At 42.2% G+C, this 66222-nt stretch overlaps 1 long non-coding RNA gene across 2 annotated transcripts; it reads right to left on the minus strand.

The window, feature by feature from the left end:
* Positions 1-29665: 29665 nt before the first annotated feature.
* On the minus strand, positions 29666-42301 carry LOC137300828 (uncharacterized). Of its 2 annotated transcripts, none has more exons than XR_010958161.1 (4): positions 42224-42301; positions 35005-35139; positions 30855-31062; positions 29666-29703 (listed from the first exon to the last, which is right to left on the minus strand). It is a non-coding gene; the product is annotated as an uncharacterized lncRNA (long non-coding RNA). The 2 variants fall into 2 exon arrangements; XR_010958162.1 differs by lacking the exon at positions 42224-42301 and adding an exon at positions 38723-38911.
* Positions 42302-66222: the final 23921 nt, after the last annotated feature.

The raw sequence follows: 66222 nt of genomic DNA on the forward strand, positions 1-66222 counted from the left end.
GGCAGTGCATTCCAGATCATAACTACTCACTGCATAAAACTGTTTTTCCTCATGTTGCCTTTGCTTCTTTTGCCAATCACCTTAAAGCTGTGTCCTCCAGCCTATCCACGTAACTGAAGTCCCTTATCCCTGGAACCATTCTAGTAAATCTTTTCTGCACCCTCTCTAAGGCCTTCACATCCTTCCTAAAGCACGGTGCCCATAATTGGACCCAATACCCCAGTATTATCGACACAGTTTCACATCAGTGTACTGGAATTTCATTGATGAAGAAAAGTTCTCATGTAGCAAAGGTTAGGAGGTCATTTTCACCCTGATTTTGGTGAGTACGTTGGGGAAAATTGAAAAAAAACAGCACTAAGCAATTTGGATGACCGATTAGTGGGCCTCACATACAAAACACTTGTGTTTCGCTATGCGTTACTAATATTGTGTGTTGTAGTAGTTGTGAAACTGTGCTACCTGAAATGTAATCGCCACTCAGGGTGAGGCATCTGTCCATTCCTCAGCGCCATCCCAAGTGTCAGAGAAAAATGGAGGAAGAGTAAAATCTCATGCTGCGTGTGTGCAGTGTAAATATGTTTTTGTGTAAAACATGGAATTTTGTAGCAATACAAAACAAACGCAATTCTGTCCACAACTTATCCACATCCTTACTTTTATGGTAGCTGACCCTTGCTAAAGTTTAACAATCATGTGTTGAAGTTAAACTCTCCTCAATATTTGTATAAAGTCCCTCCTTGTTAAAGGGCAGGCACTGCCATATTAGGCACTACAAAACAGGTTCAGTAACTGGTCCAGGCCTCGCCATAAACTTCACTGCGATGTTATCAGGGGTTGGTACTACTGGAATCTCAGGCTACAGCGTACAACTCTATCTGCTACAGCGCGATCTTTTGACATGTGACATTCTCTTTTTTAATTTTTAAAAGGATGGAAAAAATAATAGCACCAGGCAAAATTGGCAAAACATGCCTTCCTCGGTTTACTGACATGACAGAGTGCCTCACATGGCATTTTACAAAGTGGCAATTACCCATTTGAGAAGCACATGTTGGAATTAAGCACATTTAAGCATTTGCCGTGGGCCAATAGTGTGCTTGGGTGCAGATACCAGTCTCAGAGAGGTATCTCTAGAATGCAATGTTGAGCTGCTGGACAAGGGTTCTACTGTAAGTTGCAACTCATTGTGTCTCACACTGACTTAGTGACACCCTGCTCTGATAACGTATCATCAGTCATGTGGTTACCAGAGGCCAATCCTCATGCTTCCAGCCCATCTCTTGCAGTGCATCCAATCAACTCCCTCTGAGTACAGGTAAGGACTTTGTTGTCACTAACACCTACCCCTGGACCTCGTCACCACCAGTTCTCAGCTCTGGACTATATAACCATTGTCAAGAGAGACCAGACAGGGAGGCCTGAGCCGTAGAAGTTATATCAATATTGATGTAACTTTGTATCTATACTAAGTTTCCTTACTGTTCCCCTCTGTCCTGCAAATGTTTGTATGATTGACAGCTGCATGCTGTGTACTAAAAACAGCTGATGAAATCAAACCAAGAGGGATGAAAATCGATGGCCTTTCCAACACACCAAGGGAGAAGGGCTGGAACCCAGAATTAAAATTGTTCTCAATTAGATATTGCCAGATTTGTCTTCCTTGATGCAGCTCCAGTGCAGCTGGCAACTCCTCAGCCTTGGGCTCATTATCAGTGTCCTATTCAGAGTCTTCCTATCCCTCCTCTTCTACCTGCTGCACGGTGACACCTCTTCTGAAAGCATAATTATGCAGCATGCAGCACACCACTATCATTCCGTATACCTTCTCAGGGCTGTATAATAGGACACCCAAAACAGGCCTTCAGCAACAATGTCTTTCTAGTGCAAGAAATGAAGGACAGGGATGTCCTACCCTAATAAACATAATTTTTATGCCCTTAATAAGGCCCAAAACAGTCTGGACAGAAATAGCACATGCTAGACAAAAAGCACCTCCCCAGACTTCCTGACCCCCTCCTCCTCTGCCATGTGCACACATGTGGCACTGGCACAAGCCAGTGGAAAATGAACCCTGTGTGTAGTAACACTGTAAATGCACTGGTGAAGAATTCCTTGTTTGGTATTTCTAACCAGTCTTTTAAAACATGTTTACAATTTCACTAAAAATCAGGAACAGAGAGAATCTTCGCAATGTCGCTACATAAGAACATAAGAGATAGGAGCAGGAGTAGGCCATTTGGCCCTTCGAGCCTGCTCTGCCATTCAATGAGATCATGGCTGATCTGATTCTGGCCTCAACTCCACTTTCCCACCTGTTCCCCATATCCTTTGACTCACTTGCTGATCAAAAATTTGTCTAACTCAGCCTTGAATATAGTCAATGACTCAGCCTCCACCGCTCTTTGGGGCAAAGAATTCCAAAGGTTCACGACATTCTGAGAGAAGAAATTTCTCCTCATCTCTGTCTTAAATGGGCGACCCCTTATTCTGAGACTATGCCCCCTGGTTCTAGATTCCCCTATGAGGGGAAACATCCTCTCAGCATTTACCCTGTCAAGCCCCCTCAGAATCTTATATGTTTCAATAAGATCTCCTCTCATTCTTCTAAACTCCAGTGAGTATAGGCCCAACCTGCTCAATCTTTCCTCATAAGAAAACCCTTCCATACCCAGAATTAATCTAGTGAACCTTCTCTGAACCGCCTCCAATGCAAGTATATCCTTCCTTAAATAAGGGGACCAAAACTATGCAGTACTCCAGGTGTGGTCTCACCAGCACCCTGTACAGTTGTATCAAGACTTCCCTGCTTTTATACTCCATCCGTCTTGAAATAAAGGCCAATATTCCATTTGCCTTCCCAATTACCTGCTGCACCAGTATGCTAACTTTTTGTGTTTCATGTACGAGGACACCCAAATCCCTCTGTACTGCCACATTCTGTAGTTTGTCTCCATTTATATAATATTTTGCTTTTTTCATTCTTCCTACCAAAGTGGATGACTTCACATTTTCCCACCTTATACTCCATCTGCCAAATTTTTGCCCACTCGCTTAACCTATCTATATCACTTTGCAGATACTTTGTGTCCTTCTTATCGAATGCCTTTTGGAAATCCAAATATACTGCATCCATTGGTTCTCCTTTATCCACCCTGCCCGTTACTTCCTCAAAGAACTCTAGTAAATTTGTCAGACACGATTTCCCTTTCATAAAACCATGTTGACTCTCCTTGATTTTATTTTGAGTCTCTAAATGTCCTGCAGCTACTTTCTTAATAATCGATTCTTGTATTTTCATAACGATAGATGTTAGGCTAATTAGCCTATAGTTATCCGCTTTCTGTCTCACTCCCTTCTTGAATAGAGGCGTTACATTTGCAGTTTTCCAATCTGCTGGGACCTTTCCAGAATCTAGTGAATTTTGGAAGATTACAACCAACGCATCCACTATCTCTGTAGCCACTTCTTTTAAGACCCTCGGATGCAAGCCATCGGGTCCAGGGGACTTGTCAGCCTGCAGACCCATTAGTTTGCCTAGTACTTTTTCTCTAGTGATAGTGATTATTTTTAGATCCTCCCTCCCCTTTGCCCCTTGATTATCTACTATTATTGGTGTGCTTTTAGTGCCTTCTATTGTGAAGGCAGAAACAAAGGGCAGCATTTTAGCACCCGCTATCGGGTGCGTTCCTGGCGGGGGGGGGCTCCGAAAATCGGAGAATCCCGGAGCGGGACCGGAGCCCGCCTCGAACCCGCGCACTTCCGGGTTCCCCGCTGATGCGCCGGCGTGCGTGCGCAGCCCCCGCTGGTGGGAATCCCACAGGCAATTAAAGCCAGCGGGATGCCACTTGAACCTATTTATTTGGCTTGTTCAGGTCATTAACTGACCTGATTAAGGGATTATGTGAGGAGGGGTGGGATTTTAGAGCAAACTGGGACTGTTTCCCATACTGGGGGAAACACTCCCAGTTCGAATGGACCTGTTGCAGCTGTCAGCCTGTGGCAGCTGCAAAGGTCCATTTGACAGGTGGGGGGGGGGGTGGTGGGGAGACCCTCACTCATTGCAGGAGGCCACTCTGTCACTTGGGACAAAGTTTGGCCTCCACCACCCTCCTCCTGACAATCAAAGTCACCAACTTGCACACTTACCCCGGGGTCCAGAGACATGTACCTACCTTGCGGACCCCCTCAGATGTACATCTTCCGGATGGGGGCCACCGTAGCTGCAGTCATGACCTCCTCGGAGGGCGAACAGCATCACCAGCCTCACCAGCCTCGCCATCCATGCCGTCCACCTCTGACACGTGGAGCTCCACAACAGAGCGCTGCGACACATCCACCTGCACAGCAGGAGGGAGGGCTACCGCAGAGAGAGATGCGTTGCAGAGGGCACTACCCTCGCCACAGGGTCCACAGACCGAGGCTCAGCTTCCTGGACCTCTCTGAGCAGCAGTGCACACGGAGGCTCAGAGTCACTCGACATGTAGTCGTGGACATCTGCAGCCTCCTTCATGCCAAGCTGCTCCCGGCTGGCCCGAGCACCATCTTCTTACCTGTCGCTGTCAAAGTCACCACTGCCCTCAACGACCTCTCCTCCACATCCTTCCAGGGTGCAACCGGGGACATCACCGACGTCTCTCAGCCGTCTGCACAAAAGAGCCCTGCAAATACACCTACACCCACTCTGCAGTGACACAATGGGTGGCATCAGTTGTGGGCCTTCATTGTGATCCTCAGGAAAGGGCATTATTGCACAGACCAGACAAGATTCGCAAAGACATGGCAGTAGTGGTGCCAATATAATATGTAATGTGAGTTGGTCAGAAATTCAATCTAAGTAACAACCATGACAAACCCTCAAACACCCTTGTGCATCCCCTTCATGCTCACGACACGTTTGCCTTACGCTGCCTACTGCACATATGTGATGCATGCCCTGTGGCTGCAGCACAGGTAGTGGCAGGTTGAGTGAGGCTGGCCGTGAAAGAGATGCACGAGAGGGTGAGTATGAGATAGAGCCATGAGATTGTATGAGGATTGGGTTGAGTGGTAGTGCCGGGATGAGTGCTGGCGAGGTGAGTAGGTGCAGGTACGATGAGGATGAGGTTTGAGTGGGTATGAGGGGTGATGTGACAGAATAGTGTTGGCAGTGCAGAAGGAGATGTGGGGTGGGGGCGGTGATGTGGCAGACGGAGTGTAGGGGAATGAGTAAGTGTACTCACTTCGGCTGACCTACTGAGGTCATTGGGGCGCCTCCTGCACTGTATGCAGGTGCGTGATATGTTGGTGGTGCAGGTGACCTCCTCTGCCACCTTGAGCCAGGCCTTCCTGGTGGCAGAGGCAGGCCGCTTCCTCCCGCCCGCAGGGGGGGAAGATCTCTGTCCTCCCCCTCCTCCTCACCCCATGTATTGATACCTGGAGTGAGACATCATTAAACTGGTTGCAGCCTTCCCCCTGGGCTGCTCCATGCTGTGATTTTTTCTGTTTGTTGCAGCATCTGTCAGTGGAGGACTGCCCCTTTAAATAGAGCTCCTCCAGCTGACAGATCTTACTGCGCATGTACAGCCCGCCTGATGCGCAGATCAGCAGTGGGGAACCCGGAGGAGTAGTTTCAGATCCAAGATCCTCACTCTCAAACTGGATGTGAAATTCTATCATATTATGATCACATTTATGCATAGTGATTTCTTATCCCCATGAGGACAATCACAAATATAAAATAATGTGTTACTATCCCATGTTGAGATAGTTAGAACAGCAATGCACAGAATGTCAATTTTTGGTTAATCAGTGCAATCCCCGATCACAGTCATAGTCAAGTTAAAACACCTGACAGTGATGAAGCAATTTCAAAGGAGATGCCTTTCTCTTATCATGGGATGGTTTCAACAGTATCCAAAAAATGAATATAATGAGCAAACCTCCCCGCACAATAAACGCTCACCTTCTTACACAGTCTGGTTGTGTGGTTATGGTTTTGCACCATTACCTTGATTTGTGTTTCCCTTATACTATGCTCCATTCCCTAGTCAAGAGGCAGACAATGTGCTCTTAACCTCCTGATTATATTGCTGTTGAGTTAATCACTACTGAGTTTAAAAACTGAGGATTTCCAATTCTCCTTTCTGAAGGAAAGCAGTCACCCTGTGCCTCCCCTAATGGCACTGCTCAGGTCACACACTCACCATGTGCTGCATCCCATTCTATCATTGCATGGCAAAGCCCATTGTTACACTGACATACTATCATGTAACTCGGGCTTCTTCTCATGTGTTTCAGTATAAATATGACTTTGAGTTTTTCCCATTTAATTCCCTTCACAGCATTAAAGATTGGGAAGCTCTGGCAAACTTCATTTATTGTGGAACTTAATGCAGTTTATGGCCAATTAGAATCTCCCTCTATTGCAGCCTACAAGAGATGACATGGTTAACACCTTAAAAGTGCAGGACTTTTGGCTCTTTTAAACATTGACACGTTTAATGGAAATGTCTTGTTGGATTTACAATGAAATTCTGAAGCATGTTTTGTCCGATCGCATGAATTCTTGCCTATTGTGCTGTCTGCTTTGTTAATTAAAACCTATACCCTGCAGTATGAGAGAAGTCTGATAATGGAGGTGTCCAAATGGATAGCAGTGTATGTACCTGAACGATTTCAGATCTACGAATGTCACCCATGTAGTAGTCGCAAAACTGTAATCATTGGAATATTGATCATTATTGATGTTGTTCGTGTGATGAGTGTTACGTATGTGGGAAGGTTAGGTGCAGAAATCTGACTAATTGAATACTGAAAGAGCATTTCAGTTTTCAATACTTGCATCAGACAACATTTGGAAAATTTCATTCTGTGCCTCTCTAATGTTGAATATTATAAACAGCCAGAAGATTTGTTTTTTAATTTGTTGTATTATTTGAGTACTCTAAAATGTTTTAGTCTTATATTTTTGATCTTGAAGCAGGATTACTGCTGCAGCCCCCACAGGGTTAAGCACTAAGTGCCCTTGTGAGAATGATAATGAGTGAGATTGGATTTTCATACGTATAGCAGTGATTTCAGTTCATTTTGCAGGATGTGTGAATGTGTCTGTATGTTAATAAGGCTTTGAGTGTATTATGATGGCCTGTCTGTCCTGTCTGCTGTGCCATTCCCCTCCTGAACCTTTGCACTGCCATATACAGTTATCGTTTAGTGCCCAACCTCACCTTCAACCGGCAGAGGTTGTAGGGAAATGAGAGATGAGGGTGTGTGGGGTGTAAAGAACAAGAGCAGCCAGAAAGGAAGAGAAGCTTCACGCCACAGGATAACAAGAGTCCCTTATCTGTTGGTTTCTTGGGAACTGTAAATGTTGCTTTTCATTCTGTCGAAAGCAATTACAGTTCAGTTTACGTGTGTGTAGCTCTGCAAATCCCTGCTGTATGCAGGTTTTTCCTATTCCCCAATTCCTCTGCAGGAATGAGTTTTCAGCCCTCTTAAATACAAGTCTGATTATGTGCTACTTTTATTCTCTCCCTGACCTGTTAGATATAAGAGTACTCCAGTGTATTTTTTTTACCAATATGCATCGCAGGAGGTGAAGCACAGAGCTGTCAACATTGGGGTAATGGTGGGAGTGACTCTTATGACTACTAGAGTGACACAGATTGCAGGCTCATTTTCTGACATGCCGCTGTGTTTATTTTTTAAGAGTAGCGTTGATCAAAATAGATCACATTTTAAAATGAGAGGTAGACACTCCTGATGAGTAACACTTAGCAGGTCTAATATTACAAAGAGAGAAGAGTTCCTTTGCTACCTGTGTTTTAGCAACATTATAAACATAGCAGGAAGATTTTCTGGTGCACTGTTTTCAGAGAAATTGTAAATGCATTTACAAAAGAACTGATTACAATTTCACTAGAGGCAGTGGCCAGAGGAAATCTTCTCTCCCAGTGAGAGTGAATGTTTTGCCTGTAAACAGCATATAGTTTCTTTGGGCACCCCTGAAAATTAGTGCCCAACTTATAGGAAAAGAGGAAAGGGAGGTCTGGGAATTCCCCCCCACCCCGCGCCCGCGCCTCAGTGACATAAGATCCTTGGGCTTCCGCCTACTGCAGACACAGGTCTGGCTCCGCCCCCTCGGGGAGGCCCGGAAATCCTAGGGCAACAAAAAAGTAGGGATGCCTGGTAAAATAGGTCTCCACCCTGATTTTCCTCACTTTTGGGCCAGTGGAAATGGGAGCAAGGGCTGGAAAAATCTAGATTCTTAATAGATTAGAGGAAAAGTGAGATCTAAATGTACAGATACATAGGTCCTTAAAGGTGGAAATACAACTAGAAAAGGTCACAAAAAAAGACAAATGGGATTCTGAGTTTTATAAACTGACTATAAAAGGAAGTGATATTAAATTTGTACAAGACATTGGTTAAGTCACAGTTGGAGTATCGTGCGCAGTTTTGGCACCCATTATAGGAAGAATATTAGAGCCATGGAAAGGGAGCAGCGCAGTTCACTGGAGTTATACCAGGAATGAGAGGCGTCATCTATGAAGGAAGACTTGAAAAACTGCAGCTTTTTTTTTATTCGTTCATGGGATGTGGGCGTTGCTGGCAAGGCCGGCATTTATTACCCATCCCTAATTGCCCTTGAGAAGGTGGTGGTGAGCCGCCTTCTTGAACCGCTGCAGTCCGTGTGGTGAAGGTTCTCCCACAGTGCTGTTAGGAAGGGAGTTCCAGGATATTGACCCAGCGACGATGAAGGAACGGCGATATATTTCCAAGTCGGGATGGTGTGTGACTTGGAGGGGAACGTGCAGGTGGTGTTGTTCCCATGTACCTGCTGTTTTCACTGCAACACAGAAGGTGAAGGGAGGAAAGCTGCAGTGGTTTTCAAAATTACGACAGGTTTTGAGAGGGTAAATAGGGAAAGATTGTTTCCACTAGTTGGCAAATCAGTAATAAGGGATTATAAACACGGGATTCGCAATAGAAGAATGAGGGAAAAGTTAGAAGAAAACTCTTCACACACAGCTTATTACAACATGGACTGCTTTACCTCAAATGATTACTTAGGTAGAGACTATAAAATCATTTAAAGGGAACTGGATAAATATTTGAAAAGGAAGACTATAAAACAATACAGGGCAGGGAAATGGGATTAGAGTAAATAACTCCATTTGAAGAGCTAACATTGGCATTGATGCATTGTATTGATTAGCCTACGGTGCTTTAATTTCTATGATTCTATGCTATGCTAATACATTATGTTACTGCGTTGGTCCCAAAGAGTAGATGGTCTGCCTCCTCCAGACGACAGTGAGTTAGGAGTAGACAGCCATGGAGCAGTACACTCAGCATGGGCATAGAAAGTCTTGCATTCACTCATTTATTACTCCGTGTGCCCAAGTCTGATTAAAAGAGCCAACAACACAAGGTTAGCCCCTCCCAAATGAGCTGCACTTTTGTACTATTGACCTGCCTAAGATGATGCAGTTTGGAATTGGTACTTTTAAGAAACAGAGTGACTCTGTGGTGGTGTGTGCACAGAGATTACAGCATGGGTGTCTTGAAAATGTGACAGGAATGGAGACCTGGGTTGAACATTTGACTTTAATACATTATTAAGGTTCAGAAGTTCTCACATTTTGGTCCTGAAGATGATGCCTGAATTTAAAGGCAACTACAGCAGCTCAAAATGGTGGTGATTATTATCTGTGTGATAGGTTAAAGGCCAGTTTCATTAATCTCATCTCCCTCACCCTCCTGGTCTACTGAAGTTCAGATGGACTTATCACTACCATAAGCATTCATACTGTCTTAACTCAGTGTCAGTGATTGGACAGATGGATATGCACCACACTGGAGGAATCCTCTCCTCATCAGATGATTGAACAGTAGGTGGTGAATTTCCACGTGGGTTGTCCTGCTTGTCCACTGAAACTTTGGTGGGGGAGCTAAAGAAACACTGGAAAATCAGCAAATATGGCGTTTGTGTCTTCTTGCAGGATTTCCACGGCTTTTCCACCAAAGTTATGGAGGACGAGCCAGAGAACTTCACTCCCTAAGCAGATACTCCCCCATCCTGAAAATCCCTCTCCCTCCCCACTAGACTATTTGAGATTAAAGAAAACTTTAACATTTTTCTTTTAAAAGTGACTGTTTAGATGCTCTATTTGCAGTTCAGTGCCCTCTAGATACTTCCAGGAGATGCCTATCACTATATTGCAGCTGATGGGCACAATTGGAATTTAACTTCATGACAGGAGCTACAGCCACAGGACACACATCCGCCTGCCAAAATGTGTCAAACCTTGTAACCAGGCAAAAGATAACGGCTTGTATGGGTGGAGGAATATGTTGGTTCAGAGTAGCAGGTACACAGGATCAGGAGTAGGCCATTCAGCCCCTCGAGCCTGTTCCACCATTCGATTAGATCATCGCTGATCTGATCAGCCCAAAGTGTCTGAATGGATTGAAACAAAATTGTTTGAACTGGCCCAATTTAGGTTACTTAGGGATTTGGGTCGGTGCTCACTTCTTACAGACAATCCCAGCAAGGGTGAAGGAGGCATCCAAGTAGGAAACCGAAAGCAAAAGACTCCATTCATTCAACCCCAGGCACTTCGGAAACTGCAGTCTCATTACGGGAGCATGTTTAAAAAGTGCTGAACGGTTAACATGTTTTTAAATGTTTAAAAATATTTTCATAACTTTGATTACTTCAATGCCTTACGCATGTTGTCTACCAGACTGATAGAACAACCGTTACAATCCATTAACTAAAAAGAACTAAAAACTTTAAATTAATACTGTAGAAAATCATTTAATGGGTGGAAGCTGGATTCTACCTCTAGATTTCCAATTGTAATTATTAATAACTTAGACTTAACAAGTAAAAGAGAATCAGGTGACAGACTGAGAAAGACCAGAATTGGTCTGTGCTTTTCCTCACATATCTCTTCTAGTTGTTTGCAATCCCTTGTCACTTTCTGTTGCCTATCCCTCGCACTCTTTACCATCTCTCACTGTTTGACTTGCTTATATCTTCTGATGTTTCGTGCTCTCTATTTCTCTTTCTGTACTTCTCAACCTTCTCTAGTTTTGTTTAGGGGCCTATCCTTCCTTGTTTAATGCAGCCTTCTCCACTTTCACTCAGCCATTCACAACAAAACAACAGGAAATCGAGGAGTAATTGTGAACCTGTTCCAGGACTGCTTCACCCAGGGTTTTGGATCTTTAGCATGCTTTATTAGTTCTACTATACAATAAATTTACATTTGGTCCATTTGTGGCACTTCCCTCCTTTAAAGTTTTTCAGGAGGATTTATATCACATGTTCAGCTTTGACATTAATCACAACCCTTCCTCTTAGGTTCACGTCAAATGCAAGGCACAATTTTTAGTTTGAACCAAATGCAGTTCATGAATAAAATGATAGGAATTTAGTCACGTGGTAATTTACTTTTAGTACAGAATGCACACATGCACCAGATTACTTCCTGGCTTAACATGATATCAATGTATATCAGGCCAAGCTATAGCTTCAGGCCAAGCCCTGTTATATATTCAATAAATATTCCATGTGTTGCTGCTATAGATGAAGAAAGAGAAACAGATTGAATAAGAGAGATAAGAATCAGTCCAGGCAACAGGAGTGTGAGACTAGGGAGCAAGAGTGGGGGGAGAGGAGATTCACATATGTGTACCTATTTATATTTAAGTTTGTAATATTAACAGATGAACGCAATGCATTCATATAACGTTCCTCCACCTGCTGCTTTATTACAGGTGCTAAACCATTTGGTGTAACCTCCGTTAAAATCGCAGACAGAGGAATGTCTAATACTGCAGTCATTTCTAGGCTGTAGTGCTTCTAACATCACAGAGGTCATCCCCTATAACAAGTTTGCCAGTTAGAATTACCAGGGAGGTCATTTCAACTGGCTGGGTCATCAGCAATCCCTAGATAGACAGTAGGTTGTGTATTCTGCCAAAAGTAATATTTGTTGCTACAATTTATGCTTTCTCCATCCCCTCGTCCATCTTCCATTTGGTTTTCCTTTAGCTGGGAAGCTAGGTCTGAGCTGCATCTTCTTTATCACCATCATGCACAATACTGTGTTGGCCATCAGGAGAAATGCTTTGCTAGGCAAAATATCTCTTCCTCGTCGCTTTTCTATCCTTCTTGCCTCCCTAAGAAAGAAAGCACTGTAACAACAAGGAGCCCTATGTACCAAACTAGCCAAGATGCAATGTGAATAACAATGGAAAGCATCCAACCTGGGTCCTAAGTTTGGCTGGGAATCAAACGCAAGTCCTTGAATAGTAATTGAATGCTTTACCACTAGTAAGACCAGGCTGCCAAACATATGTGGCACTTTTTAAATATTTGGCAAATGATGACTGGCAAATATCTGCATCTTGTTCATCTGAGTTTGGTCCGATGTAATAGCTAAATAGGAATGATTAGATAACATAAAAAACATACAGGATGAAATTGCTCTGTACTTTGCAGCCAACCCTTTGGGTGTACATTAATGTGTAGTAAATTTTGTGCCTTAGCATCGTTCACACGTTTTTCTTCCTCGTGATGCTGAAGTGCTCCATGCTGCACAATATGGCTATCGCAAGTATGTTTGTGGAAGATGAGCTGCAGCAAGTCATGGCACAGGAAGAGGAGGAGGCAGACGATAGGGACCAAACAGACGCTCAGCAGCAAGGGTTTGTATTTTTACTCTGCTGCTCCTACACAATGTTCTATTGGAAAGAATAGTTGTGAAAGTTGCTGCAGACATGCTTGTGATTCAGCTGGCCACTTACCTTGCTATGTGGCAGAGCCAAATCAGTCCTGCCTGCATGCCAGGATTAGCCTGAATTATTCCAACTGGGACTTGCTTACTTTCAGGGGGATTTTCTTGTGGCTTGTCCAAAGGCAGGTACAAGCAAAAGGATGGCAGCGACTTGCAGGCCACCCTTCTGTTCCTGTGCTTCTAGGTGTTTATCCTGCTAGAAACCAAGTCATCACATTGGGCACTGCTTTGTTCAGGTGCAGTGCATTGCCCCACTACACGGTCACTGATTCACTCACTCATGGTTCTCTGGAGTCCTTTTCCTAACATGTTGAAGCTGACTGTTATCGTGTCTTGAAAAGCCTCACCATCATCAATCAGAGCATTCATTTAAAAAAAAGTTGCTCCAAATTGTGCTTGCTGCCTGAGGTTCCCCTGCTGATTTCACTGATGCTTCATACTGCCCCATAGTACATATATGACAATCTATGTTTATTCATTCCCATTCTAATCTTGCCATTTTTCTTCACGTCTCACACATTCTGAATATCCTTCCAGTACCTCCTCGTAAGTTCCCACGTTGACCTCCTGTAATAGGGGTACCTATGTTTTATTCACCCTCTGGGTATTGGTGGCTTGCTCCTCTATTGGGTAGAGAGCACTCTGATCGCCCTTCTGCTGGCCGTTATGATCTGCAGATCCTAACATGTAAATTTTGACTTATGCCTTCTGCGCTTTCCGTTTCTCACAGAAATTGCGCACTCCACAGATGCATTGGCCCACTTTGCACTGCTTATACTGCCCACGTTTAGCTAGTTAAGCAGCATTCTTGCAGGAACTTTCCAATTGGCTGTTCCATTACGTGTTGCTTGTGCTTCCAGAAAGTGCACAAAATTGTGTATTCCTGAGAAACGTGTTTAAAAAAGAAGGGCTAAAATTTGAACTGCCATTTAATTCTATGCCAGGGCACCAAGAGTAATTACATTCACTGCCCAATACTTATGTCAACCATGTTTGTCTAATAGAAACTAGAACGGTGTTTCATTTGATCTATGAGACATCAACATATGTTGGAGACAAACAGATGGCTCATAACACAAAAATCCTCCAGGATCCTGGCTCTGCCTTTGTTGAATGTCTATTTGTTTTGACTCAGGAGCAGGTGCTTACAGCTGTGCTCGTCTGCACCTGTTCATTTTTTTCTGGTGCTTTAATCCAATTTAAACAAAAGCTGCTATTATTTTGTAAGTTAAATGCTCTGAGTGTAGTTTTGTGCGGATTTACAATTCTGAAATGAATAAATACAAATCTTGGATTGCGCAGATCATTGCTTTTCAAAATGGGGGTGGGGTCCCTGGATCTCAAATATTCTGTGAGGTTTACAGATTCATGTACAATTTTCTATATTTGTTGACTTAATCGCACATTATTTCTGTTGCCGTATATTGATACAAACCTTTCTCTGCAGTGAAAGCACTTTTTGCTTTGGGTATCTGATACTGTCTTTCGGAAGTTAGGATAGGAGGTCCCTGGGAGTCTGTCAGTATTTGAAGGGGGAGGGGGGGTGTCCACTGGAGTGTATTAGTATTTTCCAGAGGTTCCTGGGAGTGTGTGAATATTTTTAAGGGGGGTTCCCTGGGAGTGTGTCAGTATTTTTAAGGGGGGTTCCCTGGGAGTGTGTCAGTATTTTTAAGGGGGGTTCCCTGGGAGTGTGTCAGTATTTTTAAGGGGGTTCCCAGGAGTGTGTCAATATTTTTAAGGGGGTTCCCTGGGAGTGTGTCAGTATTTGTGAGCGGGTTCCCTGGGAGTGTGTCAGTATTTGTGAGGCGGTACAGAGGGATCTGTGTGTCCTCGTACATGAAACACAAAAAGTCAACATACAGGTGCAACAGGTAATCTGGAAGGCAAATGGAATATTGGCCTTTATTTCTAGGAGGATGGAGTATAAAAGCAGGGAAGTCATGCAACAACTGTACAGGGTGCTGGTGAGACCACACCTAGAGTACTGCATACAGTTCTGGTGCCCTTATTTAAGGAAGGACATACTTTCATTGGAGGCAGTTCAGAGAAGGTTCACTAGGTTGATTCCAGGTATGGAAGGGTTGTCTTATGAAGAAAGATTGAACAGGTTGGGTCTATGCTCATTGGAGTTTAGAAGAATGAGAGGAGATCTTATTGAAACATACAAGATTCTGAGGGGACTCAATAGGATAGATGCTGAGAGGATGTTACCCCTCATGGGGGAATCTAAAACTAGGGGGCATAGTCTCAAAATAAGGGATCGCCCGTTTAAGACGGAAATGAGGAGGAATTTCTTCTCCCAGAGGGTCGTGAACCTTTGGAATTCTTTACCACAAAAAGCTGTGGAGGCTGAGTCATTGACTACATTCAAGGCTGAGTTGGACAAATTTTTGATCAGCAAGGGAGTCAAAGGATATGGGGAAAGGGCAGGAAAGTGGAGTTGAGATAAAAATCAGATCAGCCATGATCTCATTAAATGGCGGAGCAGGCTCGAGGGGCCGAATGGCCTACGCCTGCTCCTATCTCTTATGGTCTTATAGTGTGTCATTATTTGTACGGGGGTCCCTGGGAGCATGTCAGTATTTGTGAGGGGGTTCCCAGGAGTGTGTCAATGTTTGTAGGAAGTTCCCTACACAAAAAGTTTGTAAGCCATCAGTGGAGATAATAATATTTTAATTCGTTCTCTCCTGCATTTCAATTGCAGCCCTCATTCCAGGAAGACTCCAAAACTTAAAATTCACTGCCACTGACAACAGGGAGCCAGGTGCAGAACTATGTCATCAGCTGCAAGGATAGCTGTAGCAAATATGCACCATAGGAATGGCAGCCAAATTCCCCACTGTGGGCGAGGAAGTAGGCGATCTTGGTGATGGAGAGGATATGGGGTCGGAAGCTCAGCTCAAGGACAATTAGGACGCCAAGGTTGCGAACACCACTAGGAATTTCGGAATCCCATTTAATAAAGTCAGAATTTGACTTATTCAGTCACTGTTAGTCAATGGCCCTGCTTATTATTATCAGTAGCAATGAAGATGATGGCAAGCTGTGAGCATGCTGCAGTTTTTTCAATAAGCATCAGAAAAGCTGCTATGCTTCATACTTGTCAAATAATTATTCCTTCCTCTTGCTTCCCCCTCACGAATATTCAGATAGGAGCTAAAACCCCTGCCAGAGAAAATCTTCTTCTTAAGCTACCTGTTGTGATGAGATTGAAGTTTTCATGTCATAAGTCAATTGTAGGAGTGTGTGTTCTTTGCAGTCACATTACTGACTTCTGCTCTGTAACCTTGGATTCTGGCTTTGTGATTGAAAAGAACCATTAGATGACTTTGTGGCAGCGCACAGTGTTGCACTGAACCACTCAGACCAAAAGGTCCCAGGTTTTGATTTTGCTGATCCCAACTTGGGCAGCATTTTGGGCGGCTAAGCAAAACATGAAAACCATCAACATCTCTGCAACCTGATCTGCTATCACCCGTTTTGTGCCCCCAATGAAGTTGAATTTCACCCCTCATAGTGAGTCTATCCATGTAAAATGGCATTGGAGGAGCAGTACCCACATAGTAGGGTGGATTTTCAACTTGACAATCAGGCGTAAAACTGGTGTTGTGGACCATTGACTTCAATGGAAATAAAAATCGAATGGTTTCTATAATGGCCGGCTGTTCCACAATGCCAGTTTTACACCTGGGTGACAAGTTGAAAATCTACCCTAGTGTCTCTTTTTTTCCCAGAAGAAATCTCATTAGTTGAAGTGGTCTCTCTACCGGAAGGCATGTTTCAAATCATAGAATCATAGAATCTTACAGCACAGATGAAAGCCATTCAGCCCATCGTGCCTGTGCCAGCTCTTTGAAAGAGCTATCCAATTAGTCCCACTCCACTGCTCTTTGCCCACAGCCCTGCAATATTTTCCTTTTCAAGTCTATATCCAATTCCCTTTTGAAAGTTACTACTGAATCTGAATCTGCCTCCACCACCCTTTTAGGCAATGCATTCCAGATCATAACAACAAATATGTTTTTTTTGTAGTGAAGTTTGAAACCCCAGTTTAATTTTCAAATTTAAATGCTCCTCTGTTCCGTTCTGTTCCATTGTTTCCGCAGAACTATTTGTAAACTAAACAGGCCATTCTTGATCCCTGGCTTAAAGAATAAAATAGCTTTCCAATGGATGTTCTGAATCTTGGTTTGCCTGGAACATGCCTTACATAACCTTCTCCGGGTATAAATGACTCATTTATTAAGTACTCACGATCACCGCCTAAGCAATTAGGTATCATATGCTTGAAATTGTTAATCCTGCTAGCATTGAAGGTTAATATACAGATCTGGGTGGAAATTTAGGCCTACCCAAAAATTGTCCCCAGCATTGTGTGTGAAATATAACTTTGGGCCTCCGGGCTTAACTATATAGAATTTCTTCTGAAAAAAGAATCAGTTGTGGGATACTGAAGCTTTTAGTGCTTATCACTGAAAGGTGTGCAGTTTCCAACCACACAACTTATTTCTGCTGGGCGTGTATCAAATCAGCAGAGTCAAGTGTTTAGGCACCAACAGTTTGCCAATATACAATTAACGCCCTCAGCTGATTAACAGGGCATTTTATATACCGGCTTGTGACGCAGACCTTTCCTTTCTAACCATGATGGCCTAATCTACGCTCAAAAAAAAATATCTTCATTTACTTCATTATTTATTCTGTAACGCTAAAGTTGCTGAATCTGAGACATGTTAACATCTATACTTCCTACCCAACCCTGTAATGGTATCACCTGGCTGGATTTGTTTGTAAGCAGAGCACAGCCAATTGGAGACGGCTAAGTGGATTCTTCTGTTTAGTGCATTCCTTTGGTTTTCAAAAATACTGTTCGTTTACCAGGAGTCAAATCTATTTTGATAATAGCTCCACAAATTGTATATGTCACTTGGCATAGTCAGTGAAAATAAATATTTCAATAAAACATAACATCTTGTAGGATTTAACAGTAGAGAAATCACCAGGTTTTCATGTTTGGATTAGAACAGTAGCCAAACACACCTGTATGTACTTAATACTTTTGACATAGGTAATGAGTTTTTGAGGATTTAGTAGAATGTGGTGGGCCATGATGAGCTGGATGCTCCAAACTGAGATGGATTGACTCAGACCAAACTAAATCAGACTAGACCTGGCTGTCTCTGTTGAAAATTTGCTGAATCTAATCAATAGTTGGACCAGCAGAACGATGAGGGCGAAGTTTAGATCAGTCAAGTGAAATTATTATTGGAGGGTTCTTGATATTTTCATACAGTTGCCAGAAACTCAGTGGCAGAAACATTGCTGTCTATTTTTAAAAAGGGACAATTTATTCAAAGTAGCCCAAGGTAAAATAGACCACATCAGGTTTTGAGGAAGTTCCACATTCTTTTACTCTGGATACATGCTGTGATTTTTGTTCCTTGTATAACTTCCCTCTTCCTTCCCTTCGCCCACCATGCATTTCTCCCCAGCCCAGGACAGTAGACTGTGACTTGTTCAGTGCCACTCCTAATGTTACCCTGAAAGCAGCCATTGAGAAGATAAATAAGACTTGTGCCAATTGGCTTGGCTCCCTGATTTTAAACCTGACCTCTGTTTAATACCGACTACAGGCTTCCCAAATATAATAGCAATTCCTGTGTGCATAAGAAGACATTGTTTAAAATTGACTCAGCACAGGAATAACTCACCCCACAACCTCACCTAGCCAATTCTTGTCTTGCTAGGTGACTACGTGGGAGCAAAGGGCCATACATGGTCTGGAAAATTGTGTTTTTTAGTATAAATAACAGCTAGTTATAAAGCAGAAAGAATTTATTATTTATCAAAATACCTTTAAAATTGTGATGCTTCCATACTTACAGGATACAAAAAAAAGACATATATTAAAATGTTGAAATCTACAAGGCAGCATATTGGTAAAAGACTGATCAGAAGTGGGAGCCCTGAGACTAATTTATATTGATTTGGGGCTCTGATTGCTCCCACAGACAACCCAGTTGAGATTGAAACCTTGCTGTGTAGAGGATCGGAGTATCAAACACTGTGTGGTGTGGGGTATTAGTACACAGCACAGTCTGATGGTAAGTAAGTCAGACTCTGTGGTCTGACACTTAAACTCACTGCCGTCTCTGGTGGTTCTCAATGCTTTGCAGGCTAGATTCCTGCTCACTGGTTTTATTAATTATTAACTGCAAACAGGCCTATTAGAGAGATTGACATTAGATTGTATCTCTGTTCAGTAGTGACGTCCCATTGTATGGTACTGGTGTTGGCAATTATTCTCCTTTGCAAAAGTCTTCATGTAAACATTTCTAGAAGAATCCCTTCATACGTGTGGAAATGTGAGATCAGGTATTTTAGGAATGTCTTGTCTATGGTTTTAGTCATGATAATTTTTGCACGTTTTCGATACACTTCATTTTCCAGCAGAAATGGAAAAATGTCAACATGGTGTTCAGTGTTTGCTCCTCACCATTCCAGTGTGATTTTTCGAGATATACTGCAGATGTGTTCGTGAGTTGAAAGCTAATCTAGATCTGGTGCTGGTATTTTGGCAGAAGGTGGTATCAGCTTCTCCCTATTTGCGGTGTTGCTTGACATTTCAATGAGATGTGTACTTCAGAACTGCCTTATGGCAGTTAAGAGGTTAAACCACAACAAATCAAAGTCTGTAAAACCTTACTGACCCACATGTAATATTTATAGTACTTGATTTTGATCCGAATTACAACTGACACATTGGGAGAGGGCCTTGAGTGAAACACTCAGTGATAGCCTGAGGCAATACCACCATGTATGTTGCATTACATATAATAAAACCATATTAAATATTAATAGCAATATATGAAAGCTTAATGGGCTTGAATTTTATTATATGGCAGTACTCACACTGCTAGTTAAACAGAATGTGAAAGCTTGCACATGCGTGTGACTGAAAGTCTCCATATAAAAGAGGGTATATATACATACACTTCATACCTTGAAAGTACTTCACCCCTTGATCAGTGAATAGGACTGGATCTATGCTCCCTGTTAGTAGAGATACATTTGCTGACACTAGCTGATATGGTGGAATACCACTTTATTTCCAAGTGAGTAATGGTGTAATTTTTTGGTTGAGATTATTTTAAAATGTGGTTAAAGCTGGCATTTTATGGTCTAAATCAGATATGTAGGCAAGCAGTTAGATGGTCCAGTACATTGGTATACTTTTAGGTTCTGGAGAGTTCTGGCAAATTTGTCCTGTTCTGACCTTCTGCATTCCCTTTTCTTATTCTATGCCTGCAGAATGTGGCTTACTTTGTGACAGGTACATTGTTTAGAGAAATGAATGAAATGCAATTTCCTCTTAATGCATACATGTTACTTTTCCTTTAAGTCATCTGTAAAACACAATGTGACCATTGTTTAGAGAACTCCAAGATTGCTCAAAAATCCTAAAACATCTCGATGATTGCATCCTAGTCAATGCTCCCAATAGTCGTACATATTACAGAAGATTCATATGTTACAACATATTCCGATCCAAGCAGCAGGAGAGGACAGGAATGAGGATGTTCTTGGGGCTGAGACTTGAGGTAGAGGCCAGGAGTGGAGGCATTTTGAGGCCTGAGTCCAGGAGCAAAGATGTTCCTGAAGCTGAGATTGGAGGCATAGATGTTTCTGCAATGAGCCTGGCTCAGAGACTGGTGAGAATGGCAGGGTTCGTTTTGTATAACATATAAGCCCCAATTTTACAGGAATCCATTAAAGGTTCCAGACTCCTAAGTGGTGGGCACGGATCACAAGATCAGGTGTCCAGGTGCATTTGTGGTAAAGAAAACAGGCAGATTTGGTAAACTGCTGGTAGCCAGTTTGAGCCTCATTAAACCCATTAAAATTATATTTTTTTATTTGTTCTTGGGATGTGGGTGACACTGGCAAGGAGGCATTTATTGCCTATCCCTGGTTGTCCAGAGGTGGTGATATTGGCCCTTCTTCTTGAAGTGTTGCAGTCCTTGTACTGATGATGCTCCCACAATGGTGTTGGTCGGGAATTCTGTTTGATGGTGACCCCAGGATGTTAATGGTAGGAGACTCGGTGATGATGGTGCCGTTGGAGGTCCTGGGGAGATGACTGGACCTTTTCTTGTTGGAGATGGCCATTACTTGGCACTTATATGGCGTAAATATCACCTGCCATTTGTCAGCCTTAGCCTAGATGTTGGACAGGTCCTGCTTTAGGCCGAAATGGCCACTTCATTATCAGGGGAGTTGTAATTGGAGCTGAACATTGTTGAGTCAACAGCAAATAGCTTGTCTCACCTCTCCTGTGGCATTTATGGGTTCCATACCAGATTTCACATTCTCGCTGGCTCCTTCCCTGTGGCACAGATTAAATAATGTAACACAGATGTCTGACTGTTTGGCTGGCTTGCCTTGAATGAGTAGACTCCTTAAATCTGAACAGCAATCTTTGAATGCTGGTAGCTAATTTTATTTTTTTGATTCATTTTCCTTATTTGTATTCAATCCTGTTCTTGAAAAGAGCAATGTTTTACATTACATGACTTTTGGTTGCTTTTCTTTTTCCCACTATAGCCTTGCTTGACATTTGAGCCAGTCAGGGTCAAGTAACAAATGCAACAAAGTTTATGCACCTTCTCAAGTGCAACGGACATGCTTGTACACAAGTGTCAGATTTGTGACATGGCATTCATCCAAAATTGGAGAAGCATTACCCAAAGATACCAGGCTTGAGAGAATGTGTTTGAGCAACTTCTGCTTCCATGGGTTACACTGAGGTGTCCTGTTGAGGAAAACATTTTATAAAACTGGCCTACGCAGAGGTTAGTCTAAGGCTTCAGCAATGCCTCAAATATATCTTTTAAAGCATGTCTTTAGCAATGCATAGAGGTAAAGGTATAGTTTGATTTATTTCAGTCAAGTCCACTGTTAGGAATTTGGGGTTTTGATAGAACCTTCTTTTTCCTCAATGACCCATCAGCAGTTCCCATCTTGTTCCTTTGATCCAGATACTGTACTTTTGCTGAAGTTGACACTTTGATCCAGATACTGTACTTTTGCTGTAATACGTACTCCGAGGTGTGTACTGAAGGAGTTGCCAATTACCACATTTGCAGTAAATTGCTGACTGGATTTAACAGGCTCTTGTGGTGCACTAACGAACTCTCTTTGAATAGTAGACATTACCACACAGGCATATCTTTAGCATTCATGCATAAAAATAAGAAAATTTATAATGGGTTAATTACCCTTTGTAAGAATGCCTGCAGATTAAGTTTGAGTCTCAATAACTTAAGTCAGTGAAATTATATTTGTAAACAGTGAATTTAACCTGTTGCTTCTTCTCAACAATGCTACTCATCAACTACCAGATTTTGAAGGAATTTTTGTTTTGTCTCAAAACTTCTGCATTTAATGTCCTAGTGGGGAATTTCTGCTTATGTTATTTATAGCAAAATTATAAATATATTCTCTATGCACGTTATAAATAACGCGCAGTGGAAATCTTCACCCGAGTTATCAAAACCAGTATTTCTGTTAACTCTTTGATGTGGAGGTTCTCACACAAACTGAACAATACTTCATACAACAACAACAACTTGCATTTATATAGCGCCTTTAATATAGCAAAATGTTCCAAGGTACTTCACGGAAGCATAATTCCTGGGATGAGAGGGTTGTTCTATGAAGAGAGGTTGAGTAGAATGGGCCTATACTCTCTGGAGTTTAGAAGAATGAGAGGTGATCTCATTGAAACATATAAGATTATGAGAGGGCTTGACAGGGTAGATGCTGAGAGATTGTTTCCCCTGACTAGAGAGTCTAGAACTAGGGGGCATAATCACAGGATACGGGGTCGGCCATTCAAGACTGAAATGAGGAGGAATTTCTTCACCCAGAGGGTTGTGAATCTTTGGAATTCTGTACCCTAGAGGGCTGTGGATGCTGAGTCATTGAATATATTCAAGGCTGGGATGGATAGATTTTTGGACTCTAGGGGAATCAAGGGATATGGGGATCGAGCAGGAAAGTGGAGTTGAGGTCGAAGATCAGCCATGATCTGGTTGAATGGCAGAGCAGGCTCGAGGGGCTGTATAGCCTACTCCTGCTAACTATATCTTATGTTCTTATGTAATCTGACAAAAATTGTGACTGAACCAAAGAAGGAGATATTAGGAGGGTGACTAAAAGCTTGGTCTAATAGCTTACCTAAAAGATAGATTTTAAGGAACGTATTAAAGGAGTAGAGGTGGAGAGGCAGAGAGGTTTAGAGAGAGAATTGCAGAGCCTAGGGCCTAGGCTGAAGGCACGGCTGCAAATGGTGGGCTGAAGGGAGTGGGGAATGCACAAGAGGCCAGAGTTGTAGGAACGCAGAGTTCTTAGAGGGTTACACAGAATGTACAGCACAGAAACAGGCCAATTGGCCCAACAGGACCGTGACAGTGTTTATGCTCCACAAAGCCTCCCCCCTCCCTACTTCATCTAACCCTATCAGCATATCCTTCTATTCCTTTCTCCCTCATGTGTTTATCTAGCTTCCCCTTAAATGCATCTACACTATTTGCCTCAACTACTCCTTGTGGTAGCGAGTTCCACATTCTAACCACTCTCTGGGTAAAGAAGTTTCTCCTGTATTCCCTATTGGATTTATTAGTGATTGTCTGTCTTATATTTATTTATATTTATGGCTCCTAGTTCTGGTCTCCCCCGCAAGTGGAAACAACTTCTCTACGTCTACCCTATCAAACCCCTTCATAATCTTAAAGGGTTCTATCACGTCACCCCTCAGTCTTTTCGGAGAGGTTGTAGTGCTGGAGGAGGTTACAGAGATAGGGAGGGGCGAGGCCATGGAGGGGTTTGAATACGAGGATGAGAATTTTAAAATCGAGGCACTGGTGGACCAGGAGCCAATGTAGATCAGTGAGCACAGGGGTGATGGATGAACGGGTCTTGGTGTGAGTTAGGACAGCAGAGTTTTGGATGAGCTCAAGTTTATGGAGGGTGGAAAAGGGGATGCCGACTAGGAGAGCATTGGAAAAGTTGAGTTTGGCGGTAACAAAAGCATAGATGAGGGTTTCAGCAGCAGATTAGCTGAGGCAGGGGCAGAGAGGGGCAATGTTACAGCGGCGGAAGTAGACGGACTTTGTGATTGAAAAAATATGAAGTCGGAAGCTCAGCTTAGGGTCAAATAGAGCGCCATGGTTGTGAACAGTCTGGTTCAGCCTGAGACAGTGGCCAGAGAAGGGGATAGAATCAGTGATGAGGGAACAGTATTTGTATTGGGGGCCAATGGCTTCAGTCTCCCAATGTTTAATTGGTGGAAATTGCGGCTCATCCAAGCCTGCATGTCGGACAAGCAATCTGACAACACAGAGGTAGTGGGTGAACAAAAGGAAAAAGTGTCACAAATACAATGGTACATATCATGGAAGATATGACCAACTTCGCATATCTATGCTGATCATACTAAACGCAATGGAATAAACCGTTTTTTCACATCAAAGGAACACTTAGATGCTAATTAAATGAAGGAAATGAATTACTTTGATCTTTGAAGTACATAAAACCAGCAATTCATACTTTGCTACATCTATCCTTTAATAATAAGTTTAATTTTCTGATACTGGGGGAAGAATTGCTCTGGTGACCATGTGTAGCAACATCATCGACATGCTCTTTTTGAATGCATTTATATTGCCGCCACACGGTAACCTGAGCAGTTCATTTTCATCGCTCCACCATTGGCGGCCGTGCCTTCAGCTGCCTAGGACCTAAACTCTGGAATTCCCTCCCTAAACCCCTCCGCCTCTCTACCTCTCTCTCTTCCTTTAAGATGTTCCTTAAAACCTGTCTTAATATCTCCTTATGTGGCTCGGTGTCAAATTGTGTCTGATAACACTCTTGTGAATAAACTTGGAACACTTTACTATGTTAAAGGCGCTATATAAATGCAAGTTGCCGTTGGTGGTTGTTGTTCGCACTGATGTTTTAATAAGCCACAGATAAGGTGGCTCAGAATTTCCTCACAGTGAGTTACACTGCTTTGCCCCTTTAAAAAAAAATTGCACCAGCTGGTAGCCTTGCAGAGTTATATAAGGGTGTCCTGGGTCTTTCCCTTTGTGAATTCCGTTGGTGTAAAACCCATGCAAAGCGGGTGGAACCAGCTGAGCTATCTGGAAACTACAGTGCCACCTTTATAAACACAGCTCAGCCTGCACTCTTCAGCAGCAGACTGGGGGACATGCAGATAAGAGAGGAACTGGCTCTTCACTCCACTCTCTAATAACTTCACTACATGTCTTAACAATATTTTTACTATACCTTCTACAGAATTCTGACAACGCAGACACATCTAGACTCAGAGGGTAGCAGGGCATGGCACCAAACCAGAGAAGAAGAATGCAGAATTACCCTGGTTAAGATCTCCAAGTTATTCTTGAGGAAATCAAAGGCAGGAAGCACAGACTCCTTGTGGGTGCCACCAAGCCACCCAGAAATGTAACTCATGCCGCCCAGGGGGAGATGGCATTAGCACCAAGTGCCAACTCCCTCACCCCCAGGACTACAGAGCAGTGCTGCAAAAAGTTCAATAACCTCACCATAGCTGGCAAGTTAACACACTGGGCATTCATTTTCTTCTTTGCCCACCCTGGGAACCAGCAGAATTCACCCTCTTAAAGAATACTCCCACAACTAACCCTTCACAATACACTCTGGTTAAGGGGGGCTCTAACTCAGTATCCTGCATAAAGTCTACTCACCTCCCCTCACAGCAATTACTTGCATGCACAACCCTAAAACTTTATCCTCCACTTCAACAGCCTCATACTTCCACATCTCTTACTTCATCTCTCCTGCAGAACAGCCTCAAGGGACTGAATGGCCTACTCTTGTTCCTATGATCCCATGCCACTTGGCACACATTTGTCAACTGCTAGTCTTACTCTCATTCACTCTTTCTTTATGCAGGACAAATTGGCATTCAATGCCTGCAAAAGGCAAGCCACTGGAGGGGGCAGCCCCACCTTTAAATCCCTCAACCCCTTCGAGGTAAAGGCTATGCACCACAGGTCAGCTTTCCTCCTCAGAGCACCACACCAGTGAAATGTGGGAGACAAGCTGCCCAGGAGTAATCTCCAGAAGCCCCCATTTTATTAAACTAAAGTCAGATTAATTCTAAACGGCCTTTCTGCTTAATATGCAATAATTGGGTGATAACATTACCACAGATAATGAATTGGCTCCAAGATAGAAGAAAGCAATCTGTAAGGGACCTGAATGGGGACCAAAACAATGTGGTGAGTTGGATGGTGAGCTGTATAGTTGTTTCTTATATTCTTGTATCCTGAGAATGTTATAATCACTATTAGTACCAGCACTTGTACAAGTAAAATTAAAAGAACCCATTGCAGTTTCCATTAAACTATAGAGTCTAATATGTAACCATAAGTTATGAGACACAGTTTGCACATTTTATCAAAACCACTTAAATAAATGAGCTACCAGTGCCAGGATTTATAAATGGTGTGATTATTGACACAAAATATTTTGAGTATGATTTTTTTCACCCCAGACATGGATTCCAAAATGTTAGCACAAATTATATTTGAATATTCAGTTGGCACACATCTTGGGATGAAGTGGGTATAAAATCAGGTTGACAGTACAGTTGGTAAAGATTAACAGGAATTGGAGCTGTGGCACTACTCATCAAGCTAGCAAACAATTATTTCATGGCCAATTTGATAGTGAGGGCAAACCCTGTTCAGAGTCGGAGAGAAGAAGGGGAGAATGTCGTGCACGGAACTGCATTTCCTGCTTTCGTATGTCTTGCCATTCTTTTACAGAGGACAGGGGCCGAATGCTAATGACAGGACTACTTTTGTAATAGTTAATTCCACTGAAGCAAATCTCTAAAGAGAATGTGGGTGAATTCCTTCCCTCTCATCCACCGGAACTTCGCCTTATTTCTAGATTTTACCTTTGGCTGTTCCACCAAAGTTACAGTGGACGAGCGGAAGAACCTCTGCGGAAATTCAGCCTCCAATGTTTTTTCTTGTCAATGAGTAAGAGTTGAGACGATGGGGCGATTTTCATCTTACTGTTTTTTTAGCGCGACCAGGGCGGTAGCGAGATGAAAGTTGGAAAAAAAAGAACTTAACGTCAAGTTTCCGCCTGAGGCCCACCCGTTGCAATTTTCAAGCGGGCCTCGATTTATGCGGCCAGTGGGAGCCTGATGCATATGTCTAAATCAGAATCCTATGACGTGTTTAGGACCCCGTGGAACGCACTCTGCACGACCCCCACCCAGTGGAACTGAAAGTAGAACGCCTAATCCAGCCAATAAAGGGACTGCTGGAAACCGCTTGGAAAACATGGTCAGCTTTTGTATGGCCAGGAGGAGCACTAAAGATCAACCTACCTGCTGCTGCTCCCTCTGCGTTTTCCCCCCCCCCCACACTATCGCTTGCCCCCCCCTCTCCCCTTAAAGTCTCCCAGCCGGCTCGGCTTTGTGGAGGAACCATTGGATTTCCCGGTCCCCCTACCCACAACCAGCCAGCTGCCTGTTAGTGCTGGCAGTTGGCTGATTTTATTTTATGAGGCCCGATCGCTAAAATCGATCAGGCCTCCCCGCCAATGACAACGGACGGGCAAAGCAGTCACTCCATCCACCGCCCGCCCGATGTACGCTTCAAAGATAAAATATCCTCGATAACTTTCATTAAACTAACTCGTGCCATAGGAACAAATTCTATTACCCTTGTGCTGCTAAGTAGCATTAGCACAGTGCTATGAGTATTTAATGGCATGTAAGCCATGTACCAATTTCTACTCTGGACAGGCATTCCTAACCGTATTGGTGACCCTTGCCATAGAAAGTCTCCAGAAAAAAAAATTGATTTCTTTCAATTGACTTGTGTCTGGGGAAGAAGTGACCCTTTAAATCTGCTGAGCTGGCAACATGATGTAATTTTTGCATACTAAGAGTCTGCTGGAAATGCATTTCTGAAAGCCTGAATACAAATTCAGTGCAGTGATGCTAATCTTCTTTTAAAATGTTGTTCTCAGGATGTGGGCACCACTGACAAGGCCGCAATTACTGCCAATCCCTGGTTGCCCTGAAAAGATAGTGGCAGGATCTCTCCTTGAACTGCTACAGTCCTTGTGGTGATGTGGAGATGCCGGTGATGGACTGGGGTTGACAATTGTAAACAATTTTACAACACCAAGTTATAGTCCAACAATTTTATTTGAAATTCACAAGCTTTCGGAGGCTTCCTCCTTCCTCAGGTGAATGTGGAAATGAAATCCTCGAACCCTTCGCATTTATAAATCACAGAACAATACCTGGTGATTACAGATAGTTTTTCCAACTGCCCGTTGCCAAGGCAATCACAGTGTGCAGACAGAGAGGTGTTACCTACAAGGCCACCAAATATACAAACAACCAAAAAAAAAAGAGAGAGAGGCAGAAACATAGAAACATCCGGAAGGAAGAGAAAGACAGCAAATGATCCATTATATTAAAAACAGATAACATTTGTTCGCTGGTGGGGTTACGTGTAGCGTGACATGAACCCAAGATCCCGGTTGAGGCCGTCCTCATGGGTGCGGAACTTGGCTATCAATTTCTGCTCTACGATTTTGCGTTGTCGTGTGTCTCGAAGGCCACCTTGGAGTACGCTTACCCGAAGGTCGGTGGCTGAATGTCCTTGACTGCTGAAGTGTTCCCTGACTGGGAGGGAACCCTCCTGTCTGGCGATTGTTGCGCGGTGTCCGTTCATCCGTTGTCGCAGCGTCTGCATGGTCTCGCCAATGTACCATGCTCTGGGGCATCCTTTCCTGCAACGTATGAGGTAGACAACGTTGGCCGAGTCACAGGAGTATGAACCATGCACCTGGTGGGTGCTACAGTCCTTGTGGTGATGGTGCTCCCACATTCCTCCATGTATAACCAGTTTTGAGTACCGTTCTGCTTAGAATCATGCTTTGCATTGACACCAATGTAGCTACAAACAAAGCAAACTCAGGGAACAAATAACATGGTTTCTATATTGCACATTCAGTGAACATGAGCTTTAGAGTCTAGTCCATTCCCTGCGACAGGAGGAATGAATAGAAGGGAAATGTGTTGTTTACAGCATGCATCATACAGAAAGTAACAATACAATCATTTTGCCAATGATTGGTACAGTCCAGGTGTCTATGGTACAGTCCAGGTGTCCATGCAGTGTATATGGAGTGTGCTCTGCTCTCAAATCCTGTATTGCAATGTTTGTAAGTGGATCATTGTTCATGGTAAATTGGATGGTATGCTGATCTAGAACAGCAGGAGTGTTATACCATGTAACATATTCTGCTGCCAAAGTGCAGCTGTCCTTAATTTGGCCTATTTCTTTAAGGTCACAAAAGTATAATTATAAAATAAACTCACTCTTAAAGAAATTGCAGTTTACTGGCTATTAGTGAGGAAAGTTTGCAGATTGGCAGGTGCTTGTAAATTCCCAGCTGTAGATCGGGTGTGGAGGGGAAACATGAAATAACTGTCTTTCTTTTGGCATTTTGAAAATATGGGGCTCAATTTTAAAAGTCAAATCTGGGTGTGTTGGGGGCAGGGGGGCAAAGAAAATCAGACAAATCCGGAGCGGGATCAAATCCCGGCTCCAACCCGCCGACTTCCGCATTTGACCCAGAGTCATCTGGATGCGCGTGCCGTTCCCGAACCCAGAAGTCCCGCCGGCAATTAAAGCCGGCAGGACGATATTTAAAGCAGCAAATGTACTTCACTGAGGTACTTAAGATCATTTATTTTTTGCCTTTTAAGCAGTTAAAACGATTTTGAACTTACCTGGGCAGCTTTCCCATGGCTTCCGATTCACGCCTGGTGAAACCATGTGTGAAGGGCCGAATCGGTAAAAAATAGACGAGATAGATTAAATAAAATTACATTTCACATTGTAAAAAAACAAATAAATATAACTTCCAAAGATATCACCTGCAACTTCCCCCCCATCCGATGTCTGATGTCACTTGCACCCCCTCCGATGTCTCCTCCCCCTGGGATCTATGTCTCCCCTCCCCCAATCTCTCTCCCAACTGATGAGGTCTCTCTCTCTCTCTCTCTCTCTTTTTTCTCCCCCTCTCTGATGTGCAGCTGCTGTCAATCAGGCTGGCTGCCGGGCGCCAAACCCGGACGAGGCTTTAATTGGCCTCGTTAGGGTTGCAACCCGCCTACTTCCCTTCAGGGTTTGGTGCTCGCAAATCACCACCCCCCCCACAACCCCGCACTCTTCCCGCTGGCCTTTTAAAATTGAGCCCATGATGTCTGAAGTGAGACATGTGCATTACCTAAATATGTTTATATTTAAATAGATAGATAGATAGGTAGATGTGCCATAAGTGGATCCACTGCTTGTCGACTGAAGCAGAAGAAGCCCACTTTTCAATGAGGTGAATTCCTTTCCAGTCTTGGTGAGTTGCATAATGGAATAACTCACAAAGCTAACAAATAACATTGGCCCGTTCACCCCTCCATCTCTACATCTGCATATTTCTGTGTGTTTTTTGTTGCATCTGATTGCTTGTGGCCTAAGGCAGGCCTTTCTTGCCTCACGAACTAGCTTCCCATTTGTACCAAGGGTGCATTTTAGTCCTCTTAGTGGAGTCATGACTTTTGGTTAGCGTCCAGTTTACATTTTTGGCAAGTGATAAATTCATTTAGGTAAGTTCATAAAAAGCCCAATCACAAAGCAGCAATAAACTGTTAAAAAGCATTGCTCCAGTTTTGATGATTCCCAGTGCAGAGAATCTGCCAGCGGAAGTAGAACATTAACAGTGGAAATAACTTTTGAAATGTGTATAGCAGGTATAAAAATGATCTCTTCCTGGTAGGATATTATACCAGTAATGGTACATTACATGAGTTATTTCACAAAACATAAAACAAAAGGTAGGTTAAATCCCATGGCATGTATTTAATGTATGAACTTCAATAATGATTTACAATTCCTGTCAGAAATGATTTGCTCTTACCATCAAAATAGAGACAGCAATGGGTCCTACTTGAATCCGATTGCAGTATCTTCTGACATGTACTATCCACACTTGTGTTCTCATTGTGCATAGATTATTGGCTAGCTCTCGATTCTAGAGGACGAATTTCGCGAGGGTTGTCCGGCTCGTAACTAACATCTGTAAACCTCTCAGCAAATCTCTGTATGTCTGCTCAACCCAGTAGACCCTGTAACCAGTAAAAAGACTTATTTCACGGTCGTCGATAAGCATTGTACAACTAAACGTCATTATCTGTCATATAAGGAAAAAAAAGTTTTATGCAGCGAGTGGTTAGGATCAGGAATGCACTGCCTGAAAGGATGGTGGAAGCAGGGTCAATTGTAGCTTTCAAAAAGGAATTAGATAGGTACCTGAAGGAGAAAAATTTGCAGGGCTACAGGGAAAGAGCAGGGGAGTGGGACTAGCTGGATTGCTCTTGCAGAGAGCCAGCGCAGGCTCGATGGGCCAAATGGCCTCCTTCTGTGCCGTAACCATTCTATGATTCTATGATTTTCCTCTACGCTAACAAACTGAAACATGGATCAGGGTTTATTGGTGAGGAAAATGGAGTTAGTACTAATGGATCTTTCATTATAAACCAATGTGTATAATTTCCTCCCATACTCACAATGTAAAATGGAAACACATGCTTGTTAAGGGTTGATCTGCACAGAAACATGTAGCTAATAAAAGAAGTTTAGCTAATTGCTCACAGCAGACTAGTGTGTAAGTAGTGCAGAGAATGGATAATATGTAAACGTATCTGTACAACAATGCTGGAAATGAATAGAGCACCACAGTGTTAATGGTACAGCGTGGGCTCATGAGCTGGCACAAGCAGTGCACAAACCTCAGCAATCAGAGGGAGACCTTAGTAGAATGGTTTCATTGCACCTACCATCTGAGCTGATCTGCAGCTGTGCACCATAAACGTGCATTGTACATATTTACAGTACTGGAACTGCTAGTTCCTTTACCTGATTAGTTGGGCCAAGAAACTTCCTGGGATCAATTTGGTATCATTTTTGATGAAAGAAGTTTCCTTTACACCACATGAAAGGGTGCAAAGCAGGATATAATCCAAATGATGTAATTTATCTCGTGAATTATATAGTGCTTCTGATGTGTGTGCATGTGACATTGCAATATGTGTGGTGTTAGAGTACTCATGGGGCAAGTGTTCATGTAGTTTTCCTACGGTGCTTTAAAGTTGCCTTTGTGATTTATGAACTTCTATGCCTTGGTTCTTCCTGTGCCCTTGTGCCTAACTGCTCTCTCAGCTGGGTGGCAGTGTGGATTGATGGCTGAGCCAATTGCTCAGTTGCCAGGAATTCAAAAGACTGACTACCTATATCTACGAATCCAGCTGATGGACCTCCATCCTTGCCAGAAGTCCCCTTTGCTGCAGTTGCTGTGGTATCACTGCTATCAGATGTTATGCCTGCAGGAACTTGTGTAGGGCAAAGTAGTGACAATGAGCAGCTGTCACTTAATTGCTTCTGTGTCTCTCCACAAATGTCACTGCTGGAGGCCATCTCCTCACAGACTTGCTTAAGCACAGACAGTACCTCTCTGTAAGGTCTTTAGAGCTCTTCCAACTGGATCTGCTGATGGTTTGTCCAGAAAAAGTTGAATTTGGCCTTTACTCCTTCTTGGATCTTGCATGTCAAATCATCTGTAGTTCTTCCATTGCCATGGTATGAAATCAAAAGCCTTCTTAACGCTTTCCAGATGCTGTACTTTTCCATATGGGAAAGCAGGCGCACGAAGGAGAAGATTCTGGGGCAACTCACCAGGGGCATGCAGCACCCACAATTTGCTGGCCCCACTTTCTCTGCTACATTTTGACCACTTATGACATGTGTCCCAGGGTGTGCCGCCTCCTCCATATTGCGAAATGATGATCATGGGTGTTTGCTTCTGGGTGGCTGCTTACTGCCAGTGCGGTGATGATAGTAGATACTCTGGTGAATGAATGGTCTTGTTCAGAGGCCTGCTGCAGACTGCTGCTTTTGCCACACTCTTGTGAAGAGAGCAGGTGGGACATTATTAGTGGCTAAGCACATTTATGAATTTGGTGATTTTTTTACATTGCATTACTTATTAAACATTTATGCACAGAAGTATGAAGTCATAGCTGCTACATATGATAGACCGCACCAAATATATGTTTGATACGGAGCAGATTAGGTGGTCCTAGTTCCCTGGTATACTTTGAAGAAATAGTTTGGGTTTATTTTATCTATACCATATACTTCATTAGGTATCCCTTTAACTGCCTTCTTTCTAGACTATGGAACTTGAGTTTCCTAATCTTTCCTTGTAGTTCATCTCCTTTATACTTGGAATCAATTTTGTTCCTCTCCAATACATGTACATATTTTATGGCATGGTGACTAGACTAGCAGTATTCCTCTAGAATATTACAGCAACCTGGTTTTTAAAATTCTTGCTGTCGATTGCAAGGAACGTGGACTTCAATATGTGTGAAATCAAAACTGTCTGTTTTGCTCCTTCTACCTCGTCTGACTGCTTCCCTTTCCTGACCCTTAGTCTTTCTCTTGTCCTACTAATCAAGCCCCACTGCATAGTTTTTCTTTCATCTCCCCTCCAACCCTCACTGTATCTTGTCCATGAAGCCCACTGCCTGCTCCCTTGACCCCCTCCTGTCCCAGCTCCTAAACAGCCATCTTCCCCTCCTTCACCCATGTTTGCCAACATTATCAACCTGTTCCTACCCTCTGGCCAGGTATGTCCTTCAAAACCGTCATCATACCCCTCCTCAAAAACCCTACGTTTGACTATTCCATCCTCTCCAACCTTCCTCTTCTCTTTAAAGTCATCGCCTCCCAATTATACAATGCCCAATTCTTTTCTAGGGCTTTTTTGGCACCATATCTTAGCAATCTCTTCCAACCATGCATTCTTGCACACACCCTCTGTTCCTCCAACACTGGCCTACTCCTTGTTCCCCACTCCTCCTCCCCCACCATTGGCACCACTCCTTCAGCCACTATGCCCCTTCCGTCTGGAACTGTCTCCCTTGTCCCTATTTGCAAAAGCCACCCTAAGACTCTTTCCTTTGACCATGCTTTTTCTCCCCTCCAACCCTCTTTAACCCTTTGGCCCTCATGATTCATGTCCAGCCTTTGTCCACCACCCTGTGAAGCATGTGAGGAGCAACAGAGAAATGCAAGTTTGTATTGTAGTCTTAACCTAAACTTGCTAAACTCCCAGCTAAGGCTCTCCATAGCCTGCTGAGTCTCAGTCTGGACTTGTTGCATTTGCTGCTAAGTCCCAACCTGAATTCTTCAAATCTCCTACCAGAAATCACATCCAGTAATGAGTTGAAAGTATGTGAGGTGAGGAGTTCTCTAACATCACCACAGCTGCTTTCTGCTCAAACTTATCCCATTCCCTCAAGACTGCTTCACTATCTGTCATTCACTGACATCCAGCAAGAAAAAAATCTGAAAACAAAATCATAATCATAACATTATGGGTTCTGTACCAGGGTTTACACTGTAGACCTTAAAAAAATGAATTTTATTAAATAATTGACAAGACAGATCCAGTCAGTCACATGTACCAACATTGGAATGGGGGTTTTCCAGTATTTAGTCATATAAATAACCAAAACCAATTACACCCAAGATACTCTGAGCTGTTTACCTGAATTATCAGCACTCAAGGCTATAATTAACTGGAACATTTTGTAACTCAAAGAGATAGCTAAGTTTTTTTTTAAAAAGACCAACTATCAAAATGTCCCCAGTGGAACTACACTACACCCATAATTTATATGTTCATTATAAAAAAACAGACGTTTTGGAGGGAGGAGAGGCTGGGAATTACTCTCCGCTTCAGATGACATCTATAACATGTTCAACAGTTACTCTGATGGTTTATAAAACATCATCTAAACTTTCAGTTCAGTTACAGCCGAATACTCTCCCCCCAATCTTTCATAATTCTGCGTATCTATTATAGATTAGAAGTCTTGCATATGTACACACTTTCTGTGCCATATTTCCTTCCTGTAACACTTTCCTGTCATGCCTTTTTCCATCATGCTTTTTCTGTCACCCTATTTACATCTTGTGTGTATGTGTGTTGTGATTAAACTTACTTATTCATTTATTAACTCTGAGTCCTCCAAGTTAGGTGGTGCTGTTGCACATTTACCAGTGCGACATCCCTGTTGCCACCTCCAAGACAGATGGTGCTGTCAACATCTTCCCTGCCCTCTCCCTCTGCACCTGGTCTTTAAAAGAAGTTACGAAGTAACATTAACTGCATCGTAAAATGAACATACGAGATGATTGATTTAAAGTTTCGATACATATGTGCACATAATCACGGATCTCAGGCCCAAAAATATCAGGCACACTCCCACAACACTCTAATAAAAACAGAATTCAATAATATATTGTACTTTACATGGGATAAAACAACATAACCTCTGACTCAGCATAGGCAATGCCACATGCAACTGCTAGTTATAAAAATCAGTATGTTAGTGCACACAGACGTTACATTGCAGACATTACACTGTTATAGATGCAAAACACTTAAAAAAATTAAAGAGCCAGGTACTTAGTGTTGGGTGCCTCTGAATCTGACAAGCACTTTATAATTTGCAATGTTCCTTGACCAAATGACAAATAAACTCTGAGTGACCTAAACTTGTGCTTACTTAATAACAATTACATTTTGTTATTTGAAAGGAACAAAGGTCCATCTTAGGAAAGTAACATATTGTGCATTGCATGATATCAAACCCCTGTCCTTATAAAACAGTATATTTTATGACTTGCCATGAGCAAAACTATGGGAGATTTCCTTCAATAGTATATACATATATTCCTGCATATTATTGAAAAACCCACAATGCACCCATGGTTATGATTATCTTGCATTGCATTAAATATGTAATTGTACCCTTTCCCCTATTACTTTATCTCATGAATGCTTTAATTGAATGATCAGCTACTCACCATACATACAGATTAACATTACTATACATGACCTTTTTCTTTGTTAAAAGTCAAACTTTAAAGATACAAATATTTCAAGTATAGATGAAAGAAATATAAAACTGTACTTTAGCCTTTGAGTTCAGATAATGTTTAGAAATTACCTGACCTTCACTCTCATATTATCATAAACCCTGAGTTATTATATATGAATGAATAGTCCATTAGTGTTATCCTCACATTACATTACTTTATAAACATCTACTGTTTCAATAAACTTATCAAATGGAAGAACTTTTCCCCTCACTGTGCATGACGTACTCCCTAGGTTAGGTAGAGCGTTGGTCAGATTTAACCCCAACCTCAGAAGTGTACTATTTATCACGTCAACCTGATTTTTTTCCATTTCCTTCAGCAGCCAACCTGTGGCCTCTCTGCCAGTTGCCAATATTGCCAATTTAATGCCAATATTGCCAAGATTTGCCAAGTCCTAGCATTTTGTGCTGTGAGCTAATAGCAACCAGCAATTGGGCTAAGGCAAACCAAACTCTATTCATGTAGGGTTCTTGCAGTTGGTAGAAAGAGGAGTATCATCATAACATCATCTATACCCAGAGAACTCATTGATGTTCCCTCATTGCTTTTGAGCTATACAGTTTATTTACTTGAACAAATTTCTATAAGTTTACACAGTTAAAATCCACTTTCTCTTCTCCTTGCTGTTTTATGGACCAATATTTGTTTTCATGCAAAAATAAAAGTACGTTGCCCTCAGTTTGAACTTTCTGTAATAATTTCATACCAATCAACTTCCTTTTAAATTTTATTGTCGTAAATTATTTACTGGTGGTCTTTCTTCAAAATCAATTTGAGTGCTCGGAGATCACTGGTTGGTTGATTGTGAATATACGAAATTGACCAGAAATTGACAAGTAAATCAATGGAAGTGGAATACCACAGCTTTAACTATTTTTGAGTCTGGATTACACAGACTCATTCTGCATTATATGCTCAATATGTCCATAGTTGTTCCAACAGAGCAAGGTTAAAGGAAGATTACAGTAAAGTTAACCCCAGATGAACATGTGTAACGCCAAAGCATAGAATTCCACTTCCTATTCACATATAGGATTCCTGAAGCATTTGGTGTTCCCAGTTATATGGAAATTGATTCAAACTGAGTCAATTTGGATAAATTAGGAAAATAATCTAAGTTTAAACAAACTTTGGATTTGTACAGCTGTCATCCTATGGATATTTTTATTAAAGATCCTATTCTGCATTAAAAACGCCTTAATATTTGTCTACTAAATAATAGTAGCTGCACTTCAAAGTAATTCATTGTATGTAAAACACTTTGGGACCTTTCAGAAATGTGTGATTTATGAATATCTCTTTCTAATATTTATTCTGGTATAAACCTCTATGGGGGTCAAATTTTGAAATCAATTCACTGTAATTATTTTTAAGTCATTAATTAATTCCATTTATGCTCAGATTACTCAATTCACTGTTTACGTCCTAAATTACTAAGAGTCACACAATACATTAAGTGAGCAAAATGGGCGTATAAGATTCAAGCCTTAACCCAATTAAATTCACACCCTATATAGCTGCTGTGGTAAAGCAAAGTGAGTGAGTGAGTGATTGATGAATAAGTAAGAGAAGTAAATGAGTTTCTACCAAAATACAGTGGGTTTTAATTGAGCCTTGAGTACTGGAAGAAGCTTTTAACACCAAGAATAAAGTGGATTAAGAAACCTTGAAGAGAGGAGTATTTTTTTCCAGGTTTCATCAGCGATATTCAGTGTTAGTAAAGTCAAAACTTGTTTTTAAGGTTATTAATCAGAAAGAGACTGTAATCTGAAATCTTATGAAATGAAAGAAGGTCTACCTTAAAAAACCACAAAAAAGAACGTATCAAAATCCAAAAATCACTTATCAAAATACAGAGCCATAATTGTTCTCTAAATTGAAGGTATATTGGTTCAGGCAGATTATGGAAGGGCTTCACTGCACTTGATCTTTCCACTTGCACTTCCACAATAGTCACAAACCTATATGCCAGTTGATAATCTGTTGTTTTCTTTTGCCATCCTTGATTTTACTGACTGTGCATCTTCATTACAACAACTATGATAACAGCTTAGGCAATGGGATAAAATAGTTCAAGATGAGTATGGGTTTCTTCAGTTTTTGATATATGTGACTTACTGACACTGTTACAACATGTGCTACAGTGGTTAACATTTGCTCCACTTCAGACCTCAAGTTGAAGAAACAGTCTTTGGTCACATTATCCAGCATGTTCAGGCTGCCGACTCTTTCAAAACATCCAACACTTGCTGCACAGTACTCCCCATGCAGCCAAATGAAGAGGACGCACTATGCGCATAACCCTGAATTTTTTCCTCGAAGATGCTCTTTTGGGGTTGGCAGCAGGTAGCACCATCAAGGCCAGTTGGCAGCAGGCCTACCAAGAAGTTGGTAACAGGTTGAACACTGTGTGCCTGTCCCCCTGAACCCTGGATGATAAAGTCTGATGACTTGCACAAAAGTTAAATCAATACTAATATGTAAATGAAGATGCTAAATGAAGGCCCAGATACTCTGAATGCTCTGCAGAGCTTCTTTCCATTACAGCACTATATCCACAAGTTCAGACAAAGATCTGTCCGTGAAACAAGCTTTCTGATTATATCGCTGAATATAGTAGCCTCAGTATTGTACTCTCTGCCACTGGCTTATCATCACTGAGTGTCACGTATACTGGTTAAATAGAAGTGTGAAAAAGGACATTACTAATACTACTAGTAAATCCTCGACAGGTGCCACGGATTTACAAGCAGTTGCCAATCTACAGCAACTTACCTAAGCAATTACTCTCTAAGTGACCTCTCGATATCCCTATTCACATCACGTATCCACAGGGAGTGCTTAAGCAATAGCCTTAAAATGACAGCTAAGAATAAACATCACAATCATGCTCCAGATCGCAGACTAGTGGTTACAGTAGTGTGGTAGTTATGTTACTGGACCAGTTATCCAGAGAACATCAGTTCACATTCCACCATGGCAGTTTGAGAATTTGAATTCAGTTATCAAGATCAAAAATCTGGAAATAAAAAAACTGGTATCAGTAAAAGTAACAATGAAGCTGTCGGATTGTTGTAAAAACCCAACATTATTTCACTAATGTCCTTTAGGGAAGGAAACCTGCTGTTCTTACTTAGTCTGGTCTATATGTGACTCCAGTCCCACACTTCTGAAGTAGCCTAAAAAGCCACTCAGTTGTATCAAACTGCTTCAGTTCAAGAAAAAGGCAGCCCACCATCACCATCTTCTCAGGGCAACTAGGGATGGTGCAAGAGCTTCATTTCCATATGCAATCTGATGCAAATGAACTCAGGTATAATTTTACGAAGCTAATGCCTAATTTGCATAGTGCATTTATCCTACACACCTAACGTAAGTGTTACAGGCCAGTCAGATTCTGCCTTTTCAAGCAATACTTTTTTTTTAAAAGGTGAATTGTTGCCATAATGAGTAAAGCATTCAGTGACTGTCAGGATTGCCTCCAGAAGAGATCCAGCCCCCGTGGCTCAGGGTGCTGCAGACCAAATTGACACACCTCCTGCCAGGCAGAGCTATCTGCTTGCCTGTGGGGAGAGAGGCCTTCAGTGACAAATAAGGTAGACATCCCATCCACCCACCTCTTGAAGCAACAGCTCTATTGTCTGGAAATCTGGGGGCTCTACCTTGACGATTGTGCCTGATTTGCACTCTGTACGATTTTCCATCATTAAAATGAATGAACGAAACATAGTGAAGTCAGGCGATTTAGGTGCGCTGACTTCCATGCCTGAATTCTCCGTATGTGCTCCCATCGCATGAAGCTCAGTGCTCAATTGTAAAAATTATCCCGGCAAGACATCATCGTCATGTTACAATCACACATATAAGCGACTAATTGGGAAAAGATGCTCTTCAGCACAATGTGTGCAGAGGGGAAAATTGCTGCTTTGTGAAGAAGTGTTTCTAGCTGCTCCAGGAACTTACCCACGTAACTTCCCTAGGAGACAACAGCACTCCTTTATGGCATGGCTTCTGGGGCTAAATCTGATAAATATAGAATAACAGGTAGTTGGCAGTGAGTTACCAAGCAGTAATTCAATCAAGCGATTCTGAGGATGTCATAAACCCATAAGAGCAAAGTTCAAGCAGTGTATGGATGTCAACAGCCCATTTCCTGGATGAGATACAGTTGACACACAGCCAGTTCAGTTTTTTTTTTAAATTCCTTTTTTGAGTATCGTTGTTTAAAAATACTGGCAGGTGTGCTGATTCCAGTGTGATGCTGTTGAAAGGGTAATTAAAAATAACAAGTGATGTTGGATATAATGGTCCTTGCTGTTAACTCCTGTGCCATAATATAGTATTATCAAGTTACTTTTCTGGTAACAGTTTACTATATATGCTACACATTATATAAAATAACCTGGAATTTGATCATCAAAATAGTTACAGACACCTCCCCGCTCATCCCTTGCTAAGGCTCTCTGATATATTATCACCATATAACACTCCGTCACCTCAATTTTTCCTCATTTCTCCCTCGTCTTCTCCTGAACCTGCTTAACCCTTGCTTTGGTAACTACTCACTGGTGCCAGGCACTCTCTGGTACCTCGCTCAAATGGCATTCTTCACTTACAAACCTTGACAGTGATTGCCAGAAGGCTATTCAACCGTGGGAGCATCTCACCAAAGCCCTGCTGTGTCTTCACTCAACATCCCCACAAGGACACTTTCCGGAAGGAGTCAATGGATAGCAATCGAGTGTGGGAACCCTGGCCCAGCTGCTGCTTTTACTGAGATCTGCTAACTGAGTGAAGACTGAGGGTTAAAACTGGGACCTTCTGGTTCAGCCGCACGCTGCCTTTACTAACCAAGCCATCAAGGAAAGATGACCGCATTTTATTATGGGCCCTTCACTAATAGCCAAGCCATACAAACACAGCCTTTAAAACATACATCTTCTGTGAATGTCAGAGCGAGTGTATAAAGGGAGGTCCAGAAAATTGCAAAATTTCAAGAATGAGAAAACTTGCATAAAATTTTTCGCAGTTTTAACCTGAATTTCAATCTGGTGACAATCTGACATGGGAAGAATGACGTCCAAGGGTTTCAGTTTCATTCCCAAGGCTGTCAATTAAAGTAGAAGCAACATTACACTGGTGTTCTATTTCTGCATCTTGGCCTGATAAATCCTAGAAAATATGTAAATGTTTCATCTCCTATGACCAGTTTTCATCCCTTCTCCAAGCACACAAACAACATACACATCATAGTCTTTTTTAAAAAATGATGTATAATATGTGAATTTCTTTGTAATTCACCACCTGCAAGATCCTGTTCCACAAACTCAATATTCTGTGAGATCCCAAGTCACATTATGCCAGTGGGAGCAGAGAAATGAATGCCATGTATTAGGACATATACAGGATAAGTGGTTAGGGATTACAGGGAGCAAAACAATCTCAGGGCCCAAAAAAAAAATCAAACATAACCACTCGAGCTTTTCTCTCACAGTTGATGACAACTTTGGAACACTTTGATTGGATGACCACATTCTCATCCACTCCAGCATCCTCTACATCGTGTATTCAGAACTGCCGTATAACTACAAAGAAAACTGATTATTTTTCAATAAAACCCTCTCTCGCCATCAGCTGACACTATTGTAACCCTGCACTTGCATCATAATGTCAAATGTGTCACGTTCCTGTCCTACAATGCACATTTGTGGGGGGAAAAAAAACAAGTCAGCTGTAATGTTAACCGGTGGTGCCTGGTATGAAGACACAGTAAATCAGTAAAGGGAAAGCTTTAAAAAGGTAAATGATCAAACTTGTGTACTGTATAAAACATAACCACTATTTTCATTGTGTTACCAGGGCTCCAATATGTGAACCATTGGATTTTCTCTCTCAAGGTTTATGACAACCTTCAAGACACTTGACTGAGTGACAACTTTATATCAGACTCTCCTTCATTCTCCATGTAATGTCACTTCTGTCTCTACTACCATGATGTGGAGATGCCGGTGATGGACTGGGGTGGACAAATGTAAGGAATCTTACAACACCAGGTTATAGTCCAACAGTTTTATTTGAAAATCACAAGCTTTCGGAGTTTACCTCCTTCGTCAGGTGACTCCGAAAGCTTGTGATTTTCAAATAAAACTGTTGGACTATAACCTGGTGTTGTAAGATTCCTTACATCTACTACCATGGGCAGAATACTTGCGTTCTGCAAGTTTTACTTCTGAGGCATTCCCTTTTTTTCCAAAACCTGTGCCTCTCTATGCTCACCTGCTCGTTGTCTTTCATTAAAAGTTATCTTTCACTTCTAAAGTCAATTCAGCCTGAAGTATCGCCAGCCATTTTTCGACGGAACAAAAGTTGAAAGGTCGTGAGGCGAAATTGCAAATCATTTATTAAGTGAGAGGATTGGCACAACAGCCTGAACTCGCCCATGATCTTCTGATAAGCGCTGGCAGCGAAACGAGATACCTCGCCACTGGCCGGTGTTCGGAAAAGTTACCCCCTGCCCCCAAAGTGTACCTTTTGATATCATCCTTTGAAGCAGTAATAAATGATACACTTGAAAGGTACAGCTGTTCATTCACATTCCTTTCACATTGAATTCAAATTTGATCTTTTTAAATCTCTTCTTACTGATTGAATCCCTGCATTGCCTGTAGGAAGCTAGTAAATAAAACTCCTGCACCTAACTACTGAAATGATGTGGAGATGCCGGTGATGGACTGGGGTTGACAATTGTAAACAATTTTACAACACCAAGTTATAGTCCAGCAATTTTATTTTAAATTCACAAGCTTTCGGAGGCTACCTCCTTCCTCAGGTGAACGATGTGGAAATGAAGTCCTCGACGGCCTCAACCGGGATCTTGGGTTCATGTCACGTTACACGTTACCCCACCAGCGAACAAATGTTATCTGTTTTTAATATAACGGGTCAGTTGCTGTCTTTTCTATGTTTCTACCTCTCTATCTCTGTTTTTTTTTTGTTTGTTGTTTTTTTTGGTGATTTGTATATTCTGAGACCTGGCAGGTAACACCTGTCTGTCTGCACACTGATTGCCTTGGCAACGGGCAGTTGAAAAAACTGTCTGTTATCACCAAGCATTGTTCTGTGAATTATAAATGCGACTTCATTTCGAGGACTTCATTTCCACATCGTTCACCTGAGGAAGGAGGTAGCCTCTGAAAGCTTGTGAATTTAAAATAAAATTGCTGGACTATAACTTGGTGTTGTAAAATTGTTTACAATTAACTACTGAAAGACATTGCTACTTTTATCAGTTATTGTGTGTTTATATCTGCAATGCCATTACACTTTACTGGGATAAAGGTATCATGTTACACACTGGTACTTGTGAGGAAGACAGATCTCACTAGTTTAGGGTTTTTATGGACATGATTGATTTTGAACAAACCCTTTTTCCTTTTTAATGTATCCTTGACCATGCTTTATACTAGGAAAGGCCATTCAATCCATCAAGCTCCCTCTTTCCACAGACCTGAATATAGAATGCAAAATTGGGGGATATGGTTTACATAGAATCTACAGCACTGAAACAGGCCATTCGGCCCAACTGGTCTATGCTGGTGTTTATGCTCCATACGAGCCTCCTCCCACTCTAATTGCCTCTTCCCACCCTGACCCCCGCATCCCTCTATTCCATTCTCCCTCATGTGCGCATCAAGCTTTCCCTTAAACGCATCAATGCAATCTGCTTCAACCACTCCATGTGGCAGCAAGTTCCACATTCTCATCACTTTCTGTACAAAGAAATTCCTCCTAACTTCTTTATTTGGTCCATTAGTGACTATCTTATGTTTATACCCCTTTGTTCTGGACTCACCTACAAGTGGAAACAGTTTGTCCACATCTACCCTATCGAACACCTTCCTAATTTTGACGACCTCTATCAGTTCTCCTCTTAGGCTTCTCTTTTCCAGAGTTAAGAGTCCCAGCCTGCTCAATCTTTCCTGATAGTTGTATCCTCTCAATTCTCGTAAAAATATTTCAAAAATCAGACCAAGAAGTATATATATTGCTTTTAACTAATTAATTTCCAAAAGCAGCAGAGATATTGCGAATGTTGTAGCCCAATCTGTTGTAGCAATTTCTGCCGTTTAGTCGCATCAGGAAATGTTTTGGACAAAGGCTCCCTGATTCACCAATAAATGAGGGGATAAATTTTACACTTCGCACTCCTGCACAGAGATTCCCACGACGGGAGTCCATATTGAGAATTGTGCCACTGGTTTGCAGTCTGCATGATTTTCTGTCTGTTGAAATTAAAGGATGGAAAATCGTTAGAGCCATGAATCAACAATGCTGACCTCTACACCTGAGTTCCCGATATGAGCTCCCGTCACACAAAGCTTAATGCCGGTAGCCCCTAGAGCCCCAAGTTCCAAACTTATCATTGTCATTCTTGTCTGAACCCTTTCCAGTGTAATGTTCTTGTGGAAAAAAAGGTTTTTTTTTCTATATTCAATTTTTTAACATGTATTTTTGTATTGTTAGAATCAGCATGTAAAAGACTAAAAAAGGTTTGCACACTGCATTTCTCAAAGGAAAACACATCAGGGGCTATTTTAACCCTACCAGCCCAGCGGAAACTGTGTGTGGAAGCCGCAGTGGCTTTCCCACCAGGTCAACTGAGCAGGAAGAGCAGTCAGGGCCAGAAGAGGCCCAAAAAGTTGTGTTCTTACTTTTTTTTTACTTTCCTTGTGGGGCCAGGAGGAGCAGACCCTACAAGGAAGGTTTAGGCCTTTGCTACCTCAGGCTTTCCCCCCTCATTCTCCCCCCCACCCCCATACCCCCGACTGGCTGCAGTTATCTCATTCAATGACTCACATCTTAGGCTATTGTCCTAGATTACTTGCATTCAGCTTGATGAATGGCTGTTTAATATAATATAATTATGATGGATGCAGTCGTCCACTGCTTTTGTTCCAGGATAGCTGTGGGTGGTCCCATGCCACCTGGACACAGATCAAAGGATAGGCCACAACCTGGGGTAGTGACTTTGATTGACAGTTCTATCCGTTTCCTTTGCAGACAGGACAGGGTCATTCAGGCAGCTGCTATTGGAGAATTACATTGGGAGCCTGTTTCAGTCAGCGGGCAGTGCATCTGTATCTCAGAACCAATAGCTGGAAGGCTGTGTGTTTTAAAACCTTCGGGGCCAGCCAGCAGGATAGCTGAGCTTGATTTCAAACGGTGGTCAATTCTACAGGGGGAGAAGCGAGTTGATATTTTAAAGTCACAGCCCCAATTTTAACCTAAGTTGAGAGTAAAATCAGATAGTGTGTAAAACGGGCTTCGGACCCTAACCCACCCCATTCCCTCCGGGCCGGTTAGGAGAAAATCAGGGCTTATGTTTAGAGAGAGCGAATGGCATCTTTAGTTTTTTTTATGCATTGAGGTGTGTTGATTAAATATATATTTCACTGTGTTATACCATTTACTGTTCTTTCTTATGTAAATAAAACCACTTGTTGGTCCAAAACCTGTGTCTTGATTTGGTAAATGTAAGGAATCTTACAACACCAGGTTATAGTCCAACAGTTTTATTTGAAAATCACAAGCTTTCAGAGGCTTTCTCCAAAGGGAAGGAGATGGAATGGAGGCCAAAGTCGCAAGAACGGAGAGTGTGCCCTAGAGGAGGTTACAGAAGTAGGGAAGGATGAGTTTTGACTGAGTTGGAGTAATGTAGAATGGGATTTGCTGGGCAACAAAGAGAAGGTTGGAGAAGCCAAGCCTGGAGGTGACAAGGGCATGGTGGATGTAGGTTGCTATGACATTGGGACATTGAGTGAGCAGCACAACCACACCATCCACCACCCACTCAATGTCCACCTAAGGTGAAAATAGGCCCCACTTAATGTTCATGCAATAATATGGGAAACAGACTAGGAACCGTCTTTGGATCTCTCTTGCCGTTATCTACAATCGCTCTATTGAGCTCTTACCTCTTAATTATCTTTAACTGATCTCTGTATAACTCCCAGTTCTTTGGTTCTGTCTATATTTTAAAATATACAGTGACTTCCTGATTGTCCCTTGTGGTTTAGAGTAGCGTGTTGTGTCAGTGATAGGGTTTAACACAGGATGTCATTTTCAAACATTCAAGAGGTAGCAGTTTTCAATAAAATCAATGCATGGCCCTCAGTTTGGCCCAGAGACTGTGACTGGGAGAAGGTTCCATTCTGTCCAGTGGATGTTTGGATTTTGCAGAGATTTTTGACTGCTGTGTCCAGTTAGATTGAGCTGCGTATGGTTGTACCTGACTGGTGTCAGAAGCAGATAATGAGAAGACGTGTAATATATAAAACATAAGAGCCAGGAATTGAGACCAGGTCTTCATCGCATGAAGAATGAAGATCTAGTGAAAAGAATTGGAAGTTTAGAAAAGTAACAATAAAAAAGACAAGTGGAAGCCATTAATGTCACACATTTACAATAAAAATTATATTACAGCTCACTAACAGCATCATTTTATATCTTTCCAACTCTGTTAGAGTTGTGCGAGTTGGAGGAGATTTATATCATTGCTTTCCATCCATCTGTTAACCCATCATCACATTTTAGCCAAATATGATTAAGGCTTAATTTCCATTGCCGGGAATCTCGCCCATCAGAAGGAATATCGGAAATTCAGGCACACGCTGTGCATGACTTTGTGAAATGCATTTCTGACAGGCGAGGTCCCCCACCTGCAGCGCAAAGTCGGAAAATTGCCCAGGTAGTGTCATCCCTTCGACTAACACTGGTTGAAATTCCCCAGTGCACTATTTTTAACACACTGATTAATGCAATTAAATCAAATTCCCTATGTATGTGGTTATCCTATTCATTAACATAGCACACAGCAAAGATTTGACCCATTGGAATATGGGAATGCTCAGAGTAATCCTTGTATTCATATTGCACGCCTGTACAAAATAATGATGGAATTGCTTCATCCATGCACAAGACGGAATGGTGACATCATCACCACAACTTGCATTTATATAAGACCTTTAATGCTAAACATAGGAAGTGTGAACAAAAGCTTGATCAATGAGGTGGGTTATACGATGCATATTAAAGGAGGAGAGGAAGGTGGAGTGTTTTAGGGAGGGAATTCCAGAGTGTAGGGCCTAGGTGGCTGAAAGCACTACTGCCAACGGTGGGGAAAAGGGATGGGGGATGGAGTGAGATGGGAGAGAAACTAGAGAGAGAAGCGGGGGAGCCATGGGGGAGATGTGGCAAGGAGGGCGAGGGAAAGGGGAGGAAGCAGCAGAGGTAGTTGAGCAGATGGTCTCAATCTTGGTGACAAGAAAGACCATGAGCTCCTCACACTGCGAATACACAGGGTCTGCTCAGACGAGGAGGAACGGGATGGACACCTACAGACTCTGAAAGATGCCCTGGTAAGAACGGGATATGACGCTCGACTCATCGATCGACAGTTCCGACGGGCCACAGCGAAAAATCGCATAGACCTCCTCAGAAGACTAACACGGGACGCAACCAACAGAGTACCCTTCGTCGTCCAGTACTTCCCCGGAGCGGAGAAACTACGCCATGTTCTCCGCAGCCTTCAACATGTCATCAATGACGACGAACACCTCGCTATGGCCTTCCCCACACCTCCACTACTCGCCTTTAAACAGCCACCCAACCTCAAACAGACTATTGTTCGCAGCAAATTACCCAGCTTTCAGGAGAACAGCGTCCACGACACCACACAACCCTGCCACGGTAACCGCTGCAAGACATGCCAGATCATCAACACAGATACCACCATCACACGAGAGGACACCACCCACCAGGTGCATGGTTCATACTCCTGTGACTCGGCCAACGTTGTCTACCTCATACGCTGCAGAAAAGGATGCCCCGGAGCATGGTACATTGGCGAGACCATGCAGACACTGCGACAACGGATGAACGGACACCGCGCAACAATCACCAGACAGGAGGGTTCCCTCCCAGTCGGGGAACACTTCAGCAGTCAGGGACATTCAGCCACCGATCTTCGGGTAAGCGTTCTCCAAGGCGACCTTCAAGACACACGACAACGCAAAATCGTCGAGCAGAAATTGATAGCCAAGTTCCGCACCCATGAGGACGGCCTCAACCGGGATCTTGGGTTCATGTCACGCTACACGTTACCCCACCAGCGAACAAAAGCTATCTGTTTTTAATATAATGGGTCATTTGCTGGCTTTCTCTGCCTTCCGGATGTTTCTGCCTCTCTCTCTGTTTTTTCTCCTGTTTGTTTTTTTGTTGAATGTGTATTCGGGGGTTCTGTAGGTGACACCTCTCTGTCTGAACACGGTGATTGCCTTGGCAACGGGCAGTTGCAGGGGCAGTCTGTAAACACCATGTATTGTTCTATATGTATAAATGCGTAGGCTTCAAGGAGCTCTTGACATTTACCTGAGGAAGGAGGAAGTCTCCGAAAGCTTGTAGATTTCAAATAAAAATCGTTGGACTATAACTTGGTGTTGTAAAATTGTTTACAATTGTCAACCCCAGTCCATCACCGGCATCTCCACATCACACTTATTGTTGGAGATGAGGATGTTGGAGATTGTTGGAGATGGAGGGGCGAGGGAAGAGGGGTTTAGGGAGACTGATGGTAGTGGAGAAAAGAAGCCGGGGCTTATCTTCACTCTTCAGGATTATCCTGGAACAGTGAGTGCCTTTGGAAGAGGAAAATGAGGCCCAATAGTGCTTGATTCAGATATAATGATGGATGGCTAAACCAGCTTCCCCCACTTTCCCTCGCCTCCTTGCCACATCTCCCCCATGGCTCCCCCACGCCTCTCTCTAGTTTCTTTCCCATCACGCTTCATCCCCCAACCAGCACTGAATTCTGCGCCCCTTTGGACTTGAGAGACCAAAGTTGGGGGCCATACCATTCGGAAGGAGCAGGGTGGGGGAGAGTAAGGGCTTTACTGGGGACCAAGGCATCAAAGGTGGAGGTGAGGGAATGGTTCAGCAAATCAACATGCAGAAGTATCATGGCGAATAGAGGGCCAAAGACGAAGTAGTTGTAAGTGACTAGCGGGAGATTTTTTTTCCAGGAGTGGACACAGATGGAAATGGGGATGGAAGGGGGTAGAGGGGTGAGGGTACTGAGGGATGGAAGGAAGTTGCTTTGTCTGTGATCGAGGCCATGGGAGTAGAGGCCACAAAAGATGGCAAGGTCGAGGCGGTGGCCGGGAATATGGGTAGGAGAGTTTATGTGGAGGAAGAGTTTAAGGGAGGACTGGTGGGCAGTAAAATCAGAGGAGACAGGGCAAGGTGAGTTGAGATGGAGATTGAAATCATTGAGGATATGAGGAGTTGCTCAGTGCAGAGCCTGAGAGAGGAAAGGAGGAACAATATCTTGGTGAGAAACACAGGATAGGGTTTGGCAGGGTAGCAGACAATGAGGATATTAAAAGAGAGGTGAGAGGTGGAATAAGGTGAGGTACTCGAAGGAGGAGAAAGTGGCAGTGGAGTAGGGAGAAAGACCAAGGTGTGATTTGCTGATAAGGGCTACTCCGCTAGCTTGGCAGTTTGGGCGGGGTCGGTAGTAGAAAGTACAGTGAGGCGGAGAGGATTCAGTAAGGGCTAAGTTTCAGTCAAAGCCAGGATATCAATGCTAATCATCCACAATAAGGACATGGATGGCAAGGGCCTTGTTCACGAGTAAACGGAAATTCTGGAGGGAAATGCAGAGAAGGGCAGTGATTGTCGATCCACTGGCAGAGTCCAAGGTTGAGTGGATGGGGTGAATGGGACAGGAATGAGGTGCGCTGGGCAGCAGGGTCAGCGAGAGAGGAAGATGGAGCAGTTGGAGCTGCTGCTCGTAAGGGGGCAGCAATGGGTGGGTCGATGGGCCATTCAGAGAATGCACAGAAGCACAGAGAGTAGCCGCAGGATTATTCAAGGAAGATGCAAGCTTGGGACAGTGGCAGGAGAGTAAAAAGACAGGAGTAGTGATGGGTTGGGGCAGGGATTAGGGGAGCAAAGTACCTGGGCAGAGAATAAAAGGTGGCATGGCTGGGTGACAGGAAGGGGAGAAGCCAAGAGAGAGAGATAGAATTAAAGGGCTAGGGTCTGGAGTGGCAACCAAAATGTGCACATGAATGGGCGCAGGGAATTAATGTTACATAACCGTTGCAGAGATTGAGAGACATGCTCTGGTCGTAAACAGGACAGCAAGGAAATTATATGAAAGAGTCCAAAGTTAAAGCTGAGGCCTGTGTGGGATGAAGTCGACTTGGAGACAGCATGCATCAGGTTGGAGAATCCATGAACCAGTGTCTAGTTATTGAGAGGGAATGGCTCAAGAAGCCATTCAAGGGACCGAGTGTCAGCAGGTGCGCTAATGGAGGTTGCCCAGTGGAACCAGAGGGCTGAGAAGGTGGAAAGTCGAACATGAGCCAACAAAGGTTGATCCTGGAGGTCCAACGGAGGTGCGTAGTGCCCTCAGGTGTTGGCAAGGCGCCCCAGCAAATCCAATAGACCAGTAGAAGAGTGAGGAGCAGTGGGAGCGAAGGCCATGGACCAAGAACAGAGAAGTCCAGGGAGACAGGGAGGGTGAAGGGTAAATCACAGTACATTGTCATCAGGAACTGACAAGCTAAACAAACAGAGGCCTTTAACTTCAAGCACTGACACTTTAATATCCAATGAATTAGAATCATGCTTATTTTTTAAACACGAACCTGTATCATTTTGTGGTACTGATTGACCCAATGCAAACCGTGGGCGAAGGCAGCTTTATGGTGCGAAAATTTAAACGACGACCTGAGAATTTACTAAAGAATATTAGTAGATAACATTAAGCAGGCGCCAAAGACAATGGTGCATACTTTTATGAATTACAACAGAGCTCAGGACTCTAACAAACTGTAATTAAACATTTCAACTAGCTGTTAATTTTCCTGTCAAAAAAGCGCATCTTCAGCATTTGCAAATACAATTTTTATACAGGTTCCAAATAATACAGTAGGCTGATTGATGGTGACCTTGGTAACGCTGACAGTATTGAAATCAGATCGATCGGGCAAGTGGGGAGAAAATTTGTGCAGTTAATGGCTGGAAGTGTAGTGAATATGATTAAATATTGGACAAAATGAGGCTGAAGTTACTAATCTGAAGAGCCAGTAAAGTGGGCATGAACCAGGGGACACACGATTTGGAATGGGCGAGGTCAGAAAGGAAAAGTCTGCTCCATGGGCTATATTAATGAAATTAATTAGAAAAGGACCAGCTTCCCTGGACTGGACTGAGTTTTCCGATCTCAGACGGGGTGGTGGTACAGTGCCTTCGTTCCCTTGCACTTGAGAGGGGAAAATCAGCCATTGTACTCACACTTCCAGGGATTCAGGGATTGGATAGGGTCACCATCCAGGCACTTCTGCGGGTGGTGGGCATTGGTTGAGGATAAGATTGGCTTTGGATTTGATGTCCCTCACTGTCTAGGTTCATACATGCAGAGCAGTCAGTTAGCTGAGGCACTGGAGGCCAGCTAGCACCCATGGCACTGAGCCCGAGTGCAAGTCGGTTGCTTCAGGAGAGGAGGAGGAGAAGTTTGGAGGAAAAAGTACACAAAAGATTTACTTCATGCTGAGATTAGTCAGATGGACTTTCAAGTTGAGGTGAGCCCTCAATTACATGATTGTAATACTTGTTGATATTGATCCCAATTGTGTAACTTCTGAGAGTCCGGGGAGATTTTCCCCAAGGTCTAGAGCAGGAGATTTAGAACTTACAGCACTGGTGGAAAATCTACCACAGCTCAAGACTGGAATTTGTCCTGTCGCTGGCATCATTTCAAAATGCAATTGTTCAAATGTCTGATAATAAGAAGTAATTGGACAGGTTGCCCCAGTTATTTGATTTGCTTTTTGATACATTTATATTTTGTGGCAGTAATTATTATTGGCGTGTCCACCTCTTCAACTCTGTCCTTAGGGCAAGGCAAAGGCAGCAAACATGTATGTTTTTAAAAATTATTCTGAAGAAGTTTCACAACCAAATAACACCACCACACAGCAGTAAAAAAAATTACACTCCTGTGAAGTGCCTTGGGACATTTTACTACACTTAAGGTGTTATATAAATGTAAGTTGTTGTTGTTGAGGAGTTGAGCCTGGGCACAATGAGAGGGAGGCAGGTTTCTGTCAATACTCTCTCACACCAGCCACTGGAAGATGCCATAGAGTGGACTCAAGTGACTAACTTATTTTCCTCCGTCCCTCTGGGAAATTCTCTGCGCTCTGCTTGGCATCCACCTGGATGATAACTATGGTTAGAAACTTACTGCGTGAGGAATGACAAGAGTGGAACCACATTCTTCTATTCCATTGCATATACTTAGGATCACCAATGTGCTGTATCACTGTGCCATCATTCTCACCCTTCGTGTTGCCCTGTCTTCCATTCTGGATAGTGCTCAATGTCTGGATCAGCCCCAGTTGCTGACAGTCCAGTGACTGCATCCTCGTAACATCAACCACAGTGGGAGTCCAGCACTGATTGAGTACAGAAGCTGGCATGATGATAGACATGCTCCGTGTTGAATTTGTGAAGTTCAGGTTGTTTCAATTTACACTGTTCTTACAAACAAGAAAATAATTTCGTTAAAGGAGTTTAGAAGTTAGCTTCTGATTGAAAAAGGTAAAGTTAAAGAAAACAATAAGGTGATAGAGTGAGGAAGACAGTTACATTTTGTGCAAAGGATTACAGCATAGGATCCCAGTGAGAATAAAAGTGAACAGGAGCACACCATGAATAAGATGATGGAACTCTGTGAAACAGGTCTTTATAAATCTGATTTACTATCTGTTTACTTTTTGCTTTCCACCAGATTCCCCTCCTCTAATCACTTCATTCAGACTCTCAGTCACTCAGTTCATGATCTTTTCAAAACCATCAGATGCCAATACTTTATTGGCCTTGAGATTCCAAGATATGAACTAGCTGGAATATTCCCACGGTACAACATCCCACCTAGTGGCCCAGCTGAGAATGGAAGGAGAGGAAGTAATTACTAGGCCCTCTCCCTCCATCAAGAGAGTTCTAGATTCTCCCCAGGAACCACAAGCAGGTTTCACCTGGCAGTCCAGTAAGAGGGAAGGGTGGGAGGGGTGTGGGCCTGGAACAAAGACTCCACCTCCCTACAATGTGGCAGGAGGACAAGGGCAGCCAGCAGTGGTCCCAGCAGAGGCAGGGGGAGTGAAATTAAGGTTGGGCCATGGAGGTGGCAGCAGGTTTTGCCTCCCAATTTAGGGCAGGATAGCAGAGGAAATCCAGGCCCTGATGTCTATCCAGAAACCCCTGTCAGAAAGTATGCCAGGTGAGGGAGGAATTGCCCTGGTTGCTATACATGGCAAAATCATAAATGTGTTGGTTTGCACACGGTTTTCCGATGCCAAACAGATATGGTCAGGCGTCACAGCTGCCAGTACTCACCATTCAGGCTCAAATGTGAAGAATGGACATTTAAATGAGGAACTGGAAATCTGCCAGCACCTCCCGGAAACCATACCACAGGGAAAGGAGAGAAAATTAAAAGGTCCTTTCATCTGAATTGAAGAAAAATCAGAGAAACTATCAGTGCAATCCCATCAGAGTACTTGTTATTTAAAGACTTGGAAGGAGCCGGTCCTTATAACAATATCTTCTATTCCTGTGTTTTCAGGACCCCTCCAAAGCAACAGGTCCCAAAGGCCACAGTCAGGTCATGAGGATTCTTTATCCTATTGGAGTGAACACTGAGTTCACTGTGTAGTAGAGGGATAATTTACAGGAGTGAAATATAAAAACAATATATATGTGTGAGTTATCACTTAGCAGTTGGGCTGCGCACAACATTCTATTATTAATTTAAAGGCTGGCAAAGATTCCAGGGAATGTTCACTCCCACAGGATAAACAGAGTACCTCACCTGTGACAGTGAGTTACTGATGTTCAGAAATCCTTTGATGTGAAGATTGTGGTTTGAAAATGCTTCAGAAATGTTGCTTTTCTTAATGGTGATTCATATACCCACTGCCATCTGTTATGTTACACATCGGCCCCTTAATTTACCAGTAAACCTGTTGGAGTAGGAAACAGGAGGCAATAAATTCAAAAAATAATGTATAAAAATCTCCTATGTCATCATTTCTTTAATATAATAATCCTTCTATTTTCCTTCAAAGGATAATACACATTACAGAAACTATCAATATATATTGAACAGCCAAGCAACATGATAACATAACCGGAATGGTAATATACAACTGCATAAAAATGATCAATTATTTTGGTCATATTTTGTCATATTTTTCTCCCTTTAGCTAGCCCCATCCCCTTCATCATTCTCGGTCAGGAGTTTGCTGACTCCTTTGCGGTTGCCATCAAGTGATTGGGGGTATGGTATTCTAGTACGGCTCCGTATTACCCCCTGACGCCCTCCCCAACCCCGTTTATCTCCTGATAACCTGGTTGCGACTAGAAAAGCACTTCCCCTCGGAAAGCCTAAAGAGACAAATTCAATCGTGTTTTGGACATTGTGCTCAGCTCTCATAATCTTGGATCTGAGGGCCTAGTATTGCGGTTAATGGATTGCCACACAACACACTGAGAACTTTAAGTAAGCTGTTTGGTTAAGTCCCACAAGTGATCGACTATAGTACTGTAATACAGGTAATAGATTGCTGTCTTAGTCATGAGTAACTGGACACATGTAGACTTTCACATTTGCATATTTAAGAGATGGCTACAGTATACAGCTGCAATAGCCTTTGCAAGATATACTGCACAGTCCTACCAACTTGTTACAGACCTCGGGACTAGCCAACTGGTACTTGTTATCAAAGGTTTGTCATGTTATATTTTGAGCTCATTGGTTTACTATACAGTATCAGCTGGGCCCACGTTTATTATTAGGGTAAATTGACAATAATGGAGTTAATGCAGGAGACCATTAGCAGTCCTGTGGAAATTCAGTGCTGATGATTCGATCCACCTCAGTGTATTAGAAACTTTAGTATTTCAGGATTATCCTCCTCTTTTATCCTTCTGACACGTATTAAAATCCTTTGAGGGCAGATTCCTTGATCGGGTGCTCCCGATGAGGATTGTTGCTGGTAGGGAGCACTGGTTGGGAAATCGAGGGCCCACAGCCTGTGATTTTCTGTCCATTCATTTACAGGGACGGAAACTCAGGAGTTGCGGGCCTCAATTTTCCGATCCAGCGCTCCGTGCGAGTGCCAATCCTCACTGGGAGCACCAGAGCGGGATTCGGCCACTTGTTTTTATTGCTTCATCTTTTGAACATTCTTTATCGTTGTCAGGTTTGTGAAGTCTGTCGATGTTTACACTTCACTATATTAGGATATGACATTGTACACTCACATCACGTAAAACCAATTCCAATATTCCTCATGTCAACATGCTTGTTGAAATATCAATGGAGTGTGTCGATGAATTATGAATTATTCCTCTTCCACCCCAAGTGTCACTTTTATTTATTAATATAAAAGGTGTGATGCACTATGTAGATATTTTGGTTAAATACATCGATGCCAGATACATTACCAGCTGATGGTATCAGGTAAATCCTCCGATTGTGTTAAACGGGAGGTGCTCCATATTAGGGAATTTTCAGGCAGATTAATTCCCTAGGACAGCCTGGAGCATCGTACTCTGAAAATTCTACTGTAGAGTCACTATGTTGGATACTGTGATGGATTTGTGCTGTGTTAGATGTTACATTTGACACAAAGTTTTTAATGCAGTTCCCTATTTTTTTCATTTTTATTAAAATTAGAATTTAAATAATAAATCTGTAGCACCAGAAGCAACAAGCTGACACCAGTCATATCACTGATCTCATCATTGTGCCTTATTTTCAGGGAATTTTAGCATGGATGCCTAATTTTGAAATGTCTTTCCTTTTTGTTTCCCATTTTCTCCTGTTCTATTCTGTTCTTGCTGGTGGGCAGTTCTATAGGCGTAGTAGACATGCCTCTAATATTAAATACTGAGTACGGGAGTGTGGTGGTTATGTTACTGGACTAGTAATCCAGAGGGCTGGATTAATGATCCAGAAGAACATGAGTTCGAATCTCACCATGACAGTTTGAGAATTTGAATTCCGTTTTAAAAATCTGGAGAAAAATTAAAACCTGCTGTCAGTAAAAGTCACCACAATTGTCGTAAAAACCCAACTGGTTCACTAATGTCAGGAAACCTGCCGTCCTTACCCGGGCTGGCCTTTATGTGACTCCTGTCCCACACCAACATGGTTGATTCTTAACTTCCCTCTGAAGTGGCCTAGCAAGCCATTCCATTGTATCCACCTTCAGGGCAACTTAAATGCCAGCCTTGCCAGCGACACCAATTTCCCAAGAATTACATTTTTTAAAATCCAAAGACCCATTCTTCACGTGCAAAAGCAGCTGTGAAGGGGTGAAATTCAGCTTTGATGAGGGTGCGAAACAGGTGGTGGTGGATCGACCGCCCGTCACACACCCCGTTCAATTTTTCTTTCGATTGTACAACAGGCAGCCAATCCAACACTGCCTGTTTTGTGCCCCACAGAAGTATGAATTTCATTCCCTTGGTGTCATAAGCCTATTGATGGAAGACATCCCAATGGAGCCTGATCCTGTTCTTGCCCAAATCCACACATTAGTGCACTTTCCAGCAAGGCTCACTGCAATTTAGCAGCCAGGAGCTGGAACCCAAGCTGATTTCCTTCTCCTAAGTCAAGGGACGTTGGAGATAGTTGTAGCACCTTAACTGCTGCCCTGGGTGAGATCAGAAAGCATCTTTTTTCAGAAGATAGGAGTTCTCTGGGTGAAGGGTCAGACTGATGGATAGTACTCCATGGGAATTGGATGTATACTTGGAAAGGAAAATTTTGCAGGACTATGGGGAAAGAGCATGGGGAGTGGGACTAATTGGATAGCTCTTTCAAAGAGCCAGCACAGGCACGATGGGCCAAATGGCCTCCTTCTGTGCTGTATGATTCTAATACTCATATACATTATCAGAAGGTGGGTCCTTGCGCGTTTCATAATTTTTTAGATATCAATTCACACTTGGAGTGAAATGTCATGAATATTTAATTTTTTTTAAGATTCTTTTTGTTTGTCTGGCAAGAGATCATAGCTTAGATTTTCCACTTGGTGAAGTAAAACAGAAGTAGGGCAGAGTACAATTTGCACTGCTGAAAGAAATCTAATGTCTTTACCAGGTCAGGCAAGGTAAAAGAAGCCAGCCACACCTTCCATAGTACCAAGCATGTCTCTTCCTATTATTTCCCTTGGCTCTGTTCTTCCCCATCCTTATCATAGTATGGTACAGCACAGGAGGAGGTCATTCAGCCCATCGTGCCTGTGCCAGCTCTTCGAAAGAGCTATCCAATTAGTCCCACTCTGCTGCTCTTTAAATTACAGCCCTGTAAATTTTTCCCTTCAAGTATTTATCTAATTCCCTTTTGAAAGTTACTATTGAATCTGCTTCCACCACCTTTTCAGGCAGTGCATTCCAGATCATTATAACTCGCTGCATGAAAAAATGTTTCCTCATGTCGCCTCTGGCTCTTTTGACAATCATCTTAAATCTGTGTCATCTGGTTACAGACACTTCTGCCACTGGAAACAGTTTATCCTTATTTACTCTATCAAAACTGTTCATGATTTTGAACACCTCTATCAAATCTCCTTCTCTGTTCTAAGGAGAACAACCCCAGCTTCTCCAATCTCATCATATAACTGAAGTCCCTCATCCCTGGTACCATTCTAGCAAATCTCTTCTGCACCCTCTCTAAGGCCTTGACATCCTTCCTAAAGTGTAGTGCCCAGAATTAAACACAATACTCCAGTGGAGGCCTAACCAGAGTTTTATAAAGGTTTAGCATAACTCTTGCTTTTATACTCTGTGCCTCTGATTATGAAGCCCAGAATCCCATATGCTTTTTAACAGCCTTCTCAACTTGACCTACCACCTTCAAAGATTTGTGTATGTGCAGCCCCAGGTCTCTCTGTTCCTGCGCTCCCTTTAAAATTGTACCATTTAGTTTATATTGCCTCTCCTCATTCTTCCCACCAAAATGTATCACTTCACACTTCACTGCATTAAATTTCATCTGCCAAGTGTCTGCCCAGTCACCAGTCTGTCTATGTCCTCCTGAAGCCTGTTACTATCCACCACATTGTTTACTACATTTCCGAGTTTTATGTTATCTGCAAACTTAGAAATTATACCCTCTATACCCAAGTCCAGATCATTAATATATATCAAAGAGAGCAGTTGTCCTAATACTGACCCCTTGAGTTCTGTTACTGTCTGAGCTCACCCTACAGACAGCACCGGTATATGTATGTTACTGCCATTTTTGTCATATTAAAATAGCCACTGCTGCTGTACCGACTATTGTATATCACCTACATTTTAACCATATTCTTCATATTAACCGTTTTAGAAATAATTGAGAGCTGTCAAAAAATCAATACCAAGATTTTGTTTCCATTATTTGACGCTAAAGACAGTTTTCAAGCCAATTCTTTATTTAATACACAGGCCACTTAAACCTATTACAGATACGGCAATACACTGACAATGAACAGGAGCAGATTTGTCGTGAGTGTCACTTAAAAAAACGTAAGTCACATAATTGCACTGAATATGAACAGAACTGTTAGAAACAATGCAAAATTTTTTTAAATTCCAGATTATTTTGCAAATAAGAAACCAAAAATGTGTTGCCCAGACACTTTTAGTTTTGTTTTCCCAACCAAAGTCAGAACTACCTGACTTTCAAAATGTCACCTCTACTCGCTACCATCATCTTACGTCTCCCTCCCCCGCAACAAAACTTACCTCATCTTCAAGTTCTGCCCCATATTTCACTCATCCATAAAGACACCAGTAACATTTCAACAGTTTATCATCACTCCCCTGATGGCCTAGCAAATAAAGGCACTACCTGCTGTAGCACTAAGCCATACAGACCAGAAAGTCCATGGTTTGGTTCCCAGTCCATACTGAGTTACCAATTTTCAGATAGGGCTGTGTTTGGGACATAACAGTTAGCCTCAATGACCCAGGAGTAGGGAGGACAATAAATCAGTCAGGGTTGCTACTGCGGGTTTCTAAAATGCAGTGCAAGAAGGCAGGATCGGCCTCCACAGAAAAATAGTCTGCCGATAATTACAATCCAGGCTCAGATATGAAGAGTGTGCATTAGGGCGAGGCACTGGAATGCTGCTGGTGCAGATAGGAATGTACGCAGGAGGAGAGAAAACTGGCAAAAAGAAAAATAACTTTACCTTAGGAGTGGGACTGAATGTACACTCATTGGGGGTAATATTATGACTTTGGATGATAGTGTAAAACGGGCACTATCGATTCAGCCGCCCGTTATACATGGGGTCTTTAACATCCCCCTGAAACACCAGAACAGGCCAGGTGGCCCGGGGGGGAGGGGACTAAGTTTAACATCTTATCGGCACGTCCAACAATGCAGCACTTCCTCAGTATTGCACAGGAATGTCAGCCTAAATTATGTGCTCGAGTCCTGGACTGGGGCTTGAACCCAAAACCTTCTGAGTCAGAGGAGAGACTGCTGTCAACTGAATCAAACTAATACATTTATAATAATGTATTATTGAAACCAGAAGAAAACATGTGACAAAATAAATCCTCAATGTCTATGTGAAATATGACCTTTATTTTCACTTGTAAACCAAGGCAGCCTCACTGTGGAAATAGAAATAATTTGTATTGAGCACCTTCAATGTCTCCATTAGCGATTTGATTGATTAATACAGAGCATTGCTGACACCTCCAAGGGACAGTATAGCAAGGGCAGTTGTCACTGGTGGTTACAGATTTTTAATGATATTATCATCTTCTGTTGGGGTATAATTTTACAATGTTAGGATGGAGGAGCATGTTTGGCTTAGCGTATTTTAATAAATTATATCAAATCTTCACACTTTAGGTACATAATCATCAAATTCTTAGTTCTTTAATATTAGCAATTAAGCAAATTCTAAAGATGAAACCTGTGTTAAATATCCAGTGCTTGTTCTTAATGATTCTTCTTTTCCAGAACTCCACTGAGGCAAGCGGAAAGAACATCACTCAATTGTTGTAAAAGAATATCTTTGTGTTCAGTCACCAAATGTAAGTAAGGGGGACTAATAACATTATCAGCATCTTCCTAACAGTACACTCAATGATCAGTGTGACTGGGAATAAGCAGACAAGTGTAATAAAACATTGACTGAAGAATTTTTTTTTAAAATCAGTAAATAGTACTCTTTGTATTTTTTTCAGGGTGGATCAGGAAAGAGAAACTTGTAACTGAGCACTTGTAAGTGAGCTGATGAAACAGTAATAAATGTCATATAACCCTCTTCCCCCCAAGAGACCCATCACTGCTGCTAATGCTGTTTTTGAGCTCTGGTATCATTTTGTGTCTTTTTATTTAATCTGCTGACAGATGAGCCTCTGTAGCTCTCTCCCCCAGCCCCCACTCCCCGCGCCCGCACACACAGTGGGACGTATGGGTGCCTTGGCTTAGGCGTGAACTCAGATCCAGAGGTGGGACTCCAGCTCACAATCGTTTCAGTCCTGAGATGACAGCGCTGCCGTCTGACATTATTTAAATATCTGAGAATATGTGCGCTTTAACTTAAGTGCTGTAGTATCATTGATACATTATCTCACCGTGTTCCTCTAGTACCATTTAATAGTCAGGCCTATATCCTTGTTGAATTAGTGATGTCATAACATGCTACTCATTAATGTGTCATTAAGCTGATGATATCAGTGAGCCATTCTCAGGGGTTGCTAAGAAAATAACTCCATTTTTTTTAAGCCTCCTCTCTTGAAGACATTGACCTACACTGGTTTACAGATTTACGGGCACCAACAGACCTTACTCAATCAGCCAATCTTCATGCTTGTGCCTAGACAGTGAGTGTCAGCAGGTTATTTGACTGTCAAGGCCATCACAATCATCTTGTCTTCACTCAACATCCACATCTGCACACTTTACAGCTGAGATCATTTGATAGTGATCAGGAGCTGCAAGCCTGTCTGATTCCCCTCCCCACCCCCTTCCCCTTCCCGTAGGCCGAGTGCTAAGCCCATTTGAGACATCCCAACTGCTGCCATGACTGAAATCAGCCAACTCAAAAGACCAGGGATTTAAACTTGAACCTTTATGGTCATATGGCTCAGTATCACTCTCCACTCAGGACACTGAACTACTGGGGCAGTTAACTTGCCTTTATATTGCCATAACTAGTCATCTGTACCATTAAGATACTGATGCAAAAAATAGTTCTGCATTTAAATTTGTTTTGATTAGTGACATCATAATACAGTAGAAAGCAAGCAAATAATTACAATTTTAGAGACAATTTTGATTGCTACTGAAATCAGATTTCGTTTGATATTCAAAATATACTTTTTATTGAATGAAATTGTTCAGCAGATTTCACTTACAGTATATGGGTGAGACATAATGGCCGTCATTAGTTTCACTTACAGCCACAGAGCTGTGCTGGCAGACAAAAATGCAGGCATTGTCAAGGTAAGTCCTTTCAGACCTTTCTAAAAATATAACAACTCATTTCTCTACTAATTGAACGAAGGATCATTCCTTCATAAAGAAATATGCTAGTGTTCTTTGGTGTCAGCTCCCTTTAAGTAAAGAATAGTGGATGCCTGGGAGTGATTACAAGGCAAAACTGGGTTCAGTTGCTCAGATGATGTCATAAAACACAATGGCAAATCTCGAGCAGTTCATGGTCATCATCATAGTCTTCGAATCACTCCTTTATTTTATTTGCAATACATAGCATGGGCTTCAGAAGGTGGTGTATTCTTAGTGAACTTTGGGTTAATATTTGTTAATAATTTTTTGTAAGATGTAGCCCTTATGTAGATGCCAACAGCCAGTACATTGCGTGATGTCATGTAGATAGCTGATGATGTCTATACTGAAGAAATAATAATAGTGACATAATCACTGCAAAGTTTATCATGAAACAGTCAACAATTGATTATTGGGTAGTGTTACAATCAATATACTATATATATATATGTATATACACAGTACATATGAACACTATTATGTCCCAATGATCAATATTTACTCATCGTTTGATACACTTGCAGTAATTAAGTCACAATCATTGATGCATCAGTGTGGAAATGATCAACCATGAACAACGCAGATTACTGGCCAACTGTGTCCATCACAAACTGCTGTTGCCCAGAAATTGGATTCAGATGGAATCAATTCACAATATATATATTATAAAAGCAATGGGTAGCTTGGACTAGTTTCCAGATTGTAACTTCAACTCGGAATTCAAATGATAGTTTTAATTAGCTCGAATTTTGCTCTTATGGTGTATGACTTTGAATTCCAGCCTCGCAGTCTCTCCCAGGTATCTATTATTCTTTATGTAGTTGCAAGTTTTGATGCGAGAACCCATCTTTCAGGGTGGGGATGTAACTTCTTCGCACAACTAATCTCAAGCAGCTCAGTTCTCTGATCCTGGAGATTCGATGAAAGGCAGATATTGTGAAGCAAATGGGAAAAATTGAGAGCTGAAAGGGTAATGTACAGAACATCTTTAAATGACATGAAATGCTAAGCAAAATGTAAGTATCAAAGTCATACTAGGAGGGCCTCTCACAGATATGACTAGCTGGTAAAATACAGGGTTCAAAAATGTAGTTTATGAACTTTGACCTTTTCTGCATATATCCAACACCGAGAATTTCCTACAGTCCTGGTAGAAAAATTAAAGTCCAAAAACTTGAAAGCAAAATTATAGTATATGGATAATTGAGAGGTTCAAAAAGACATGAATCTAATTGTTAAAGTCTCATGGGTCCAAGTATTGAGCTATCTTATAAAAGGCTTCAAGTATTGTACAAATGATTTATTGCTAAATCCCAGTATTTTTCAATACATTATAGTTTTTAAATTGTGTTTAAATTGAGTGTAGAAGAGCAGGAGCCATTAGCAGATGCAGAAATGAAGATTATATTTAAATATTCATGCATCCAGTGCCGTATTATTGAATCTGAACACTAACAAAATCAATATTAAGTGCAGTTTGACATGAATTTATTTATGAATTTCGACTTTCTAAGTACTGTATTTTTTTTGCTTAAAATTGGGAATATAATGTAGTAATGATATCACAACGATGTGTCGGCTTTCATTAGCTGCGAGGGTATGAGCTCCAATCCGCCTGGAATTGCATGTTCTCAGCAAAAGTGCTTACAGGACAAAAAAAAACGGCACCTCGGAGATATTTTATTATTAGTAATTTTTTTTATGAATTGCTCTGTATTCGTTGCCTGGCTGTGGGGAGAGGGTCTTTGGGAAATAATGGCACAGGAGATAGTCCTTTTATGGCTGATATCTTTATTAAATTTTCAGACGAATGTAGTTGTAAACAAAGAAACCAAGAAAGAAGGGAAAAGCAAAATTCTCACCAGCTGAAATCACTGGCAATGAAATTATAATTGTCATATTTATGGATTTACATATGGAAGTGTCAAATTGATTCATGTCAGACACTCCTTATTTCACACCGGAGGGTTATCTCTGGTTGACTCCCAAAGTTAGATGGAAAAATTCTGCAGACTAAGGTGTTGTTGGCTTTTTTTGTGAAGTATTCATAAAATGCAAAATATTCCCAACATACGAGCTCAAATCTTTAATTTTTTTTTGATGTTTAAACTATATTTTTCAGGCCTTGAAAATCAAGGGTGGTTTGTCAGTGGAGTGGAAGGAAAGTCAAGAAGGGATTGTGGTAACTGCGAAATTATATATATATATATGTATATATAATATAGTTGCACCCTAGGAATGCCAGGGTGACAGTTAGCAAGTCCACTGCCCAATGTGGAACTTGGTCATACAAACCAAGAAGGCCGCAGGTTTGATCTCTGTTTTGAGTTGACTCAGTTGACCTCAGCTAGGGTAGCAATACATTTGGCCTCAGTACTCCTGGGTTGAGGAGGCAAAAATCAACCAGAGTTCCCACCCCTGACTGCTGGGAATAAGTGCGGACACAGTGAGGACAGGATTGGGCTTGGCTATGTTGATACCTACAACTGAATAGCCTGCTGGTGCTAAGCTCCTACATCAAGCCTAGGCTCTTAAGTGAGGTTTGGAAGGACAGATGTTGCCTGTGGAGCTGTAACCCAGTATAAGTAAATGCTTTGATGCACTGGGCCATATATCTAACACACTGCCAACCAGTTTCTTAACCATTCAATGGCTGCAGGAAGATTTGTTTTTCACAAGTACAGAAGTTTCCATTTTATATCTGCGTGCAGAATCCGGGGGGAATGGGGAGGGTGGTGGAAAGAGGGGGAGAGGAGAGATTCAACTCAAACAGGTGAGTGGGGAAAAACTTGGGGCACCAAGAAGGATATCTGGTAAGGGATTAAGCTACAATAAACTTAAGGAGAAAATTATAGAATAAAATTGATGCAAGCTGCATAAAGTAAAAGCTTGGCAATAATAGTCACATTTCCTTGTGGTAATTTTTCTTTAAAACTGTAAGTCCTATATAATGGCAAGCACAAATATTGTAATAACAAACATACCAGAACACCCAAGCTGAAATCTTTCAAGAAAGTGAAGATCTGGACAGCTTCAATCTGCCAATGACAATGATTTTTGTTTGGCATTACACTCAGTGAGATCCTCATATATTTTAAAGTCTGAGTTTGTGAATAGAGTCAATTTGTTTGTAATCCTTTAGGCTTTTGTGACAGATGGTTCTTATAGTAGTAAGTAACTGGAAAGCTTGACAGTAACATCAAACTAGTAATGACTGTGTTAAAATAAAGCTTTATCTCTCTCTAAGATATAACATAGTTTCGGCTTCTTAAATTCTATCACGTTATGTAACCATCTTCACTCACATTATTTTGATTTAATAATTGCAATCAGTTGTTTGAGCCAAATGTCTAAAAGAGGAGCCAAATCATTCAATTGAAAGGTAAACATCTCATGGCATTGGTTCAAATAAATATTTGATTGGCTGCTCTTTTGGAGTTTAACAGAGAGTTATTTAAATTTGCTTGGTCCCAGTCATGTTTTGGAAAGTATTTCTGCCTACCTGGTTCAAATTGGAAGGTCTTTTGGAGAGAGAATCAGGCTAGAGAGCTTCAGTGAGAAAAAAATGGAACTACCACATAACAATATTACCTATATTATAATTTAGCACAGTAGTCATTACTATTCGTTATTTCCTACTTCCTCAAGGAGCTAGTTAAACTTAAAAACTACTGTAAGATTTAAGTATCACTGCTACTGTTTACTTATTCTTTTACTGTTTAATAAATTTGTTTGCCAGTTAAGCAGAAGTCACATCTAATGCAGTGTTTATTCTGCCGCCTTCCAAAGTCAAGCAAGATCACCTCAGGGCACATGGTAAAACCACTGAGCCAGAATAGAATGAAGAGGGTACTCTCTTCCATCTCTGGGTACACAATAAGTTTACAAATCTCTGGTCCGTGGGATTGAGGTCTTAGCTCCAGGAGTGGTCTGAATCTACCCATGGAATAATCTAATCAATCAATGATTCTCAGGATGTTTTTTGCAAACGCAATTTGTTGTGAAAGGTTTGCTGAATATTGGTTTATCACTAGTCTCAAAGCTTTGGTTCAAAATAACTGCAGCTCCATAACCCTGCTGAAGCAGAGTACTACAGAGCAGCATGGCAGTAATAGTTGTGGGATAAATAGAAGCTATATGGCACACTCATATGGTTGAAATCTGCAAAATAGTGGTTATTGAGTGCAGAGAAAATGCACCCAGGGCACCTGCTAAATCGGGTCATACTGCCATTTTCCAAAAGATTTTTTATACAGGCCAATGGTCAGAGTCACACTTGTGCAATCAGTTGGTTTCCAAGACATTTAAAAACCCAAATATTTGAGAACATTCACATTAGACATGTTAGTGATCAAGGGAACCCGATATCAGGCTTGTTCACCTGACAAAGCCATCTGTTAACTGGAACATTGTCAGATGAACGTCTGGATGCTGCCATATATCCCCCTTGCTGGTATTGAATTTTTTAAAAAAGTAATCTGGCAGCTCTATCCTTTGAGTGAAACATTAGCACTAGAATAAAGATTCCTTTGGGTCTGTTTATACTGCAACATTAGTAGTTTCCATTTTTCAGTGATGCTAAAGTTGTGGTATAAATTCAGAATCAGAGCCCAAGTTGACT

Source organism: Heptranchias perlo, chromosome 32, assembly GCF_035084215.1.
Source record: "Heptranchias perlo isolate sHepPer1 chromosome 32, sHepPer1.hap1, whole genome shotgun sequence".
In the NCBI taxonomy this organism is placed as follows: Eukaryota; Metazoa; Chordata; class Chondrichthyes; order Hexanchiformes; family Hexanchidae; genus Heptranchias; species Heptranchias perlo.